We start from the raw sequence: 72,089 nt of genomic DNA on the forward strand, positions 1-72,089 counted from the left end.
TGAGAATGGTTCTGTCTAGTTTTTAAACGAAGATATTTCCTTTAATACAATTGGCCTCAAATCGCTTGAAATCTCCACTTGTAAAATCCACAAAAAGAGTGTTTCAAATCTGCTCTGTCTAAAGAAAGGTTCAACTCTGTGAGTTGAATACACACAACACAAAGAAGTTACTGAGAATTCATCTGTCTGGCCTTATATGAAGAAATCTCGTTTCCAACGAAGGCCTCAAGGAGGTCTAAATATCCCCTTGCAGACTTAAGAAACAGACTGTTTCCAAACTGATCTATGAAAAGAAAGATTAAACTCTGTGAGTTGAATGCACACATCAAAAACTGGTTTCTGAGAATGATTCTGTCTAGTTTTTATACAAAGATATTTCGATTTCTAAGATTGGCCTCAAATCGCTTGAAATCTCCACTTGCAAATTCCACAAAAAGAGTGTTTCAAAACTGCTCTGTCTAAAGGAAGGTTCAACTCTGTGAGTTGAATACACACAACACAAAGAAGTTACTGAGAATTCATCTGTCTAGCATTTAACTGAGAAATCCCGTTTCCAACGAAGGCCTCAAAGGGGTCCAAATATCCCCTTGCAAACTTAACAAACAGAGTGTTTCAAAACTGCTCTAAGAAAAGAAAGGTGAAACTCTGTGAGTTGAATGCACACATCACAAAGTAGTTTCTGAGAATGATTCTGTCCAGTTTTTAAATGAAGATATTTCCTTGAATACCACTGGCCTCCAATCGCTTGAAATCTCCACTTGTAAAATACACAAAAAGAGGGTTTCAAATCTGCTCTGTCTAAAGAAAGGTTCAGCTCTGTGAGTTGAATACACACAACACAAAGAAGTTACTGAGAATTCATCTGTCTAGCTTTATATGAACAAATTCCGTTACCAACGAAGGCCTCAAGGAGGCCTAAATATCCTCTTGCAGACTTAAGAAACAGAGTGTTTCCAAACTGCTCTATGAAAAGAAAGATTAAACTCTGTGAGTTGAACGCACACATCACAAAGTAGTTTCTGAGAATGGTTCTGTCTACTTTTTAAACGAAGTTATTTCCCTTAATACAATTGGCCTCAAATCGCTTGAAATCTCCACTTGTAAAATCCACAAAAAGAGTGTTTCAAATCTGCTCTGTCTAAAGAAAGGTTCAACTCTGTGAGTTGAATACACACAACACAAAGAAGTTACTGAGAATTCATCTGTCTGGGTTTATATGAAGAAATCTCGTTTCCAACGAAGGCCTCAAGGAGGTCTAAATATCCCCTTGCAGACTTAAGAAACGGAGTGTTTCCAAACTGCTCTATGAAAAGAAAGGTTTAACTCTGTGAGTTGAATGCACACATCACAAAGTGGTTTCTGAGAATGATTCTGTCTGGTTTTTATACAAAGATATTTCGATTTCTAAGATTGGCCTCAAATCACTTGAAATCTCCACTTGCAAATTCCACAAAAAGAGTGTTTCAAAACTGCTCTGTCTCAAGGAAGGTTCAACTCTGTGAGTTGAATACACACAACACAAAGAAGTTACTGGGAATTCATCTGTCTAGCATTTAACTGAGAAATCCCGTTTCCAACGAAGGCCTCAAAGGGGTCCAAATATCCTCTTGCAAACTTAACAAACAGAGTGTTTCCAAACTGCTCTATGAAAAGAGAGGTGAAACTCTGTGAGTTGAACGCACACATCACAAAGTAGTTTCTGAGAATGGTTCTGTCTAGTTTTTAAACGAAGATATTTCCTTTAATACAATTGGCCTCAAATCGCTTGAAATCTCCACTTGTAAAATCCACAAAAAGAGTGTTTCAAATCTGCTCTGTCTAAAGAAAGGTTCAACTCTGTCAGTTGAATACACACAACACAAAGAAGTTACTGAGAATTCATCTGTGTAGCTTTATATGAAGAAATCCCGTTTCCAACGAAGGCCTCAATGAGGTCTAAATATCCCCTTGCAGACTTAAGAAACAGAGTGTTTCCAAACTGCTCTATGAAAAGAAAGTTTAAACTCTCTGAGTTGAATGCACACATCACAAAGTGGTTTCTGAGAAGGATTCTGTCTGGTTTTTATACAAAGATATTTCGATTTCTAAGATTGGCCTCAAATCGCTTGAAATCTCCACTTGCAAATTCCACAAAAAGAGTGTTTCAAGACTGCTCTGTCTAAAGGAAGGTTCAACTCTGTGAGTTGAATACACACAACAGAAAGAAGTTACTGGGAATTCATCTGTCTAGCATTTAACTGAGAAATCCCGTTTCCAACGAAGGCCTCAAAGGGGTCCAAATATCCCCTTGCAAACTTAACAAACAGAGTCTTTCCAAACTGCTCTATGAAAAGAAAGGTGAAACTCTGTGAGTTGAACGCACTCATCATAAAGTAGTTTCTGAGAATGGTTCTGTCTAGTTTTTAAACGAAGATATTTCCTTTAATACAATTGGCTTCAAATCGCTTGAAATCTCCACTTGTAAAATACACAAAAAGAGTGTTTCAAATCTGCTGTGTCTAAAGAAAGGTTCAACTCTGTGAGTTGAATACACACAACACAAAGAAGTTACTGAGAATTCATCTGTCTAGCTTTATATGAAGAAATTCCGTTTCCAACGAAGACCTCAAGGAGGTCTAATATCCCCTTGCAGACTTAAGAAACAGAGTGTTTCCAAACTGCTCTATGAAAAGAAAGGTGAAACTCTGTGAGTTGAACGCACACATCACAAAGTAGTTTCTGAGAATGGTTCTGTCTACTTTTTAAACGAAGATAGTTCCTTTAATACAATTGGCCTCAAATCGCTTGAAATCTCCACTTGTAAAATCCACAAAAAGAGTGTTTCACATCTGCTCTGTCTAAAGAAAGGTTCAACTCTGTGAGTTGAATACACACAACACAAAGAAGTTACTGAGAATTCATCTGTCTGGCTTTATATGAAGAAATCTCGTTTCCAACGAAGGCCTCAAGGAGGTCTAAATATCCCCTTGCAGACTTAAGAAACAGAGTGTTTCCAAACTGCTCTATGAAAGGAAAGGGAAACTCTGTGAGTTGAATGCACACATCACAAAGTGGTTTCTGAGAATGATTCTGTCTGGTTTTTATACAAAGATATTTCGATTTCTAAGATTGGCCTCAAATCGCTTGAAATCTCCAGTTGCAAATTCCACAAAAAGAGTGTTTCAAAACTGCTCTGTCTGAAGGAAGGTTCAACTCTGTGAGTTGAATACACACAACACAAAGAAGTTACTGGGAATTCATCTGTCTAGCATTTAACTGAGAAATCCCGTTCCCAACGAAGGCCTCAAAGGGGTCCAAATATCCTCTTGCAAACTTAACAAACAGAGTGTTTCCAAACTGCTCTATGAAAAGAAAGGTGAAGCTCTGTGAGTTGAACGCACACATCACAAAGTAGTTTCTGAGAATGATTCTGTCTAGTTTTTAAATGAAGATATTACCTTTAATACAATTGGCCTCAAATCGCTTGAAATCTCCACTTATAAAATCCACAAAAAGAGTGTTTCAAATCTGCTCTGTCTAAAGAAAGGTTCAACTCTGTGAGTTGAATACACACAACACAAAGAAGTTACTGAGAATTCATCTGTCTAGCTTTATATGAAGAAATCCCGTTTCCAACGAAGGCCTCAAAGAGGTTTAAATATCCCCTTGCAGACTTAAGAAACAGAGTGTTTCCAAACTGCTCTATGAAAAGAAAAGTTTAACTCTGTGAGTTGAATGCACACATCACAAAGTGGTTTCTGAGAATGATTCTGTCTGGTTTTTATACAAAGATATTTCGATTTCTAAAATTGGCCTCAAATCGCTTGAAATCTCCACTTGTAAAACCCACAAAAAGAGTGTTTCAAATCAGCTCTGTCTAAAGAAAGGTTCAACTCTGTGAGTTGAATACACACAACACAAAGAAGTTACTGGGAATTCATCTGTCTAGCATTTAACTGAGAAATCCCGTTTCCAACGAAGGCCTCAAAGTGGTCCAAATATGCTCTTGCAAACTTAACCGAGTTTGTCCAAACTGCTCTATGAAAAGAAAGGTGAAACTCTGTGAGTTGAACGCACACATCACAAAGTAGTTACTGAGAATGGTTCTGTCTAGTTTTTAAACGAAGATATTTCCTTTAATACAATTGGCCTCAAATCGCTTGAAATCTCCACTTGTAAAATCCACAAAAAGAGTGTTTCAAATCTGCTCTGTCTAAAGAAAGGTTCAACTCTGTGAGTTGAATACACACAACACAAAGAAGTTACTGAGAATTCATCTGTCTGGCCTTATATGAAGAAATCTCGTTTCCAACGAAGGCCTCAAGGAGGTCTAAATATCCCCTTGCAGACTTAAGAAACAGACTGTTTCCAAACTGATCTATGAAAAGAAAGATTAAACTCTGTGAGTTGAATGCACACATCAAAAACTGGTTTCTGAGAATGATTCTGTCTAGTTTTTATACAAAGATATTTCGATTTCTAAGATTGGCCTCAAATCGCTTGAAATCTCCACTTGCAAATTCCACAAAAAGAGTGTTTCAAAACTGCTCTGTCTAAAGGAAGGTTCAACTCTGTGAGTTGAATACACACAACACAAAGAAGTTACTGAGAATTCATCTGTCTAGCATTTAACTGAGAAATCCCGTTTCCAACGAAGGCCTCAAAGGGGTCCAAATATCCCCTTGCAAACTTAACAAACAGAGTGTTTCAAAACTGCTCTAAGAAAAGAAAGGTGAAACTCTGTGAGTTGAATGCACACATCACAAAGTAGTTTCTGAGAATGATTCTGTCCAGTTTTTAAATGAAGATATTTCCTTGAATACCACTGGCCTCCAATCGCTTGAAATCTCCACTTGTAAAATACACAAAAAGAGGGTTTCAAATCTGCTCTGTCTAAAGAAAGGTTCAGCTCTGTGAGTTGAATACACACAACACAAAGAAGTTACTGAGAATTCATCTGTCTAGCTTTATATGAACAAATTCCGTTACCAACGAAGGCCTCAAGGAGGCCTAAATATCCTCTTGCAGACTTAAGAAACAGAGTGTTTCCAAACTGCTCTATGAAAAGAAAGATTAAACTCTGTGAGTTGAACGCACACATCACAAAGTAGTTTCTGAGAATGGTTCTGTCTACTTTTTAAACGAAGTTATTTCCCTTAATACAATTGGCCTCAAATCGCTTGAAATCTCCACTTGTAAAATCCACAAAAAGAGTGTTTCAAATCTGCTCTGTCTAAAGAAAGGTTCAACTCTGTGAGTTGAATACACACAACACAAAGAAGTTACTGAGAATTCATCTGTCTGGGTTTATATGAAGAAATCTCGTTTCCAACGAAGGCCTCAAGGAGGTCTAAATATCCCCTTGCAGACTTAAGAAACAGAGTGTTTCCAAACTGCTCTATGAAAAGAAAGGTAAACTCTGTGAGTTGAATGCACACATCACAAAGTGGTTTCTGAGAATGATTCTGTCTGGTTTTTATACAAAGATATTTTGATTTCTAAGATTGGACTCAAATCGCCTGAAATCTCCACTTGCAAATTCCACAAAAAGAGTGTTTCAAAACTGCTCTGTCTCAAGGAAGGTTCAACTCTGTGAGTTGAATACACACAACACAAAGAAGTTACTGGGAATTCATCTGTCTAGCATTTAACTGAGAAATCCCGTTTCCAACGAAGGCCTCAAAGGGGTCCAAATATCCTCTTGCAAACTTAACAAACAGAGTGTTTCCAAACTGCTCTATGAAAAGAAAGGTGAATCTCTGTGAGTTGAACGCACACATCACAAAGTAGTTTCTGAGAATGGTTCTGTCTAGTTTTTAAACGAAGATATTTCCTTTAATAGAATTGGCCTCAAATCGCTTGAAATCTCCACTTGTAAAATCCACAAAAAGAGTGTTTCAAATCTGCTCTGTCTAAAGAAAGGTTCAACTCTGTGAGTTGAATACACACAACACAAAGAAGTTACTGAGAATTCATCTGTCTAGCTTTATATGAAGAAATCCCGTTTCCAACGAAGGCCTCAAGGAGGTCTAAATATCCCCTTGCAGATTTAAGAAACAGAGTGTTTCCAAACTGCTCTATGAAAAGAACGATTAAACTCTGTGAGTTGAACGCACACATGACAAACTGGTTTCTGAGAATTATTCTGTCTAGTTTTTATACAAAGATATTTCGATTTCTAAGATTGGCCTCAAATCGCTTGAAATCTCCAATTGCAAATTCCACAAAAAGAGTGTTTCAAAACTGCTCTGTCTCAAGGAAGATTCAATTCTGTGAGTTGAATACACACAACACAAAGAAGTTACTGGGAATTCATCTGTCTAGCATTTAACTGAGAAATCCCGTTTCCAACGAAGGCCTCAAAGTGGTCCAAATATCCTCTTGCAAACTTAACAAACAGTGTTTCCAAACTGCTCTATGAAAAGAAAGGTGAAACTCTGTGAGTTGAACGCACACATCACAAAGTAGTTTCTGAGAATGATTCTGTCTAGTTTTGAAATGAAGATATTTCCTTTAATACAATTGGCCTCAAATCGCTTGAAATCTCCACTTTTAAAATCCAAAAAAGAGTGTTTCAAATCTGCTCTGTCTAAAGAAAGGTTCAACTCTGTGAGTTGAATACACACAACACAAAGAAGTTACTGAGAATTCATCTGTCTAGCTTTATATGAAGAAATCCCGTTTCCAAAGAAGGCCTCAAAGAGTTTTAAATATCCCCTTGCAGACTTAAGAAACAGAGTGTTTCCAAACTGCTCTATGAAAAGAAAGTTTAAACTCTCTGTGTTGAATGCACACATCACAAAGTGGTTTCTGAGAATGATTCTGTCTGGTTTTTATACAAAGATATTTCGATTTCTAAGATTGGCCTCAAATCGCTTGAAATCTCCACTTGGAAATTCCACAAAAAGAGTGTTTCAAAACTGCTCTGTCTCAAGGAAGGTTCAACTCTGTGAGTTGAATACACACAACACAAAGGAGTTACTGGGAATTCATCTGTCTAGCATTTAACTGAGAAATCCCGTTTCCAACGAAGGCCTCAAAGGGGTCCAAATATCCTCTTGCAAACTTAACAAACAGAGTGTTTCCAAACTGCTCTATGAAAAGAAAAGTGAATCTCTGTGAGTTGAACGCACACATCACAAAGTAGTTTCTGAGAATGGTTCTGTCTAGTTTTTAAACGAAGATATTTCCTTTCATACAATTGGCCTCAAATCGCTTGAAATCTCCACTTGTAAAATCCACAAAAAGAGTGTTTCAAATCTGCTCTGTCTAAAGAAAGGTTCAACTCTGTGAGTTGAATACACACAACACAAAGAAGTTACTGAGAATTCATCTGCCTAGCTTTATATGAAGAAATCCCGTTTCCAACGAAGGCCTCAAAGAGGTTTAAATATCCCCTTGCAGACTTAAGAAACAGAGTGTTTCCAAACTGCTCTATGAAAAGAAAGGTTTAACCCTGTGAGTTGAATGCACACATCACAAAGTGGTTTCTGAGAATGATTCTGTCTGGTTTTTATACAGATATTTCGATTTCTAAGATTGGCCTCAAATCGCTTGAAATCTCCACTTGCAAATTCCACAAAAAGAGTGTTTCAAAACTGCTCTGTCTCAAGGAAGGTTCAACTCTGTGAGTTGAATACACACAACACAAAGAAGTTACTGGGAATTCATCTGTCTAGCATTTAACTGAGAAATCCCGTTTCCAACGAAGGCCTCAAAGGGGTCCAAATATCCTCTTGCAAACTTAACAAACAGAGTGTTTCCAAACTGCTCTATGAAAAGAAAGGTGAATCTCTGTGAGTTGAACGCACACATCACAAAGTAGTTTCTGAGAATGGTTCTGTCTAGTTTTTAAACGAAGATATTTCCTTTAATACAATTGGCCTCAAATCGCTTGAAATCTCCACTTGTAAAATCCACAAAAAGAGTGTTTCAAATCTGCTCTGTCTAAAGAAAGGTTCAACTCTGTGAGTTGAATACACACAACACAAAGAAGTTACTGAGAATTCATCTGCCTAGCTTTATATGAAGAAATCCCGTTTCCAACGAAGGCCTCAAAGAGGTTTAAATATCCCCTTGCAGACTTAAGAAACAGAGTGTTTCCAAACTGCTCTATGAAAAGAAAGGTTTAACTCTGTGAGTTGAATGCACACATCACAAAGTGGTTTCTGAGAATGATTCTGTCTGGTTTTTATACAGATATTTCGATTTCTAAGATTGGCCTCAAATCGCTTGAAATCTCCACTTGCAAATTCCACAAAAAGAGTGTTTCAAAACTGCTCTGTCTCAAGGAAGGTTCAACTCTGTGAGTTGAATACACACAACACAAAGAAGTTACTGGGAATTCATCTGTCTAGCATTTAACTGAGAAATCCCGTTTCCAACGAAGGCCTCAAATGGGTCCAAATATCCTCTTGCAAACTTAACAAACAGAGTGTTTCCAAACGGCTCTATGAAAAGAGAGGTGAAACTCTGTGAGTTGAACGCACACATCACAAAGTAGTTTCTGAGAATGGTTCTGTCTAGTTTTTAAACGAAGATATTTCCTTTAATACAATTGGCCTCAAATCGCTTGAAATCTCCACTTGTAAAATCCACAAAAAGAGTGTTTCAAATCTGCTCTGTCTAAAGAAAGGTTCAACTCTGTCAGTTGAATACACACAACACAAAGAAGTTACTGAGAATTCATCTGTCTAGCTTTATATGAAGAAATCCCGTTTCCAACGAAGGCCTCAATGAGGTCTAAATATCCCCTTGCAGACTTAAGAAACAGAGTGTTTCCAAACTGCTCTATGAAAAGAAAGTTTAAACTCTCTGTGTTGAATGCACACATCACAAAGTGGTTTCTGAGAAGGATTCTGTCTGGTTTTTATACAAAGATATTTCGATTTCTAAGATTGGCCTCAAATCGCTTGAAATCTCCACTTGCAAATTCCACAAAAAGAGTGTTTCAAGACTGCTCTGTCGAAAGGAAGGTTCAACTCTGTGAGTTGAGTACACACAACAGAAAGAAGTTACTGGGAATTCATCTGTCTAGCATTTAACTGAGAAATCCCGTTTGCAACGAAGGCCTCAAAGGGGTCCAAATATCCCCTTGCAAACTTAACAAACAGAGTCTTTCCAAACTGCTCTATGAAAAGAAAGGTGAAACTCTGTGAGTTGAACGCACTCATCATAAAGTAGTTTCTGAGAATGGTTCTGTCTAGTTTTTAAACGAAGATATTTCCTTTAATACAAGTGGCCTCAAATCGCTTGAAATCTCCACTTGTACAACCCACAAAAAGAGTGTTGCAAATCTGCTCTGTCTAAAGAAAGGTTCAACTCTGTGAGTTGAATACACACAACACAAAGAAGTTACTGAGAATTCATCTGTCTAGAATTTAAAACTGAGAAATCCCGTTTCCAACGAAGGCCTCAAAGGGGTCCAAATATCGCCTTGCAAACTTAACAAACAGAGTCTTTCCAAACTGCTCTATGAAAAGAAAGGTGAAACTCTGTGAGTTGAACGCACACATCATAAAGAAGTTTCTGAGAATGATTCTGTCTAGTTTTTATACAAAGATATTTCGATTTCTAAGACTGGCCTCAAATCGCTTGAAATGTCCACTTGCAAATTCCACAAAAAGAGTGTTTCAAAACTGCTCTGTCTCAAGGAAGATTCAACTCTGTGAGTTGAATACACACAACACAAAGAAGTTACTGGGAATTCATCTGTCTAGCATTTAACTGAGAAATCCCGTTTCCAACGAAGGCGTCAAAGTGGTCCAAATATCCTCTTGCAAACTTAACAAACAGAGTGTTTCCAAACTGCTCTATGAAAAGAAAGGTGAAACTCTGTGAGTTGAACGCACACATCACAAAGCGGTTTCTGAGAATGATTCTGTCTAGTTTTTATACAAAGATATTTCGATTTCTAAGACTGGCCTCAAATCGCTTGAAATCTCCACTTGCAAATTCCACAAAAAGAGTGTTTCAAAACTGCTCTGTCTCAAGGAAGATTCAACTCTGTGAGTTGAATACACACAACACAAAGAAGTTACTGGGAATTCATCTGTCTAGCATTTAACTGAGAAATCCCGTTTCCAACGAAGGCCTCAAAGGGGTCCAAATATCCTCTTGCAAACTTGACAAACAGAGTGTTTCCAAACTGCTCTATGAAAAGAAAGGTGAAACTCTGTGAGTTGAACGCACACATCACAAAGTAGTTTCTGAGAATGATTCTGTCTAGTTTTTAAATGAAGATATTTCCTTTAATACAATTGGCCTCAAATCGCTTGAAATCTCCACTTTTAAAATCCAAAAAAGAGTGTTTCAAATCTGCTCTGTCTAAAGAAAGGTTCAACTCTGTGAGTTGAATACACACAACACAAAGAAGTTACTGAGAATTCATCTGTCTAGCTTTATATGAAGAAATCCCGTTTCCAAAGAAGGCCTCAAAGAGTTTTAAATATCCCCTTGCAGACTTAAGAAACAGAGTGTTTCCAAACTGCTCTATGAAAAGAAAGTTTAAACTCTCTGTGTTGAATGCACACATCACAAAGTGGTTTCTGAGAATGATTCTGTCTGGTTTTTATACAAAGATATTTCGATTTCTAAGATTGGCCTCAAATCGCTTGAAATCTCCACTTGCAAATTCCACAAAAAGAGTGTTTCAAAACTGCTCTGTCTCAAGGAAGGTTCAACTCTGTGAGTTGAATACACACAACACAAAGGAGTTACTGGGAATTCATCTGTCTAGCATTTAACTGAGAAATCCCGTTTCCAACGAAGGCCTCAAAGGGGTCCAAATATCCTCTTGCAAACTTAACAAACAGAGTGTTTCCAAACTGCTCTATGAAAAGAAAGGTGAATCTCTGTGAGTTGAACGCACACATCACAAAGTAGTTTCTGAGAATGGTTCTGTCTAGTTTTTAAACGAAGATATTTCCTTTAATACAATTGGCCTCAAATCGCTTGAAATCTCCACTTGTAAAATCCACAAAAAGAGTGTTTCAAATCTGCTCTGTCTAAAGAAAGGTTCAACTCTGTGAGTTGAATACACACAACACAAAGAAGTTACTGAGAATTCATCTGCCTAGCTTTATATGAAGAAATCCCGTTTCCAACGAAGGCCTCAAAGAGGTTTAAATATCCCCTTGCAGACTTAAGAAACAGAGTGTTTCCAAACTGCTCTATGAAAAGAAAGGTTTAACTCTGTGAGTTGAATGCACACATCACAAAGTGGTTTCTGAGAATGATTCTGTCTGGTTTTTATACAGATATTTCGATTTCTAAGATTGGCCTCAAATCGCTTGAAATCTCCACTTGCAAATTCCACAAAAAGAGTGTTTCAAAACTGCTCTGTCTCAAGGAAGGTTCAACTCTGTGAGTTGAATACACACAACACAAAGAAGTTACTGGGAATTCATCTGTCTAGCGTTTAACTGAGAAATCCCGTTTCCAACGAAGGCCTCAAAGGGGTCCAAATATCCTCTTGCAAACTTAACAAACAGAGTGTTTCCAAACTGCTCTATGAAAAGAAAGGTGAATCTCTGTGAGTTGAACGCACACATCACAAAGTAGTTTCTGAGAATGGTTCTGTCTAGTTTTTAAACGAAGATATTTCCTTTAATACAATTGGCCTCAAATCGCTTGAAATCTCCACTTGTAAAATCCACAAAAAGAGTGTTTCAAATCTGCTCTGTCTAAAGAAAGGTTCAACTCTGTGAGTTGAATACACACAACACAAAGAAGTTACTGAGAATTCATCTGCCTAGCTTTATATGAAGAAATCCCGTTTCCAACGAAGGCCTCAAAGAGGTTTAAATATCCCCTTGCAGACTTAAGAAACAGAGTGTTTCCAAACTGCTCTATGAAAAGAAAGGTTTAACTCTGTGAGTTGAATGCACACATCACAAAGTGGTTTCTGAGAATGATTCTGTCTGGTTTTTATACAGATATTTCGATTTCTAAGATTGGCCTCAAATCGCTTGAAATCTCCACTTGCAAATTCCACAAAAAGAGTGTTTCAAAACTGCTCTGTCTCAAGGAAGGTTCAACTCTGTGAGTTGAATACACACAACACAAAGAAGTTACTGGGAATTCATCTGTCTAGCATTTAACTGAGAAATCCCGTTTCCAACGAAGGCCTCAAATGGGTCCAAATATCCTCTTGCAAACTTAACAAACAGAGTGTTTCCAAACGGCTCTATGAAAAGAGAGGTGAAACTCTGTGAGTTGAACGCACACATCACAAAGTAGTTTCTGAGAATGGTTCTGTCTAGTTTTTAAACGAAGATATTTCCTTTAATACAATTGGCCTCAAATCGCTTGAAATCTCCACTTGTAAAATCCACAAAAAGAGTGTTTCAAATCTGCTCTGTCTAAAGAAAGGTTCAACTCTGTCAGTTGAATACACACAACACAAAGAAGTTACTGAGAATTCATCTGTCTAGCTTTATATGAAGAAATCCCGTTTCCAACGAAGGCCTCAATGAGGTCTAAATATCCCCTTGCAGACTTAAGAAACAGAGTGTTTCCAAACTGCTCTATGAAAAGAAAGTTTAAACTCTCTGAGTTGAATGCACACATCACAAAGTGGTTTCTGAGAAGGATTCTGTCTGGTTTTTATACAAAGATATTTCGATTTCTAAGATTGGCCTCAAATCGCTTGAAATCTCCACTTGCAAATTCCACAAAAAGAGTGTTTCAAGACTGCTCTGTCTAAAGGAAGGTTCAACTCTGTGCGTTGAATACACACAACAGAAAGAAGTTACTGGGAATTCATCTGTCTAGCATTTAACTGAGAAATCCCGTTTGCAACGAAGGCCTCAAAGGGGTCCAAATATCCCCTTGCAAACTTAACAAACAGAGTCTTTCCAAACTGCTCTATGAAAAGAAAGGTGAAACTCTGTGAGTTGAACGCACTCATCATAAAGTAGTTTCTGAGAATGGTTCTGTCTAGTTTTTAAACGAAGATATTTCCTTTAATACAAGTGGCCTCAAATCGCTTGAAATCTCCACTTGTACAACCCACAAAAAGAGTGTTGCAAATCTGCTCTGTCTAAAGAAAGGTTCAACTCTGTGAGTTGAATACACACAACACAAAGAAGTTACTGAGAATTCATCTGTCTAGCTTTATATGAAGAAATCCCGTTTCCAACGAAGGCCTCAAGGAGGTCTAAATATCCCCTTGCAGACTTAAGAAACAGAGTGTTTCCAAACTGCTCTATGAAAAGAAAGTTTAAACTCTCTGAGTTGAATGCACACATCACAAAGTGGTTTCTGAGAATGATTCTGTCTGGTTTTTATACAAAGATATTTCGATTTCTAAGATTGGCCTCAAATCGCTTGAAATCTCCACTTGCAAATTCCACAAAAAGAGTGTTTCAAAACTGCTCTGTCTAAAGGAAGATACACACAACACAAAGAAGTTACTGGGAATTCATCTGTCTAGAATTTAAAACTGAGAAATCCCGTTTCCAACGAAGGCCTCAAAGGGGTCCAAATATCCCCTTGCAAACTTAACAAACAGAGTCTTTCCAAACTGCTCTATGAAAAGAAAGGTGAAACTCTGTGAGTTGAACGCACACATCATAAAGAAGTTTCTGAGAATGATTCTGTCTAGTTTTTATACAAAGATATTTCGATTTCTAAGACTGGCCTCAAATCGCTTGAAATGTCCACTTGCAAATTCCACAAAAAGAGTGTTTCAAAACTGCTCTGTCTCAAGGAAGATTCAACTCTGTGAGTTGAATACACACAACACAAAGAAGTTACTGGGAATTCATCTGTCTAGCATTTAACTGAGAAATCCCGTTTCCAACGAAGGCGTCAAAGTGGTCCAAATATCCTCTTGCAAACTTAACAAACAGAGTGTTTCCAAACTGCTCTATGAAAAGAAAGGTGAAACTCTGTGAGTTGAACGCACACATCACAAAGCGGTTTCTGAGAATGATTCTGTCTAGTTTTTATACAAAGATATTTCGATTTCTAAGACTGGCCTCAAATCGCTTGAAATCTCCACTTGCAAATTCCACAAAAAGAGTGTTTCAAAACTGCTCTGTCTCAAGGAAGATTCAACTCTGTGAGTTGAATACACACAACACAAAGAAGTTACTGGGAATTCATCTGTCTAGCATTTAACTGAGAAATCCCGTCTCCAACGAAGGCCTCAAAGGGGTCCAAATATCCTCTTGCAAACTTGACAAACAGAGTGTTTCCAAACTGCTCTATGAAAAGAAAGGTGAATCTCTGTGAGTTGAACGCACACATCACAAAGTAGTTTCTGAGAATGGTTCTGTCTAGTTTTTAAACGAAGATATTTCCTTTAATACAATTGGCCTCAAATCGCTTGAAATCTCCACTTGTAAAATCCACAAAAAGAGTGTTTCAAATCTGCTCTGTCTAAAGAAAGGTTCAACTCTGTGAGTTGAATACACACAACACAAAGAAGTTACTGAGAATTCATCTGCCTAGCTTTATATGAAGAAATCCCGTTTCCAACGAAGGCCTCAAAGAGGTTTAAATATCCCCTTGCAGACTTAAGAAACAGAGTGTTTCCAAACTGCTCTATGAAAAGAAAGGTTTAACTCTGTGAGTTGAATGCACACATCACAAAGTGGTTTCTGAGAATGATTCTGTCTGGTTTTTATACAGATATTTCGATTTCTAAGATTGGCCTCAAATCGCTTGAAATCTCCACTTGCAAATTCCACAAAAAGAGTGTTTCAAAACTGCTCTGTCTCAAGGAAGGTTCAACTCTGTGAGTTGAATACACACAACACAAAGAAGTTACTGGGAATTCATCTGTCTAGCATTTAACTGAGAAATCCCGTTTCCAACGAAGGCCTCAAAGGGGTCCAAATATCCTCTTGCAAACTTAACAAACAGAGTGTTTCCAAACTGCTCTATGAAAAGAAAGGTGAATCTCTGTGAGTTGAACGCACACATCACAAAGTAGTTTCTGAGAATGGTTCTGTCTAGTTTTTAAACGAAGATATTTCCTTTAATACAATTGGCCTCAAATCGCTTGAAATCTCCACTTGTAAAATCCACAAAAAGAGTGTTTCAAATCTGCTCTGTCTAAAGAAAGGTTCAACTCTGTCAGTTGAATACACACAACACAAAGAAGTTACTGAGAATTCATCTGTCTAGCTTTATATGAAGAAATCCCGTTTCCAACGAAGGCCTCAATGAGGTCTAAATATCCCCTTGCAGACTTAAGAAACAGAGTGTTTCCAAACTGCTCTATGAAAAGAAAGTTTAAACTCTCTGAGTTGAATGCACACATCACAAAGTGGTTTCTGAGAAGGATTCTGTCTGGTTTTTATACAAAGATATTTCGATTTCTAAGATTGGCCTCAAATCGCTTGAAATCTCCACTTGCAAATTCCACAAAAAGAGTGTTTCAAGACTGCTCTGTCTAAAGGAAGGTTCAACTCTGTGCGTTGAATACACACAACAGAAAGAAGTTACTGGGAATTCATCTGTCTAGCATTTAACTGAGAAATCCCGTTTGCAACGAAGGCCTCAAAGGGGTCCAAATATCCCCTTGCAAACTTAACAAACAGAGTCTTTCCAAACTGCTCTATGAAAAGAAAGGTGAAACTCTGTGAGTTGAACGCACTCATCATAAAGTAGTTTCTGAGAATGGTTCTGTCTAGTTTTTAAACGAAGATATTTCCTTTAATACAAGTGGCCTCAAATCGCTTGAAATCTCCACTTGTACAACCCACAAAAAGAGTGTTGCAAATCTGCTCTGTCTAAAGAAAGGTTCAACTCTGTGAGTTGAATACACACAACACAAAGAAGTTACTGAGAATTCATCTGTCTAGCTTTATATGAAGAAATCCCGTTTCCAACGAAGGCCTCAAGGAGGTCTAAATATCCCCTTGCAGACTTAAGAAACAGAGTGTTTCCAAACTGCTCTATGAAAAGAAAGTTTAAACTCTCTGAGTTGAATGCACACATCACAAAGTGGTTTCTGAGAATGATTCTGTCTGGTTTTTATACAAAGATATTTCGATTTCTAAGATTGGCCTCAAATCGCTTGAAATCTCCACTTGCAAATTCCACAAAAAGAGTGTTTCAAAACTGCTCTGTCTAAAGGAAGATACACACAACACAAAGAAGTTACTGGGAATTCATCTGTCTAGAATTTAAAACTGAGAAATCCCGTTTCCAACGAAGGCCTCAAAGGGGTCCAAATATCCCCTTGCAAACTTAACAAACAGAGTCTTTCCAAACTGCTCTATGAAAAGAAAGGTGAAACTCTGTGAGTTGAACGCACACATCATAAAGAAGTTTCTGAGAATGATTCTGTCTAGTTTTTATACAAAGATATTTCGATTTCTAAGACTGGCCTCAAATCGCTTGAAATGTCCACTTGCAAATTCCACAAAAAGAGTGTTTCAAAACTGCTCTGTCTCAAGGAAGATTCAACTCTGTGAGTTGAATACACACAACACAAAGAAGTTACTGGGAATTCATCTGTCTAGCATTTAACTGAGAAATCCCGTTTCCAACGAAGGCGTCAAAGTGGTCCAAATATCCTCTTGCAAACTTAACAAACAGAGTGTTTCCAAACTGCTCTATGAAAAGAAAGGTGAAACTCTGTGAGTTGAACGCACACATCACAAAGCGGTTTCTGAGAATGATTCTGTCTGGTTTTTATACAAAGATATTTCGATTTCTAAGACTGGCCTCAAATCGCTTGAAATCTCCACTTGCAAATTCCACAAAAAGAGTGTTTCAAAACTGCTCTGTCTCAAGGAAGATTCAACTCTGTGAGTTGAATACACACAACACAAAGAAGTTACTGGGAATTCATCTGTCTAGCATTTAACTGAGAAATCCCGTTTCCAACGAAGGCCTCAAAGGGGTCCAAATATCCTCTTGCAAACTTGACAAACAGAGTGTTTCCAAACTGCTCTATGAAAAGAAAGGTGAAACTCTGTGAGTTGAACGCACACATCAGAAAGTAGTTTCTGAGAATGATTCTGTCTAGTTTTTAAATGAAGATATTTCCTTTAATACAATTGGCCTCAAATCGCTTGAAATCTCCACTTGTAAAACCCACAAAAAGAGTGTTTCAAATCTGCTCTGTCTAAAGAAAGGTTCAACTCTGTGAGTTGAATACACACAACACAAAGAAGTTACTGAGAATTCATCTGTCTAGCTTTATATGAAGAAATCCCGTTTCCAACGAAGGCCTCAAGGAGGTCTAAATATCCCCTTGCAGACTTAAGAAACAGAGTGTTTCCAAACTGCTCTATGAAAAGAAAGGTTTAACTCTGTGAGTTGAATGCACACATCACAAAGTGGTTTCTGAGAATGATTCTGTCTGGTTTTTATACAAAGATATTTCGATTTCTAAGATTGGCCTCAAATCGCTTGAAATCTCCACTTGCAAATTCCACAAAAAGAGTGTTTCAAAACTGCTCTGTCTCAAGGAAGGTTCAACTCTGTGAGTTGAATACACACAACACAAAGAAGTTACTGGGAATTCATCTGTCTAGCATTTAACTGAGAAATCCCGTTTCCAACGAAGGCCTCAAAGGGGTCCAAATATCCTCTTGCAAACTTAACAAACAGAGTGTTTCCAAACTGCTCTATGAAAAGAGAGGTGAAACTCTGTGAGTTGAACGCACACATCACAAAGTAGTTTCTGAGAATGGTTCTGTCTAGTTTTTAAACGAAAATATTTCCTTTAATACAATTGGCCTCAAATCGCTTGAAATCTCCACTTGTAAAATCCACAAAAAGAGTGTTTCAAATCTGCTCTGTCTAAAGAAAGGTTCAACTCTGTCAGTTGAATACACACAACACAAAGAAGTTACTGAGAATTCATCTGTCTAGCTTTATATGAAGAAATCCCGTTTCCAACGAAGGCCTCAATGAGGTCTAAATATCCCCTTGCAGACTTAAGAAACAGAGTGTTTCCAAACTGCTCTATGAAAAGAAAGTTTAAACTCTCTGAGTTGAATGCACACATCACAAAGTGGTTTCTGAGAAGGATTCTGTCTGGTTTTTATACAAAGATATTTTGATTTCTAAGATTGGCCTCAAATCGCTTGAAATCTCCACTTGCAAATTCCACAAAAAGAGTGTTTCAAGACTGCTCTGTCTAAAGGAAGGTTCAACTCTGTGAGTTGAATACACACAACAGAAAGAAGTTACTGGGAATTCATCTGTCTAGCATTTAACTGAGAAAACCCGTTTCCAACGAAGGCCTCAAAGGGGTCCAAATATCCCCTTGCAAACTTAACAAACAGAGTCTTTCCAAACTGCTCTATGAAAAGAAAGGTGAAACTCTGTGAGTTGAACGCACTCATCATAAAGTAGTTTCTGAGAATGGTTCTGTCTAGTTTTTAAACGAAGATATTTCCTTTAATACAAGTGGCCTCAAATCGCTTGAAATCTCCTTTTGTACAACCCACAAAAAGAGTGTTTCAAATCTGCTCTGTCTAAAGAAAGGTTCAACTCTGTGAATTGAATACACACAACACAAAGAAGTTACTGAGAATTCATCTGCCTAGCTTTATATGAAGAAATCCCGTTTCCAACGAAGGCCTCAAAGAGGTTTAAATATCCCCTTGCAGACTTAAGAAACAGAGTGTTTCCAAACTGCTCTATGAAAAGAAAGGTTTAACTCTGTGAGTTGAATGCACACATCACAAAGTGGTTTCTGAGAATGATTCTGTCTGGTTTTTATACAGATATTTCGATTTCTAAGATTGGCCTCAAATCGCTTGAAATCTCCACTTGCAAATTCCACAAAAAGAGTGTTTCAAAACTGCTCTGTCTCAAGGAAGGTTCAACTCTGTGAGTTGAATACACACAACACAAAGAAGTTACTGGGAATTCATCTGTCTAGCATTTAACTGAGAAATCCCGTTTCCAACGAAGGCCTCAAATGGGTCCAAATATCCTCTTGCAAACTTAACAAACAGAGTGTTTCCAAACGGCTCTATGAAAAGAGAGGTGAAACTCTGTGAGTTGAACGCACACATCACAAGGTAGTTTCTGAGAATGGTTCTGTCTAGTTTTTAAACGAAGATATTTCCTTTAATAGAATTGGCCTCAAATCGCTTGAAATCTCCACTTGTAAAATCCACAAAAAGAGTGTTTCAAATCTGCTCTGTCTAAAGAAAGGTTCAACTCTGTCAGTTGAATACACACAACACAAAGAAGTTACTGAGAATTCATCTGTCTAGCTTTATATGAAGAAATCCCGTTTCCAACGAAGGCCTCAATGAGGTCTAAATATCCCCTTGCAGACTTAAGAAACAGAGTGTTTCCAAACTGCTCTATGAAAAGAAAGTTTAAACTCTCTGAGTTGAATGCACACATCACAAAGTGGTTTCTGAGAAGGATTCTGTCTGGTTTTTATACAAAGATATTTCGATTTCTAAGATTGGCCTCAAATCGCTTGAAATCTCCACTTGCAAATTCCACAAAAAGAGTGTTTCAAGAGTGCTCTGTCTAAAGGAAGGTTCAACTCTGTGCGTTGAATACACACAACAGAAAGAAGTTACTGGGAATTCATCTGTCTAGCATTTAACTGAGAAATCCCGTTTGCAACGAAGGCCTCAAAGGGGTCCAAATATCCCCTTGCAAACTTAACAAACAGAGTCTTTCCAAACTGCTCTATGAAAAGAAAGGTGAAACTCTGTGAGTTGAACGCACTCATCATAAAGTAGTTTCTGAGAATGGTTCTGTCTAGTTTTTAAACGAAGATATTTCCTTTAATACAAGTGGCCTCAAATCGCTTGAAATCTCCACTTGTACAACCCACAAAAAGAGTGTTGCAAATCTGCTCTGTCTAAAGAAAGGTTCAACTCTGTGAGTTGAATACACACAACACAAAGAAGTTACTGAGAATTCATCTGTCTAGCTTTATATGAAGAAATCCCGTTTCCAACGAAGGCCTCAAGGAGGTCTAAATATCCCCTTGCAGACTTAAGAAACAGAGTGTTTCCAAACTGCTCTATGAAAAGAAAGTTTAAACTCTCTGAGTTGAATGCACACATCACAAAGTGGTTTCTGAGAATGATTCTGTCTGGTTTTTATACAAAGATATTTCGATTTCTAAGATTGGCCTCAAATCGCTTGAAATCTCCACTTGCAAATTCCACAAAAAGAGTGTTTCAAAACTGCTCTGTCTAAAGGAAGATACACACAACACAAAGAAGTTACTGGGAATTCATCTGTCTAGAATTTAAAACTGAGAAATCCCGTTTCCAACGAAGGCCTCAAAGGGGTCCAAATATCCCCTTGCAAACTTAACAAACAGAGTCTTTCCAAACTGCTCTATGAAAAGAAAGGTGAAACTCTGTGAGTTGAAGGCACACATCATAAAGAAGTTTCTGAGAATGATTCTGTCTAGTTTTTATACAAAGATATTTCGATTTCTAAGACTGGCCTCAAATCGCTTGAAATGTCCACTTGCAAATTCCACAAAAAGAGTGTTTCAAAACTGCTCTGTCTCAAGGAAGATTCAACTCTGTGAGTTGAATACACACAACACAAAGAAGTTACTGGGAATTCATCTGTCTAGCATTTAACTGAGAAATCCCGTTTCCAACGAAGGCGTCAAAGTGGTCCAAATATCCTCTTGCAAACTTAACAAACAGAGTGTTTCCAAACTGCTCTATGAAAAGAAAGGTGAAACTCTGTGAGTTGAACGCACACATCACAAAGCGGTTTCTGAGAATGATTCTGTCTAGTTTTTATACAAAGAAATTTCGATTTCTAAGACTGGCCTCAAATCGCTTGAAATCTCCACTTGCAAATTCCACAAAAAGAGTGTTTCAAAACTGCTCTGTCTCAAGGAAGATTCAACTCTGTGAGTTGAATACACACAACACAAAGAAGTTACTGGGAATTCATCTGTCTAGCATTTAACTGAGAAATCCCGTTTCCAACGAAGGCCTCAAAGGGGTCCAAATATCCTCTTGCAAACTTGACAAACAGAGTGTTTCCAAACTGCTCTATGAAAAGAAAGGTGAAACTCTGTGAGTTGAACGCACACATCAGAAAGTAGTTTCTGAGAATGATTCTGTCTAGTTTTTAAATGAAGATATTTCCTTTAATACAATTGGCCTCAAATCGCTTGAAATCTCCACTTGTAAAACCCACAAAAAGAGTGTTTCAAATCTGCTCTGTCTAAAGAAAGGCTCAACTCTGTGAGTTGAATACACACAACACAAAGAAGTTACTGAGAATTCATCTGTCTAGCTTTATATGAAGAAATCCCGTTTCCAACGAAGGCCTCAAGGAGGTCTAAATATCCCCTTGCAGACTTAAGAAACAGAGTGTTTCCAAACTGCTCTATGAAAAGAAAGGTTTAACTCTGTGAGTTGAATGCACACATCACAAAGTGGTTTCTGAGAATGATTCTGTCTGGTTTTTATACAAAGATATTTCGATTTCTAAGATTGGCCTCAAATCGCTTGAAATCTCCACTTGCAAATTCCACAAAAAGAGTGTTTCAAAACTGCTCTGTCTCAAGGAAGGTTCAACTCTGTGAGTTGAATACACACAACACAAAGAAGTTACTGGGAATTCATCTGTCTAGCATTTAACTGAGAAATCCCGTTTCCAACGAAGGCCTCAAAGGGGTCCAAATATCCTCTTGCAAACTTAACAAACAGAGTGTTTCCAAACTGCTCCATGAAAAGAGAGGTGAAACTCTGTGAGTTGAACGCACACATCACAAAGTAGTTTCTGAGAATGGTTCTGTCTAGTTTTTAAACGAAAATATTTCCTTTAATACAATTGGCCTCAAATCGCTTGAAATCTCCACTTTTAAAATCCACAAAAAGAGTGTTTCAAATCTGCTCTGTCTAAAGAAAGGTTCAACTCTGTCAGTTGAATACACACAACACAAAGAAGTTACTGAGAATTCATCTGTCTAGCTTTATATGAAGAAATCCCGTTTCCAACGAAGGCCTCAATGAGGTCTAAATATCCCCTTGCAGACTTAAGAAACAGAGTGTTTCCAAACTGCTCTATGAAAAGAAAGTTTAAACTCTCTGAGTTGAATGCACACATCACAAAGTGGTTTCTGAGAAGGATTCTGTCTGGTTTTTATACAAAGATATTTCGATTTCTAAGATTGGCCTCAAATCGCTTGAAATCTCCACTTGCAAATTCCACAAAAAGAGTGTTTCAAGACTGCTCTGTCTAAAGGAAGGTTCAACTCTGTGAGTTGAATACACACAACAGAAAGAAGTTACTGGGAATTCATCTGTCTAGCATTTAACTGAGAACTCCCGTTTCCAACGAAGGCCTCAAAGGGGTCCAAATATCCCCTTGCAAACTTAACAAACAGAGTCTATCCAAACTGCTCTATGAAAAGAAAGTTGAAACTCTGTGAGTTGAACGCACTCATCATAAAGTAGTTTCTGAGAATGGTTCTGTCTAGTTTTTAAACGAAGATATTTCCTTCAATACAAGTGGCCTCAAATCGCTTGAAATCTCCACTTGTACAACCCACAAAAAGAGTGTTGCAAATCTGCTCTGTCTAAAGAAAGGTTCAACTCTGTGAGTTGAATACACACAACACAAAGAAGTTACTGAGAATTCATCTGTCTAGCTTTATATGAAGAAATCCCGTTTCCAACGAAGGCCTCAAGGAGGTCTAAATATCCCCTTGCAGACTTAAGAAACAGAGTGTTTCCAAACTGCTCTATGAAAAGAAAGTTTAAACTCTCTGAGTTGAATGCACACATCACAAAGTGGTTTCTGAGAATGATTCTGTCTGGTTTTTATACAAAGATATTTCGATTTCTAAGATTGGCCTCAAATCGCTTGAAATCTCCACTTGCAAATTCCACAAAAAGAGTGTTTCAAAACTGCTCTGTCTAAAGGAAGATACACACAACACAAAGAAGTTACTGGGAATTCATCTGTCTAGAATTTAAAACTGAGAAATCCCGTTTCCAACGAAGGCCTCAAAGGGGTCCAAATATCCCCTTGCAAACTTAACAAACAGAGTCTTTCCAAACTGCTCTATGAAAAGAAAGGTGAAACTCTGTGAGTTGAACGCACACATCATAAAGAAGTTTCTGAGAATGATTCTGTCTAGTTTTTATACAAAGATATTTCGATTTCTAAGACTGGCCTCAAATCGCTTGAAATGTCCACTTGCAAATTCCACAAAAAGAGTGTTTCAAAACTGCTCTGTCTCAAGGAAGATTCAACTCTGTGAGTTGAATACACACAACACAAAGAAGTTACTGGGAATTCATCTGTCTAGCATTTAACTGAGAAATCCCGTTTCCAACGAAGGCGTCAAAGTGGTCCAAATATCCTCTTGCAAACTTAACAAACAGAGTGTTTCCAAACTGCTCTATGAAAAGAAAGGTGAAACTCTGTGAGTTGAACGCACACATCACAAAGCGGTTTCTGAGAATGATTCTGTCTAGTTTTTATACAAAGATATTTCGATTTCTAAGACTGGCCTCAAATCGCTCGAAATCTCCACTTGCAAATTCCACAAAAAGAGTGTTTCAAAACTGCTCTGTCTCAAGGAAGATTCAACTCTGTGAGTTGAATACACACAACACAAAGAAGTTACTGGGAATTCATCTGTCTAGCATTTAACTGAGAAATCCCGTTTCCAACGAAGGCCTCAAAGGGGTCCAAATATCCTCTTGCAAACTTGACAAACAGAGTGTTTCCAAACTGCTCTATGAAAAGAAAGGCGAAACTCTGTGAGTTGAATGCACACATCAGAAAGTAGTTTCTGAGAATGATTCTGTCTAGTTTTTAAATGAAGATATTTCCTTTAATACAATTGGCCTCAAATCGCTTGAAATCTCCACTTGTAAAACCCACAAAAAGAGTGTTTCAAATCTGCTCTGTCTAAAGAAAGGTTCAACTCTGTGAGTTGAATACACACAACACAAAGAAGTTACTGAGAATTCATCTGTCTAGCTTTATATGAAGAAATCCCGTTTCCAACGAAGGCCTCAAGGAGGTCTAAATATCCCCTTGCAGACTTAAGAAACAGAGTGTTTCCAAACTGCTCTATGAAAAGAAAGGTTTAACTCTGTGAGTTGAATGCACACATCACAAAGTGGTTTCTGAGAATGATTCTGTCTGGTTTTTATACAAAGATATTTCGATTTCTAAGATTGACCTCAAATCACTTGAAATCTCCACTTGCAAATTCCACAAAAAGAGTGTTTCAAAACTGCTCTGTCTCAAGGAAGGTTCAACTCTGTGAGTTGAATACACACAACACAAAGAAGTTACTGGGAATTCATCTGTCTAGCATTTAACTGAGAAATCCCGTTTCCAACGAAGGCCTCAAAGGGGTCCAAATATCCTCTTGCCAACTTAACAAACAGAGTGTTTCCAAACTGCTCTATGAAAAGAGAGGTGAAACTCTGTGAGTTGAATGCACACATCACAAAGTAGTTTCTGAGAATGGTTCTGTCTAGTTTTTAAACGAAAATATTTCCTTTAATACAATTGGCCTCAAATCGCTTGAAATCTCCACTTGTAAAATCCACAAAAAGAGTGTTTCAAATCTGCTCTGTCTAAAGAAAGGTTCAACTCTGTCAGTTGAATACACACAACACAAAGAAGTTACTGAGAATTCATCTGTCTAGCTTTATATGAAGAAATCCCGTTTCCAACGAAGGCCTCAATGAGGTCTAAATATCCCCTTGCAGACTTAAGAAACAGAGTGTTTCCAAACTGCTCTATGAAAAGAAAGTTTAAACTCTCTGAGTTGAATGCACACATCACAAAGTGGTTTCTGAGAAGGATTCTGTCTGGTTTTTATACAAAGATATTTCGATTTCTAAGATTGGCCTCCAATCGCTTGAAATCTCCACTTGCAAATTCCACAAAAAGAGTGTTTCAAGACTGCTCTGTCTAAAGGAAGGTTCAACTCTGTGAGTTGAATACACACAACAGAAAGAAGTTACTGGGAATTCATCTGTCTAGCATTTAACTGAGAAATCCCGTTTCCAACGAAGGCCTCAAAGGGGTCCAAATATCCCCTTGCAAACTTAACAAACAGAGTCTTTCCAAACTGCTCTATGAAAAGAAAGGTGAAACTCTGTGAGTTGAACGCACTCATCATAAAGTAGTTTCTGAGAATGGTTCTGTCTAGTTTTTAAACGAAGATATTTCCTTTAATACAATTGGCTTCAAATCGCTTGAAATCTCCACTTGTAAAATACACAAAAAGAGTGTTTCAAATGTGCTGTGTCTAAAGAAAGGTTCAACTCTGTGAGTTGAATACACACAACACAAAGAAGTTACTGAGAATTCATCTGTCTAGCTTTATATGAAGAAATTCCGTTTCCAACGAAGACCTCAAGGAGGTCTAATATCCCCTTGCAGACTTAAGAAACAGAGTGTTTCCAAACTGCTCTATGAAAAGAAAGGTGAAACTCTGTGAGTTGAACGCACACATCACAAAGTAGTTTCTGAGAATGGTTCTGTCTACTTTTTAAACGAAGATATTTCCTTTAATACAATTGGCCTCAAATCGCTTGAAATCTCCACTTGTAAAATCCACAAAAAGAGTGTTTCACATCTGCTCTGTCTAAAGAAAGGTTCAACTCTGTGAGTTGAATACACACAACACAAAGAAGTTACTGAGAATTCATCTGTCTGGCTTTATATGAAGAAATCTCGTTTCCAACGAAGGCCTCAAGGAGGTCTAAATATCCCCTTGCCGACTTAAGAAACAGAGTGTTTCCAAACTGCTCTATGAAAGGAAAGGGAAACTCTGTGAGTTGAATGCACACATCGCAAAGTGGTTTCTGAGAATGATTCTGTCTGGTTTTTATACAAAGATATTTCGATTTCTAAGATTGGCCTCAAATCGCTTGAAATCTCCAGTTGCAAATTCCACAAAAAGAGTGTTTCAAAACTGCTCTATCTCAAGGAAGGTTCAACTCTGTGAGTTGAATACACACAACACAAAGAAGTTACTGGGAATTCATCTGTCTAGCATTTAACTGAGAAATCCCGTTCCCAACGAAGGCCTCAAAGGGGTCCAAATATCCTCTTGCAAACTTAACAAACAGAGTGTTTCCAAACTGCTCTACGAAAAGAAAGGTGAAGCTCTGTGAGTTGAACGCACACATCACAAAGTAGTTTCTGAGAATGATTCTGTCTAGTTTTTAAATGAAGATATTACCTTTAATACAATTGGCCTCAAATCGCTTGAAATCTCCACTTATAAAATCCACAAAAAGAGTGTTTCAAATCTGCTCTGTCTAAAGAAAGGTTCAACTCTGTGAGTTGAATACACACAACACAAAGAAGTTACTGAGAATTCATCTGTCTAGCTTTATATGAAGAAATCCCGTTTCCAACGAAGGCCTCAAAGAGGTTTAAATATCCCCTTGCAGACTTAAGAAACAGAGTGTTTCCAACTGCTCTATGAAAAGAAAGGTTTAACTCTGTGAGTTGAATGCACACATCACAAAGTGGTTTCTGAGAATGATTCTGTCTGGTTTTTATACAAAGATATTTCGATTTCTAAAATTGGCCTCAAATCGCTTGAAATCTCCACTTGTAAAACCCACAAAAAGAGTGTTTCAAATCAGCTCTGTCTAAAGAAAGGTTCAACTCTGTGAGTTGAATACACACAACACAAAGAAGTTACTGGGAATTCATCTGTCTAGCATTTAACTGAGAAATCCCGTTTCCAACGAAGGCCTCAAAGTGGTCCAAATATGCTCTTGCAAACTTAACCGAGTTTTTCCAAACTGCTCTATGAAAAGAAAGGTGAAACTCTGTGAGTTGAACGCACACATCACAAAGTAGTTACTGAGAATGGTTCTGTCTAGTTTTTAAACGAAGATATTTCCTTTAATACAATTGGCCTCAAATCGCTTGAAATCTCCACTTGTAAAATCCACAAAAAGAGTGTTTCAAATCTGCTCTGTCTAAAGAAAGGTTCAACTCTGTGAGTTGAATACACACAACACAAAGAAGTTACTGAGAATTCATCTGTCTGGCCTTATATGAAGAAATCTCGTTTCCAACGAAGGCCTCAAGGAGGTCTAAATATCCCCTTGCAGACTTAAGAAACAGACTGTTTCCAAACTGATCTATGAAAAGAAAGATTAAACTCTGTGAGTTGAATGCACACATCAAAAACTGGTTTCTGAGAATGATTCTGTCTAGTTTTTATACAAAGATATTTCGATTTCTAAGATTGGCCTCAAATCGCTTGAAATCTCCACTTGCAAATTCCACAAAAAGAGTGTTTCAAAACTGCTCTGTCTAAAGGAAGGTTCAACTCTGTGAGTTGAATACACACAACACAAAGAAGTTACTGAGAATTCATCTGTCTAGCATTTAACTGAGAAATCCCGTTTCCAACGAAGGCCTAAAAGGGGTCCAAATATCCCCTTGCAAACTTATCAAACAGAGTGTTTCAAAACTGCTCTAAGAAAAGAAAGGTGAAACTCTGTGAGTTGAATGCACACATCACAAAGTAGTTTCTGAGAATGATTCTGTCCAGTTTTTAAATGAAGATATTTCCTTGAATACCACTGGCCTCCAATCGCTTGAAATCTCCACTTGTAAAATACACAAAAAGAGGGTTTCAAATCTGCTCTGTCTAAAGAAAGGTTCAGCTCTGTGAGTTGAATACACACAACACAAAGAAGTTACTGAGAATTCATCTGTCTAGCTTTATATGAACAAATTCCGTTACCAACGAAGGCCTCAAGGAGGCCTAAATATCCTCTTGCAGACTTAAGAAACAGAGTGTTTCCAAACTGCTCTATGAAAAGAAAGATTAAACTCTGTGAGTTGAACGCACACATCACAAAGTAGTTTCTGAGAATGGTTCTGTCTACTTTTTAAACGAAGTTATTTCCCTTAATACAATTGGCCTCAAATCGCTTGAAATCTCCACTTGTAAAATCCACAAAAAGAGTGTTTCAAATCTGCTCTGTCTAAAGAAAGGTTCAACTCTGTGAGTTGAATACACACAACACAAAGAAGTTACTGAGAATTCATCTGTCTGGGTTTATATGAAGAAATCTCGTTTCCAACGAAGGCCTCAAGGAGGTCTAAATATCCCCTTGCAGACTTAAGAAACAGAGTGTTTCCAAACTGCTCTATGAAAAGAAAGGTAAACTCTGTGAGTTGAATGCACACATCACAAAGTGGTTTCTGAGAATGATTCTGTCTGGTTTTTATACAAAGATATTTTGATTTCTAAGATTGGACTCAAATCGCCTGAAATCTCCACTTGCAAATTCCACAAAAAGAGTGTTTCAAAACTGCTCTGTCTCAAGGAAGGTTCAACTCTGTGAGTTGAATACACACAACACAAAGAAGTTACTGGGAATTCATCTGTCTAGCATTTAACTGAGAAATCCCGTTTCCAACGAAGGCCTCAAAGGGGTCCAAATATCCTCTTGCAAACTTAACAAACAGAGTGTTTCCAAACTGCTCTATGAAAAGAAAGGTGAATCTCTGTGAGTTGAACGCACACATCACAAAGTAGTTTCTGAGAATGGTTCTGTCTAGTTTTTAAACGAAGATATTTCCTTTAATAGAATTGGCCTCAAATCGCTTGAAATCTCCACTTGTAAAATCCACAAAAAGAGTGTTTCAAATCTGCTCTGTCTAAAGAAAGGTTCAACTCTGTGAGTTGAATACACACAACACAAAGAAGTTACTGAGAATTCATCTGTCTAGCTTTATATGAAGAAATCCCGTTTCCAACGAAGGCCTCAAGGAGGTCTAAATATCCCCTTGCAGACTTAAGAAACAGAGTGTTTCCAAACTGCTCTATGAAAAGAAAGTTTAAACTCTCTGAGTTGAATGCACACATCACAAAGTGGTTTCTGAGAAGGATTCTGTCTGGTTTTTATACAAAGATATTTCGATTTCTAAGATTGGCCTCAAATCGCTTGAAATCTCCACTTGCAAATTCCACAAAAAGAGTGTTTCAAGACTGCTCTGTCTAAAGGAAGGTTCAACTCTGTGAGTTGAATACACACAACAGAAAGAAGTTACTGGGAATTCATCTGTCTAGCATTTAACTGAGAAATCCCGTTTCCAACGAAGGCCTCAAAGGGGTCCAAATATCCCCTTGCAAACTTAACAAACAGAGTCTTTCCAAACTGCTCTATGAAAAGAAAGGTGAAACTCTGTGAGTTGAACGCACTCATCATAAAGTAGTTTCTGAGAATGGTTCTGTCTAGTTTTTAAACGAAGATATTTCCTTTAATAAAATTGGCTTCAAATCGCTTGAAATCTCCACTTGTAAAATACACAAAAAGAGTGTTTCAAATCTGCTGTGTCTAAAGAAAGGTTCAACTCTGTGAGTTGAATACACACAACACAAAGAAGTTACTGAGAATTCATCTGTCTAGCTTTATATGAAGAAATTCCGTTTCCAACGAAGACCTCAAGGAGGTCTAATATCCCCTTGCAGACTTAAGAAACAGAGTGTTTCCAAACTGCTCTATGAAAAGAAAGGTGAAACTCTGTGAGTTGAACGCACACATCACAAAGTAGTTTCTGAGAATGGTTCTGTCTACTTTTTAAACGAAGATAGTTCCTTTAATACAATTGGCCTCAAATCGCTTGAAATCTCCACTTGTAAAATCCACAAAAAGAGTGTTTCACATCTGCTCTGTCTAAAGAAAGGTTCAACTCTGTGAGTTGAATACACACAACACAAAGAAGTTACTGAGAATTCATCTGTCTGGCTTTATATGAAGAAATCTCGTTTCCAACGAAGGCCTCAAGGAGGTCTAAATATCCCCTTGCAGACTTAAGAAACAGAGTGTTTCCAAACTGCTCTATGAAAGGAAAGGGAAACTCTGTGAGTTGAATGCACACATCACAAAGTGGTTTCTGAGAATGATTCTGTCTGGTTTTTATACAAAGATATTTCGATTTCTAAGATTGGCCTCAAATCGCTTGAAATCTCCAGTTGCAAATTCCACAAAAAGAGTGTTTCAAAACTGCTCTGTCTGAAGGAAGGTTCAACTCTGTGAGTTGAATACACACAACACAAAGAAGTTACTGGGAATTCATCTGTCTAGCATTTAACTGAGAAATCCCGTTCCCAACGAAGGCCTCAAAGGGGTCCAAATATCCTCTTGCAAACTTAACAAACAGAGTGTTTCCAAACTGCTCTATGAAAAGAAAGGTGAAGCTCTGTGAGTTGAACGCACACATCACAAAGTAGTTTCTGAGAATGATTCTGTCTAGTTTTTAAATGAAGATATTACCTTTAATACAATTGGCCTCAAATCGCTTGAAATCTCCACTTATAAAATCCACAAAAAGAGTGTTTCAAATCTGCTCTGTCTAAAGAAAGGTTCAACTCTGTCAGTTGAATACACACAACACAAAGAAGTTACTGAGAATTCATCTGTCTAGCTTTATATGAAGAAATCCCGTTTCCAACGAAGGCCTCAATGAGGTCTAAATATCCCCTTGCAGACTTAAGAAACAGAGTGTTTCCAAACTGCTCTATGAAAAGAAAGTTTAAACTCTCTGAGTTGAATGCACACATCACAAAGTGGTTTCTGAGAAGGATTCTGTCTTGTTTTTATACAAAGATATTTCGATTTCTAAGATTGGCCTCAAATCGCTTGAAATCTCCACTTGCAAATTCCACAAAAAGAGTGTTTCAAAACTGCTCTGTCTCAAGGAAGGTTCAACTCTGTGAGTTGAATACACACAACACAAAGGAGTTACTGGGAATTCATCTGTCTAGCATTTAACTGAGAAATCCCGTTTCCAACGAAGGCCTCAAAGGGGTCCAAATATCCTCTTGCAAACTTAACAAACAGAGTGTTTCCAAACTGCTCTATGAAAAGAAAGGTGAATCTCTGTGAGTTGAACGCACACATCACAAAGTAGTTTCTGAGAATGGTTCTGTCTAGTTTTTAAACGAAGATATTTCCTTTAATACAATTGGCCTCAAATCGCTTGAAATCTCCACTTGTAAAATCCACAAAAAGAGTGTTTCAAATCTGCTCTGTCTAAAGAAAGGTTCAACTCTGTGAGTTGAATACACACAACACAAAGAAGTTACTGAGAATTCATCTGCCTAGCTTTATATGAAGAAATCCCGTTTCCAACGAAGGCCTCAAAGAGGTTTAAATATCCCCTTGCAGACTTAAGAAACAGAGTGTTTCCAAACTGCTCTATGAAAAGAAAGGTTTAACTCTGTGAGTTGAATGCACACATCACAAAGTGGTTTCTGAGAATGATTCTGTCTGGTTTTTATACAGATATTTCGATTTCTAAGATTGGCCTCAAATCGCTTGAAATCTCCACTTGCAAATTCCACAAAAAGAGTGTTTCAAAACTGCTCTGTCTCAAGGAAGGTTCAACTCTGTGAGTTGAATACACACAACACAAAGAAGTTACTGGGAATTCATCTGTCTAGCATTTAACTGAGAAATCCCGTTTCCAACGAAGGCCTCAAAGGGGTCCAAATATCCTCTTGCAAACTTAACAAACAGAGTGTTTCCAAACTGCTCTATGAAAAGAAAGGTGAATCTCTGTGAGTTGAACGCACACATCACAAAGTAGTTTCTGAGAATGGTTCTGTCTAGTTTTTAAACGAAGATATTTCCTTTAATACAATTGGCCTCAAATCGCTTGAAATCTCCACTTGTAAAATCCACAAAAAGAGTGTTTCAAATCTGCTCTGTCTAAAGAAAGGTTCAACTCTGTGAGTTGAATACACACAACACAAAGAAGTTACTGAGAATTCATCTGCCTAGCTTTATATGAAGAAATCCCGTTTCCAACGAAGGCCTCAAAGAGGTTTAAATATCCCCTTGCAGACTTAAGAAACAGAGTGTTTCCAAACTGCTCTATGAAAAGAAAGGTTTAACTCTGTGAGTTGAATGCACACATCACAAAGTGGTTTCTGAGAATGATTCTGTCTGGTTTTTATACAGATATTTCGATTTCTAAGATTGGCCTCAAATCGCTTGAAATCTCCACTTGCAAATTCCACAAAAAGAGTGTTTCAAAACTGCTCTGTCTCAAGGAAGGTTCAACTCTGTGAGTTGAATACACACAACACAAAGAAGTTACTGGGAATTCATCTGTCTAGCATTTAACTGAGAAATCCCGTTTCCAACGAAGGCCTCAAATGGGTCCAAATATCCTCTTGCAAACTTAACAAACAGAGTGTTTCCAAACGGCTCTATGAAAAGAGAGGTGAAACTCTGTGAGTTGAACGCACACATCACAAAGTAGTTTCTGAGAATGGTTCTGTCTAGTTTTTAAACGAAGATATTTCCTTTAATACAATTGGCCTCAAATCGCTTGAAATCTCCACTTGTAAAATCCACAAAAAGAGTGTTTCAAATCTGCTCTGTCTAAAGAAAGGTTCAACTCTGTGAGTTGAATACACACAACACAAAGAAGTTACTGAGAATTCATCTGTCTAGCTTTATATGAAGAAATCCCGTTTCCAACGAAGGCCTCAATGAGGTCTAAATATCCCCTTGCAGACTTAAGAAACAGAGTGTTTCCAAACTGCTCTATGAAAAGAAAGTTTAAACTCTCTGAGTTGAATGCACACATCACAAAGTGGTTTCTGAGAAGGATTCTGTCTGGTTTTTATACAAAGATATTTCGATTTCTAAGATTGGCCTCAAATCGCTTGAAATCTCCACTTGCAAATTCCACAAAAAGAGTGTTTCAAGACTGCTCTGTCTAAAGGAAGGTTCAACTCTGTGAGTTGAATACACACAACAGAAAGAAGTTACTGGGAATTCATCTGTCTAGCATTTAACTGAGAAATCCCGTTTGCAACGAAGGCCTCAAAGGGGTCCAAATATCCCCTTGCAAACTTAACAAACAGAGTCTTTCCAAACTGCTCTATGAAAAGAAAGGTGAAACTCTGTGAGTTGAACGCACTCATCATAAAGTAGTTTCTGAGAATGGTTCTGTCTAGTTTTTAAACGAAGATATTTCCTTTAATACAAGTGGCCTCAAATCGCTTGAAATCTCCACTTGTACAACCCACAAAAAGAGTGTTGCAAATCTGCTCTGTCTAAAGAAAGGTTCAACTCTGTGAGTTGAATACACACAACACAAAGAAGTTACTGAGAATTCATCTGTCTAGCTTTATATGAAGAAATCCCGTTTCCAACGAAGGCCTCAAGGAGGTCTAAATATCCCCTTGCAGACTTAAGAAACAGAGTGTTTCCAAACTGCTCTATGAAAAGAAAGTTTAAACTCTCTGAGTTGAATGCACACATCACAAAGTGGTTTCTGAGAATGATTCTGTCTGGTTTTTATACAAAGATATTTCGATTTCTAAGATTGGCCTCAAATCGCTTGAAATCTCCACTTGCAAATTCCACAAAAAGAGTGTTTCAAAACTGCTCTGTCTAAAGGAAGATACACACAACACAAAGAAGTTACTGGGAATTCATCTGTCTAGAATTTAAAACTGAGAAATCCCGTTTCCAACGAAGGCCTCAAAGGGGTCCAAATATCCCCTTGCAAACTTAACAAACAGAGTCTTTCCAAACTGCTCTATGAAAAGAAAGGTGAAACTCTGTGAGTTGAACGCACACATCATAAAGAAGTTTCTGAGAATGATTCTGTCTAGTTTTTATACAAAGATATTTCGATTTCTAAGACTGGCCTCAAATCGCTTGAAATGTCCACTTGCAAATTCCACAAAAAGAGTGTTTCAAAACTGCTCTGTCTCAAGGAAGATTCAACTCTGTGAGTTGAATACACACAACACAAAGAAGTTACTGGGAATTCATCTGTCTAGCATTTAACTGAGAAATCCCGTTTCCAACGAAGGCGTCAAAGTGGTCCAAATATCCTCTTGCAAACTTAACAAACAGAGTGTTTCCAAACTGCTCTATGAAAAGAAAGGTGAAACTCTGTGAGTTGAACGCACACATCACAAAGCGGTTTCTGAGAATGATTCTGTCTAGTTTTTATACAAAGATATTTCGATTTCTAAGACTGGCCTCAAATCGCTTGAAATCTCCACTTGCAAATTCCACAAAAAGAGTGTTTCAAAACTGCTCTGTCTCAAGGAAGATTCAACTCTGTGAGTTGAATACACACAACACAAAGAAGTTACTGGGAATTCATCTGTCTAGCATTTAACTGAGAAATCCCGTTTCCAACGAAGGCCTCAAAGGGGTCCAAATATCCTCTTGCAAACTTGACAAACAGAGTGTTTCCAAACTGCTCTATGAAAAGAAAGGCGAAACTCTGTGAGTTGAACGCACACATCAGAAAGTAGTTTCTGAGAATGATTCTGTCTAGTTTTTAAATGAAGATATTTCCTTTAATACAATTGGCCTGAAATCGCTTGAAATCTCCACTTGTAAAACCCACAAAAAGAGTGTTTCAAATCTGCTCTGTCTAAAGAAAGGTTCAACTCTGTGAGTTGAATACACACAACACAAAGAAGTTACTGAGAATTCATCTGTCTAGCTTTATATGAAGAAATCCCGTTTCCAACGAAGGCCTCAAGGAGGTCTAAATATCCCCTTGCAGACTTAAGAAACAGAGTGTTTCCAAACTGCTCTATGAAAAGAAAGGTTTAACTCTGTGAGTTGAATGCACACATCACAAAGTGGTTTCTGAGAATGATTCTGTCTGGTTTTTATACAAAGATATTTCGATTTCTAAGATTGGCCTCAAATCACTTGAAATCTCCACTTGCAAATTCCACAAAAAGAGTGTTTCAAAACTGCTCTGTCTCAAGGAAGGTTCAACTCTGTGAGTTGAATACACACAACACAAAGAAGTTACTGGGAATTCATCTGTCTAGCATTTAACTGAGAAATCCCGTTTCCAACGAAGGCCTCAAAGGGGTCCAAATATCCTCTTGCAAACTTAACAAACAGAGTGTTTCCAAACTGCTCTATGAAAAGAGAGGTGAAACTCTGTGAGTTGAACGCACACATCACAAAGTAGTTTCTGAGAATGGTTCTGTCTAGTTTTTAAACGAAAATATTTCCTTTAATACAATTGGCCTCAAATCGCTTGAAATCTCCACTTGTAAAATCCACAAAAAGAGTGTTTCAAATCTGCTCTGTCTAAAGAAAGGTTCAACTCTGTCAGTTGAATACACACAACACAAAGAAGTTACTGAGAATTCATCTGTCTAGCTTTATATGAAGAAATCCCGTTTCCAACGAAGGCCTCAATGAGGTCTAAATATCCCCTTGCAGACTTAAGAAACAGAGTGTTTCCAAACTGCTCTATGAAAAGAAAGTTTAAACTCTCTGAGTTGAATGCACACATCACAAAGTGGTTTCTGAGAAGGATTCTGTCTGGTTTTTATACAAAGATATTTCGATTTCTAAGATTGGCCTCAAATCGCTTGAAATCTCCACTTGCAAATTCCACAAAAAGAGTGTTTCAAGACTGCTCTGTCTAAAGGAAGGTTCAACTCTGTGAGTTGAATACACACAACAGAAAGAAGTTACTGGGAATTCATCTGTCTAGCATTTAACTGAGAAATCCCGTTTCCAACGAAGGCCTCAAAGGGGTCCAAATATCCCCTTGCAAACTTAACAAACAGAGTCTTTCCAAACTGCTCTATGAAAAGAAAGGTGAAACTCTGTGAGTTGAACGCACTCATCATAAAGTAGTTTCTGAGAATGGTTCTGTCTAGTTTTTAAACGAAGATATTTCCTTTAATACAATTGGCTTCAAATCGCTTGAAATCTCCACTTGTAAAATACACAAAAAGAGTGTTTCAAATCTGCTGTGTCTAAAGAAAGGTTCAACTCTGTGAGTTGAATACACACAACACAAAGAAGTTACTGAGAATTCATCTGTCTAGCTTTATATGAAGAAATTCCGTTTCCAACGAAGACCTCAAGGAGGTCTAATATCCCCTTGCAGACTTAAGAAACAGAGTGTTTCCAAACTGCTCTATGAAAAGAAAGGTGAAACTCTGTGAGTTGAACGCACACATCACAAAGTAGTTTCTGAGAATGGTTCTGTCTACTTTTTAAACGAAGATAGTTCCTTTAATACAATTGGCCTCAAATCGCTTGAAATCTCCACTTGTAAAATCCACAAAAAGAGTGTTTCACATCTGCTCTGTCTAAAGAAAGGTTCAACTCTGTGAGTTGAATACACACAACACAAAGAAGTTACTGAGAATTCATCTGTCTGGCTTTATATGAAGAAATCTCGTTTCCAACGAAGGCCTCAAGGAGGTCTAAATATCCCCTTGCAGACTTAAGAAACAGAGTGTTTCCAAACTGCTCTATGAAAGGAAAGGGAAACTCTGTGAGTTGAATGCACACATCACAAAGTGGTTTCTGAGAATGATTCTGTCTGGTTTTTATACAAAGATATTTCGATTTCTAAGATTGGCCTCAAATCGCTTGAAATCTCCAGTTGCAAATTCCACAAAAAGAGTGTTTCAAAACTGCTCTGTCTGAAGGAAGGTTCAACTCTGTGAGTTGAATACACACAACACAAAGAAGTTACTGGGAATTCATCTGTCTAGCATTTAACTGAGAAATCCCGTTCCCAACGAAGGCCTCAAAGGGGTCCAAATATCCTCTTGCAAACTTAACAAACAGAGTGTTTCCAAACTGCTCTATGAAAAGAAAGGTGAAGCTCTGTGAGTTGAACGCACACATCACAAAGTAGTTTCTGAGAATGATTCTGTCTAGTTTTTAAATGAAGATATTACCTTTAATACAATTGGCCTCAAATCGCTTGAAATCTCCACTTATAAAATCCACAAAAAGAGTGTTTCAAATCTGCTCTGTCTAAAGAAAGGTTCAACTCTGTGAGTTGAATACACACAACACAAAGAAGTTACTGAGAATTCATCTGTCTAGCTTTATATGAAGAAATCCCGTTTCCAACGAAGGCCTCAAAGAGGTTTAAATATCCCCTTGCAGACTTAAGAAACAGAGTGTTTCCAAACTGCTCTATGAAAAGAAAGGTTTAACTCTGTGAGTTGAATGCACACATCACAAAGTGGTTTCTGAGAATGATTCTGTCTGGTTTTTATACAAAGATATTTCGATTTCTAAAATTGGCCTCAAATCGCTTGAAATCTCCACTTGTAAAACCCACAAAAAGAGTGTTTCAAATCAGCTCTGTCTAAAGAAAGGTTCAACTCTGTGAGTTGAATACACACAACACAAAGAAGTTACTGGGAATTCATCTGTCTAGCATTTAACTGAGAAATCCCGTTTCCAACGAAGGCCTCAAAGTGGTCCAAATATGCTCTTGCAAACTTAACCGAGTTTGTCCAAACTGCTCTATGAAAAGAAAGGTGAAACTCTGTGAGTTGAACGCACACATCACAAAGTAGTTACTGAGAATGGTTCTGTCTAGTTTTTAAACGAAGATATTTCCTTTAATACAATTGGCCTCAAATCGCTTGAAATCTCCACTTGTAAAATCCACAAAAAGAGTGTTTCAAATCTGCTCTGTCTAAAGAAAGGTTCAACTCTGTGAGTTGAATACACACAACACAAAGAAGTTACTGAGAATTCATCTGTCTGGCCTTATATGAAGAAATCTCGTTTCCAACGAAGGCCTCAAGGAGGTCTAAATATCCCCTTGCAGACTTAAGAAACAGACTGTTTCCAAACTGATCTATGAAAAGAAAGATTAAACTCTGTGAGTTGAATGCACACATCAAAAACTGGTTTCTGAGAATGATTCTGTCTAGTTTTTATACAAAGATATTTCGATTTCTAAGATTGGCCTCAAATCGCTTGAAATCTCCACTTGCAAATTCCACAAAAAGAGTGTTTCAAAACTGCTCTGTCTAAAGGAAGGTTCAACTCTGTGAGTTGAATACACACAACACAAAGAAGTTACTGAGAATTCATCTGTCTAGCATTTAACTGAGAAATCCCGTTTCCAACGAAGGCCTCAAAGGGGTCCAAATATCCCCTTGCAAACTTAACAAACAGAGTGTTTCAAAACTGCTCTAAGAAAAGAAAGGTGAAACTCTGTGAGTTGAATGCACACATCACAAAGTAGTTTCTGAGAATGATTCTGTCCAGTTTTTAAATGAAGATATTTCCTTGAATACCACTGGCCTCCAATCGCTTGAAATCTCCACTTGTAAAATACACAAAAAGAGGGTTTCAAATCTGCTCTGTCTAAAGAAAGGTTCAGCTCTGTGAGTTGAATACACACAACACAAAGAAGTTACTGAGAATTCATCTGTCTAGCTTTATATGAACAAATTCCGTTACCAACGAAGGCCTCAAGGAGGCCTAAATATCCTCTTGCAGACTTAAGAAACAGAGTGTTTCCAAACTGCTCTATGAAAAGAAAGATTAAACTCTGTGAGTTGAACGCACACATCACAAAGTAGTTTCTGAGAATGGTTCTGTCTACTTTTTAAACGAAGTTATTTCCCTTAATACAATTGGCCTCAAATCGCTTGAAATCTCCACTTGTAAAATCCACAAAAAGAGTGTTTCAAATCTGCTCTGTCTAAAGAAAGGTTCAACTCTGTGAGTTGAATACACACAACACAAAGAAGTTACTGAGAATTCATCTGTCTGGGTTTATATGAAGAAATCTCGTTTCCAACGAAGGCCTCAAGGAGGTCTAAATATCCCCTTGCAGACTTAAGAAACGGAGTGTTTCCAAACTGCTCTATGAAAAGAAAGGTTTAACTCTGTGAGTTGAATGCACACATCACAAAGTGGTTTCTGAGAATGATTCTGTCTGGTTTTTATACAAAGATATTTCGATTTCTAAGATTGGCCTCAAATCACTTGAAATCTCCACTTGCAAATTCCACAAAAAGAGTGTTTCAAAACTGCTCTGTCTCAAGGAAGGTTCAACTCTGTGAGTTGAATACACACAACACAAAGAAGTTACTGGGAATTCATCTGTCTAGCATTTAACTGAGAAATCCCGTTTCCAACGAAGGCCTCAAAGGGGTCCAAATATCCTCTTGCAAACTTAACAAACAGAGTGTTTCCAAACTGCTCTATGAAAAGAGAGGTGAAACTCTGTGAGTTGAACGCACACATCACAAAGTAGTTTCTGAGAATGGTTCTGTCTAGTTTTTAAACGAAAATATTTCCTTTAATACAATTGGCCTCAAATCGCTTGAAATCTCCACTTGTAAAATCCACAAAAAGAGTGTTTCAAATCTGCTCTGTCTAAAGAAAGGTTCAACTCTGTCAGTTGAATACACACAACACAAAGAAGTTACTGAGAATTCATCTGTCTAGCTTTATATGAAGAAATCCCGTTTCCAACGAAGGCCTCAATGAGGTCTAAATATCCCCTTGCAGACTTAAGAAACAGAGTGTTTCCAAACTGCTCTATGAAAAGAAAGTTTAAACTCTCTGAGTTGAATGCACACATCACAAAGTGGTTTCTGAGAAGGATTCTGTCTGGTTTTTATACAAAGATATTTCGATTTCTAAGATTGGCCTCAAATCGCTTGAAATCTCCACTTGCAAATTCCACAAAAAGAGTGTTTCAAGACTGCTCTGTCTAAAGGAAGGTTCAACTCTGTGAGTTGAATACACACAACAGAAAGAAGTTACTGGGAATTCATCTGTCTAGCATTTAACTGAGAAATCCCGTTTCCAACGAAGGCCTCAAAGGGGTCCAAATATCCCCTTGCAAACTTAACAAACAGAGTCTTTCCAAACTGCTCTATGAAAAGAAAGGTGAAACTCTGTGAGTTGAACGCACTCATCATAAAGTAGTTTCTGAGAATGGTTCTGTCTAGTTTTTAAACGAAGATATTTCCTTTAATACAATTGGCTTCAAATCGCTTGAAATCTCCACTTGTAAAATACACAAAAAGAGTGTTTCAAATCTGCTGTGTCTAAAGAAAGGTTCAACTCTGTGAGTTGAATACACACAACACAAAGAAGTTACTGAGAATTCATCTGTCTAGCTTTATATGAAGAAATTCCGTTTCCAACGAAGACCTCAAGGAGGTCTAATATCCCCTTGCAGACTTAAGAAACAGAGTGTTTCCAAACTGCTCTATGAAAAGAAAGGTGAAACTCTGTGAGTTGAACGCACACATCACAAAGTAGTTTCTGAGAATGGTTCTGTCTACTTTTTAAACGAAGATAGTTCCTTTAATACAATTGGCCTCAAATCGCTTGAAATCTCCACTTGTAAAATCCACAAAAAGAGTGTTTCACATCTGCTCTGTCTAAAGAAAGGTTCAACTCTGTGAGTTGAATACACACAACACAAAGAAGTTACTGAGAATTCATCTGTCTGGCTTTATATGAAGAAATCTCGTTTCCAACGAAGGCCTCAAGGAGGTCTAAATATCCCCTTGCAGACTTAAGAAACAGAGTGTTTCCAAACTGCTCTATGAAAGGAAAGGGAAACTCTGTGAGTTGAATGCACACATCACAAAGTGGTTTCTGAGAATGATTCTGTCTGGTTTTTATACAAAGATATTTCGATTTCTAAGATTGGCCTCAAATCGCTTGAAATCTCCAGTTGCAAATTCCACAAAAAGAGTGTTTCAAAACTGCTCTGTCTGAAGGAAGGTTCAACTCTGTGAGTTGAATACACACAACACAAAGAAGTTACTGGGAATTCATCTGTCTAGCATTTAACTGAGAAATCCCGTTCCCAACGAAGGCCTCAAAGGGGTCCAAATATCCTCTTGCAAACTTAACAAACAGAGTGTTTCCAAACTGCTCTATGAAAAGAAAGGTGAAGCTCTGTGAGTTGAACGCACACATCACAAAGTAGTTTCTGAGAATGATTCTGTCTAGTTTTTAAATGAAGATATTACCTTTAATACAATTGGCCTCAAATCGCTTGAAATCTCCACTTATAAAATCCACAAAAAGAGTGTTTCAAATCTGCTCTGTCTAAAGAAAGGTTCAACTCTGTGAGTTGAATACACACAACACAAAGAAGTTACTGAGAATTCATCTGTCTAGCTTTATATGAAGAAATCCCGTTTCCAACGAAGGCCTCAAAGAGGTTTAAATATCCCCTTGCAGACTTAAGAAACAGAGTGTTTCCAAACTGCTCTATGAAAAGAAAGGTTTAACTCTGTGAGTTGAATGCACACATCACAAAGTGGTTTCTGAGAATGATTCTGTCTGGTTTTTATACAAAGATATTTCGATTTCTAAAATTGGCCTCAAATCGCTTGAAATCTCCACTTGTAAAACCCACAAAAAGAGTGTTTCAAATCAGCTCTGTCTAAAGAAAGGTTCAACTCTGTGAGTTGAATACACACAACACAAAGAAGTTACTGGGAATTCATCTGTCTAGCATTTAACTGAGAAATCCCGTTTCCAACGAAGGCCTCAAAGTGGTCCAAATATGCTCTTGCAAACTTAACCGAGTTTGTCCAAACTGCCCTATGAAAAGAAAGGTGAAACTCTGTGAGTTGAACGCACACATCACAAAGTAGTTACTGAGAATGGTTCTGTCTAGTTTTTAAACGAAGATATTTCCTTTAATACAATTGGCCTCAAATCGCTTGAAATCTCCACTTGTAAAATCCACAAAAAGAGTGTTTCAAATCTGCTCTGTCTAAAGAAAGGTTCAACTCTGTGAGTTGAATACACACAACACAAAGAAGTTACTGAGAATTCATCTGTCTGGCCTTATATGAAGAAATCTCGTTTCCAACGAAGGCCTCAAGGAGGTCTAAATATCCCCTTGCAGACTTAAGAAACAGACTGTTTCCAAACTGATCTATGAAAAGAAAGATTAAACTCTGTGAGTTGAATGCACACATCAAAAACTGGTTTCTGAGAATGATTCTGTCTAGTTTTTATACAAAGATATTTCGATTTCTAAGATTGGCCTCAAATCGCTTGAAATCTCCACTTGCAAATTCCACAAAAAGAGTGTTTCAAAACTGCTCTGTCTAAAGGAAGGTTCAACTCTGTGAGTTGAATACACACAACACAAAGAAGTTACTGAGAATTCATCTGTCTAGCATTTAACTGAGAAATCCCGTTTCCAACGAAGGCCTCAAAGGGGTCCAAATATCCCCTTGCAAACTTAACAAACAGAGTGTTTCAAAACTGCTCTAAGAAAAGAAAGGTGAAACTCTGTGAGTTGAATGCACACATCACAAAGTAGTTTCTGAGAATGATTCTGTCCAGTTTTTAAATGAAGATATTTCCTTGAATACCACTGGCCTCCAATCGCTTGAAATCTCCACTTGTAAAATACACAAAAAGAGGGTTTCAAATCTGCTCTGTCTAAAGAAAGGTTCAGCTCTGTGAGTTGAATACACACAACACAAAGAAGTTACTGAGAATTCATCTGTCTAGCTTTATATGAACAAATTCCGTTACCAACGAAGGCCTCAAGGAGGCCTAAATATCCTCTTGCAGACTTAAGAAACAGAGTGTTTCCAAACTGCTCTATGAAAAGAAAGATTAAACTCTGTGAGTTGAACGCACACATCACAAAGTAGTTTCTGAGAATGGTTCTGTCTACTTTTTAAACGAAGTTATTTCCCTTAATACAATTGGCCTCAAATCGCTTGAAATCTCCACTTGTAAAATCCACAAAAAGAGTGTTTCAAATCTGCTCTGTCTAAAGAAAGGTTCAACTCTGTGAGTTGAATACACACAACACAAAGAAGTTACTGAGAATTCATCTGTCTGGGTTTATATGAAGAAATCTCGTTTCCAACGAAGGCCTCAAGGAGGTCTAAATATCCCCTTGCAGACTTAAGAAACAGAGTGTTTCCAAACTGCTCTATGAAAAGAAAGGTAAACTCTGTGAGTTGAATGCACACATCACAAAGTGGTTTCTGAGAATGATTCTGTCTGGTTTTTATACAAAGATATTTTGATTTCTAAGATTGGACTCAAATCGCCTGAAATCTCCACTTGCAAATTCCACAAAAAGAGTGTTTCAAAACTGCTCTGTCTCAAGGAAGGTTCAACTCTGTGAGTTGAATACACACAACACAAAGAAGTTACTGGGAATTCATCTGTCTAGCATTTAACTGAGAAATCCCGTTTCCAACGAAGGCCTCAAAGGGGTCCAAATATCCTCTTGCAAACTTAACAAACAGAGTGTTTCCAAACTGCTCTATGAAAAGAAAGGTGAATCTCTGTGAGTTGAACGCACACATCACAAAGTAGTTTCTGAGAATGGTTCTGTCTAGTTTTTAAACGAAGATATTTCCTTTAATAGAATTGGCCTCAAATCGCTTGAAATCTCCACTTGTAAAATCCACAAAAAGAGTGTTTCAAATCTGCTCTGTCTAAAGAAAGGTTCAACTCTGTGAGTTGAATACACACAACACAAAGAAGTTACTGAGAATTCATCTGTCTAGCTTTATATGAAGAAATCCCGTTTCCAACGAAGGCCTCAAGGAGGTCTAAATATCCCCTTGCAGATTTAAGAAACAGAGTGTTTCCAAACTGCTCTATGAAAAGAACGATTAAACTCTGTGAGTTGAACGCACACATGACAAACTGGTTTCTGAGAATTATTCTGTCTAGTTTTTATACAAAGATATTTCGATTTCTAAGATTGGCCTCAAATCGCTTGAAATCTCCAATTGCAAATTCCACAAAAAGAGTGTTTCAAAACTGCTCTGTCTCAAGGAAGATTCAATTCTGTGAGTTGAATACACACAACACAAAGAAGTTACTGGGAATTCATCTGTCTAGCATTTAACTGAGAAATCCCGTTTCCAACGAAGGCCTCAAAGTGGTCCAAATATCCTCTTGCAAACTTAACAAACAGTGTTTCCAAACTGCTCTATGAAAAGAAAGGTGAAACTCTGTGAGTTGAACGCACACATCACAAAGTAGTTTCTGAGAATGATTCTGTCTAGTTTTGAAATGAAGATATTTCCTTTAATACAATTGGCCTCAAATCGCTTGAAATCTCCACTTTTAAAATCCAAAAAAGAGTGTTTCAAATCTGCTCTGTCTAAAGAAAGGTTCAACTCTGTGAGTTGAATACACACAACACAAAGAAGTTACTGAGAATTCATCTGTCTAGCTTTATATGAAGAAATCCCGTTTCCAAAGAAGGCCTCAAAGAGTTTTAAATATCCCCTTGCAGACTTAAGAAACAGAGTGTTTCCAAACTGCTCTATGAAAAGAAAGTTTAAACTCTCTGTGTTGAATGCACACATCACAAAGTGGTTTCTGAGAATGATTCTGTCTGGTTTTTATACAAAGATATTTCGATTTCTAAGATTGGCCTCAAATCGCTTGAAATCTCCACTTGGAAATTCCACAAAAAGAGTGTTTCAAAACTGCTCTGTCTCAAGGAAGGTTCAACTCTGTGAGTTGAATACACACAACACAAAGGAGTTACTGGGAATTCATCTGTCTAGCATTTAACTGAGAAATCCCGTTTCCAACGAAGGCCTCAAAGGGGTCCAAATATCCTCTTGCAAACTTAACAAACAGAGTGTTTCCAAACTGCTCTATGAAAAGAAAAGTGAATCTCTGTGAGTTGAACGCACACATCACAAAGTAGTTTCTGAGAATGGTTCTGTCTAGTTTTTAAACGAAGATATTTCCTTTCATACAATTGGCCTCAAATCGCTTGAAATCTCCACTTGTAAAATCCACAAAAAGAGTGTTTCAAATCTGCTCTGTCTAAAGAAAGGTTCAACTCTGTGAGTTGAATACACACAACACAAAGAAGTTACTGAGAATTCATCTGCCTAGCTTTATATGAAGAAATCCCGTTTCCAACGAAGGCCTCAAAGAGGTTTAAATATCCCCTTGCAGACTTAAGAAACAGAGTGTTTCCAAACTGCTCTATGAAAAGAAAGGTTTAACCCTGTGAGTTGAATGCACACATCACAAAGTGGTTTCTGAGAATGATTCTGTCTGGTTTTTATACAGATATTTCGATTTCTAAGATTGGCCTCAAATCGCTTGAAATCTCCACTTGCAAATTCCACAAAAAGAGTGTTTCAAAACTGCTCTGTCTCAAGGAAGGTTCAACTCTGTGAGTTGAATACACACAACACAAAGAAGTTACTGGGAATTCATCTGTCTAGCATTTAACTGAGAAATCCCGTTTCCAACGAAGGCCTCAAAGGGGTCCAAATATCCTCTTGCAAACTTAACAAACAGAGTGTTTCCAAACTGCTCTATGAAAAGAAAGGTGAATCTCTGTGAGTTGAACGCACACATCACAAAGTAGTTTCTGAGAATGGTTCTGTCTAGTTTTTAAACGAAGATATTTCCTTTAATACAATTGGCCTCAAATCGCTTGAAATCTCCACTTGTAAAATCCACAAAAAGAGTGTTTCAAATCTGCTCTGTCTAAAGAAAGGTTCAACTCTGTGAGTTGAATACACACAACACAAAGAAGTTACTGAGAATTCATCTGCCTAGCTTTATATGAAGAAATCCCGTTTCCAACGAAGGCCTCAAAGAGGTTTAAATATCCCCTTGCAGACTTAAGAAACAGAGTGTTTCCAAACTGCTCTATGAAAAGAAAGGTTTAACTCTGTGAGTTGAATGCACACATCACAAAGTGGTTTCTGAGAATGATTCTGTCTGGTTTTTATACAGATATTTCGATTTCTAAGATTGGCCTCAAATCGCTTGAAATCTCCACTTGCAAATTCCACAAAAAGAGTGTTTCAAAACTGCTCTGTCTCAAGGAAGGTTCAACTCTGTGAGTTGAATACACACAACACAAAGAAGTTACTGGGAATTCATCTGTCTAGCATTTAACTGAGAAATCCCGTTTCCAACGAAGGCCTCAAATGGGTCCAAATATCCTCTTGCAAACTTAACAAACAGAGTGTTTCCAAACGGCTCTATGAAAAGAGAGGTGAAACTCTGTGAGTTGAACGCACACATCACAAAGTAGTTTCTGAGAATGGTTCTGTCTAGTTTTTAAACGAAGATATTTCCTTTAATACAATTGGCCTCAAATCGCTTGAAATCTCCACTTGTAAAATCCACAAAAAGAGTGTTTCAAATCTGCTCTGTCTAAAGAAAGGTTCAACTCTGTCAGTTGAATACACACAACACAAAGAAGTTACTGAGAATTCATCTGTCTAGCTTTATATGAAGAAATCCCGTTTCCAACGAAGGCCTCAATGAGGTCTAAATATCCCCTTGCAGACTTAAGAAACAGAGTGTTTCCAAACTGCTCTATGAAAAGAAAGTTTAAACTCTCTGTGTTGAATGCACACATCACAAAGTGGTTTCTGAGAAGGATTCTGTCTGGTTTTTATACAAAGATATTTCGATTTCTAAGATTGGCCTCAAATCGCTTGAAATCTCCACTTGCAAATTCCACAAAAAGAGTGTTTCAAGACTGCTCTGTCGAAAGGAAGGTTCAACTCTGTGAGTTGAATACACACAACAGAAAGAAGTTACTGGGAATTCATCTGTCTAGCATTTAACTGAGAAATCCCGTTTGCAACGAAGGCCTCAAAGGGGTCCAAATATCCCCTTGCAAACTTAACAAACAGAGTCTTTCCAAACTGCTCTATGAAAAGAAAGGTGAAACTCTGTGAGTTGAACGCACTCATCATAAAGTAGTTTCTGAGAATGGTTCTGTCTAGTTTTTAAACGAAGATATTTCCTTTAATACAAGTGGCCTCAAATCGCTTGAAATCTCCACTTGTACAACCCACAAAAAGAGTGTTGCAAATCTGCTCTGTCTAAAGAAAGGTTCAACTCTGTGAGTTGAATACACACAACACAAAGAAGTTACTGAGAATTCATCTGTCTAGCTTTATATGAAGAAATCCCGTTTCCAACGAAGGCCTCAAGGAGGTCTAAATATCCCCTTGCAGACTTAAGAAACAGAGTGTTTCCAAACTGCTCTATGAAAAGAAAGTTTAAACTCTCTGAGTTGAATGCACACATCACAAAGTGGTTTCTGAGAATGATTCTGTCTGGTTTTTATACAAAGATATTTCGATTTCTAAGATTGGCCTCAAATCGCTTGAAATCTCCACTTGCAAATTCCACAAAAAGAGTGTTTCAAAACTGCTCTGTCTAAAGGAAGATACACACAACACAAAGAAGTTACTGGGAATTCATCTGTCTAGAATTTAAAACTGAGAAATCCCGTTTCCAACGAAGGCCTCAAAGGGGTCCAAATATCGCCTTGCAAACTTAACAAACAGAGTCTTTCCAAACTGCTCTATGAAAAGAAAGGTGAAACTCTGTGAGTTGAACGCACACATCATAAAGAAGTTTCTGAGAATGATTCTGTCTAGTTTTTATACAAAGATATTTCGATTTCTAAGACTGGCCTCAAATCGCTTGAAATGTCCACTTGCAAATTCCACAAAAAGAGTGTTTCAAAACTGCTCTGTCTCAAGGAAGATTCAACTCTGTGAGTTGAATACACACAACACAAAGAAGTTACTGGGAATTCATCTGTCTAGCATTTAACTGAGAAATCCCGTTTCCAACGAAGGCGTCAAAGTGGTCCAAATATCCTCTTGCAAACTTAACAAACAGAGTGTTTCCAAACTGCTCTATGAAAAGAAAGGTGAAACTCTGTGAGTTGAACGCACACATCACAAAGCGGTTTCTGAGAATGATTCTGTCTAGTTTTTATACAAAGATATTTCGATTTCTAAGACTGGCCTCAAATCGCTTGAAATCTCCACTTGCAAATTCCACAAAAAGAGTGTTTCAAAACTGCTCTGTCTCAAGGAAGATTCAACTCTGTGAGTTGAATACACACAACACAAAGAAGTTACTGGGAATTCATCTGTCTAGCATTTAACTGAGAAATCCCGTTTCCAACGAAGGCCTCAAAGGGGTCCAAATATCCTCTTGCAAACTTGACAAACAGAGTGTTTCCAAACTGCTCTATGAAAAGAAAGGTGAAACTCTGTGAGTTGAACGCACACATCACAAAGTAGTTTCTGAGAATGATTCTGTCTAGTTTTTAAATGAAGATATTTCCTTTAATACAATTGGCCTCAAATCGCTTGAAATCTCCACTTTTAAAATCCAAAAAAGAGTGTTTCAAATCTGCTCTGTCTAAAGAAAGGTTCAACTCTGTGAGTTGAATACACACAACACAAAGAAGTTACTGAGAATTCATCTGTCTAGCTTTATATGAAGAAATCCCGTTTCCAAAGAAGGCCTCAAAGAGTTTTAAATATCCCCTTGCAGACTTAAGAAACAGAGTGTTTCCAAACTGCTCTATGAAAAGAAAGTTTAAACTCTCTGTGTTGAATGCACACATCACAAAGTGGTTTCTGAGAATGATTCTGTCTGGTTTTTATACAAAGATATTTCGATTTCTAAGATTGGCCTCAAATCGCTTGAAATCTCCACTTGCAAATTCCACAAAAAGAGTGTTTCAAAACTGCTCTGTCTCAAGGAAGGTTCAACTCTGTGAGTTGAATACACACAACACAAAGGAGTTACTGGGAATTCATCTGTCTAGCATTTAACTGAGAAATCCCGTTTCCAACGAAGGCCTCAAAGGGGTCCAAATATCCTCTTGCAAACTTAACAAACAGAGTGTTTCCAAACTGCTCTATGAAAAGAAAGGTGAATCTCTGTGAGTTGAACGCACACATCACAAAGTAGTTTCTGAGAATGGTTCTGTCTAGTTTTTAAACGAAGATATTTCCTTTAATACAATTGGCCTCAAATCGCTTGAAATCTCCACTTGTAAAATCCACAAAAAGAGTGTTTCAAATCTGCTCTGTCTAAAGAAAGGTTCAACTCTGTGAGTTGAATACACACAACACAAAGAAGTTACTGAGAATTCATCTGCCTAGCTTTATATGAAGAAATCCCGTTTCCAACGAAGGCCTCAAAGAGGTTTAAATATCCCCTTGCAGACTTAAGAAACAGAGTGTTTCCAAACTGCTCTATGAAAAGAAAGGTTTAACTCTGTGAGTTGAATGCACACATCACAAAGTGGTTTCTGAGAATGATTCTGTCTGGTTTTTATACAGATATTTCGATTTCTAAGATTGGCCTCAAATCGCTTGAAATCTCCACTTGCAAATTCCACAAAAAGAGTGTTTCAAAACTGCTCTGTCTCAAGGAAGGTTCAACTCTGTGAGTTGAATACACACAACACAAAGAAGTTACTGGGAATTCATCTGTCTAGCGTTTAACTGAGAAATCCCGTTTCCAACGAAGGCCTCAAAGGGGTCCAAATATCCTCTTGCAAACTTAACAAACAGAGTGTTTCCAAACTGCTCTATGAAAAGAAAGGTGAATCTCTGTGAGTTGAACGCACACATCACAAAGTAGTTTCTGAGAATGGTTCTGTCTAGTTTTTAAACGAAGATATTTCCTTTAATACAATTGGCCTCAAATCGCTTGAAATCTCCACTTGTAAAATCCACAAAAAGAGTGTTTCAAATCTGCTCTGTCTAAAGAAAGGTTCAACTCTGTGAGTTGAATACACACAACACAAAGAAGTTACTGAGAATTCATCTGCCTAGCTTTATATGAAGAAATCCCGTTTCCAACGAAGGCCTCAAAGAGGTTTAAATATCCCCTTGCAGACTTAAGAAACAGAGTGTTTCCAAACTGCTCTATGAAAAGAAAGGTTTAACTCTGTGAGTTGAATGCACACATCACAAAGTGGTTTCTGAGAATGATTCTGTCTGGTTTTTATACAGATATTTCGATTTCTAAGATTGGCCTCAAATCGCTTGAAATCTCCACTTGCAAATTCCACAAAAAGAGTGTTTCAAAACTGCTCTGTCTCAAGGAAGGTTCAACTCTGTGAGTTGAATACACACAACACAAAGAAGTTACTGGGAATTCATCTGTCTAGCATTTAACTGAGAAATCCCGTTTCCAACGAAGGCCTCAAATGGGTCCAAATATCCTCTTGCAAACTTAACAAACAGAGTGTTTCCAAACGGCTCTATGAAAAGAGAGGTGAAACTCTGTGAGTTGAACGCACACATCACAAAGTAGTTTCTGAGAATGGTTCTGTCTAGTTTTTAAACGAAGATATTTCCTTTAATACAATTGGCCTCAAATCGCTTGAAATCTCCACTTGTAAAATCCACAAAAAGAGTGTTTCAAATCTGCTCTGTCTAAAGAAAGGTTCAACTCTGTCAGTTGAATACACACAACACAAAGAAGTTACTGAGAATTCATCTGTCTAGCTTTATATGAAGAAATCCCGTTTCCAACGAAGGCCTCAATGAGGTCTAAATATCCCCTTGCAGACTTAAGAAACAGAGTGTTTCCAAACTGCTCTATGAAAAGAAAGTTTAAACTCTCTGAGTTGAATGCACACATCACAAAGTGGTTTCTGAGAAGGATTCTGTCTGGTTTTTATACAAAGATATTTCGATTTCTAAGATTGGCCTCAAATCGCTTGAAATCTCCACTTGCAAATTCCACAAAAAGAGTGTTTCAAGACTGCTCTGTCTAAAGGAAGGTTCAACTCTGTGCGTTGAATACACACAACAGAAAGAAGTTACTGGGAATTCATCTGTCTAGCATTTAACTGAGAAATCCCGTTTGCAACGAAGGCCTCAAAGGGGTCCAAATATCCCCTTGCAAACTTAACAAACAGAGTCTTTCCAAACTGCTCTATGAAAAGAAAGGTGAAACTCTGTGAGTTGAACGCACTCATCATAAAGTAGTTTCTGAGAATGGTTCTGTCTAGTTTTTAAACGAAGATATTTCCTTTAATACAAGTGGCCTCAAATCGCTTGAAATCTCCACTTGTACAACCCACAAAAAGAGTGTTGCAAATCTGCTCTGTCTAAAGAAAGGTTCAACTCTGTGAGTTGAATACACACAACACAAAGAAGTTACTGAGAATTCATCTGTCTAGCTTTATATGAAGAAATCCCGTTTCCAACGAAGGCCTCAAGGAGGTCTAAATATCCCCTTGCAGACTTAAGAAACAGAGTGTTTCCAAACTGCTCTATGAAAAGAAAGTTTAAACTCTCTGAGTTGAATGCACACATCACAAAGTGGTTTCTGAGAATGATTCTGTCTGGTTTTTATACAAAGATATTTCGATTTCTAAGATTGGCCTCAAATCGCTTGAAATCTCCACTTGCAAATTCCACAAAAAGAGTGTTTCAAAACTGCTCTGTCTAAAGGAAGATACACACAACACAAAGAAGTTACTGGGAATTCATCTGTCTAGAATTTAAAACTGAGAAATCCCGTTTCCAACGAAGGCCTCAAAGGGGTCCAAATATCCCCTTGCAAACTTAACAAACAGAGTCTTTCCAAACTGCTCTATGAAAAGAAAGGTGAAACTCTGTGAGTTGAACGCACACATCATAAAGAAGTTTCTGAGAATGATTCTGTCTAGTTTTTATACAAAGATATTTCGATTTCTAAGACTGGCCTCAAATCGCTTGAAATGTCCACTTGCAAATTCCACAAAAAGAGTGTTTCAAAACTGCTCTGTCTCAAGGAAGATTCAACTCTGTGAGTTGAATACACACAACACAAAGAAGTTACTGGGAATTCATCTGTCTAGCATTTAACTGAGAAATCCCGTTTCCAACGAAGGCGTCAAAGTGGTCCAAATATCCTCTTGCAAACTTAACAAACAGAGTGTTTCCAAACTGCTCTATGAAAAGAAAGGTGAAACTCTGTGAGTTGAACGCACACATCACAAAGCGGTTTCTGAGAATGATTCTGTCTAGTTTTTATACAAAGATATTTCGATTTCTAAGACTGGCCTCAAATCGCTTGAAATCTCCACTTGCAAATTCCACAAAAAGAGTGTTTCAAAACTGCTCTGTCTCAAGGAAGATTCAACTCTGTGAGTTGAATACACACAACACAAAGAAGTTACTGGGAATTCATCTGTCTAGCATTTAACTGAGAAATCCCGTCTCCAACGAAGGCCTCAAAGGGGTCCAAATATCCTCTTGCAAACTTGACAAACAGAGTGTTTCCAAACTGCTCTATGAAAAGAAAGGTGAATCTCTGTGAGTTGAACGCACACATCACAAAGTAGTTTCTGAGAATGGTTCTGTCTAGTTTTTAAACGAAGATATTTCCTTTAATACAATTGGCCTCAAATCGCTTGAAATCTCCACTTGTAAAATCCACAAAAAGAGTGTTTCAAATCTGCTCTGTCTAAAGAAAGGTTCAACTCTGTGAGTTGAATACACACAACACAAAGAAGTTACTGAGAATTCATCTGCCTAGCTTTATATGAAGAAATCCCGTTTCCAACGAAGGCCTCAAAGAGGTTTAAATATCCCCTTGCAGACTTAAGAAACAGAGTGTTTCCAAACTGCTCTATGAAAAGAAAGGTTTAACTCTGTGAGTTGAATGCACACATCACAAAGTGGTTTCTGAGAATGATTCTGTCTGGTTTTTATACAGATATTTCGATTTCTAAGATTGGCCTCAAATCGCTTGAAATCTCCACTTGCAAATTCCACAAAAAGAGTGTTTCAAAACTGCTCTGTCTCAAGGAAGGTTCAACTCTGTGAGTTGAATACACACAACACAAAGAAGTTACTGGGAATTCATCTGTCTAGCATTTAACTGAGAAATCCCGTTTCCAACGAAGGCCTCAAAGGGGTCCAAATATCCTCTTGCAAACTTAACAAACAGAGTGTTTCCAAACTGCTCTATGAAAAGAAAGGTGAATCTCTGTGAGTTGAACGCACACATCACAAAGTAGTTTCTGAGAATGGTTCTGTCTAGTTTTTAAACGAAGATATTTCCTTTAATACAATTGGCCTCAAATCGCTTGAAATCTCCACTTGTAAAATCCACAAAAAGAGTGTTTCAAATCTGCTCTGTCTAAAGAAAGGTTCAACTCTGTCAGTTGAATACACACAACACAAAGAAGTTACTGAGAATTCATCTGTCTAGCTTTATATGAAGAAATCCCGTTTCCAACGAAGGCCTCAATGAGGTCTAAATATCCCCTTGCAGACTTAAGAAACAGAGTGTTTCCAAACTGCTCTATGAAAAGAAAGTTTAAACTCTCTGAGTTGAATGCACACATCACAAAGTGGTTTCTGAGAAGGATTCTGTCTGGTTTTTATACAAAGATATTTCGATTTCTAAGATTGGCCTTAAATCGCTTGAAATCTCCACTTGCAAATTCCACAAAAAGAGTGTTTCAAGACTGCTCTGTCTAAAGGAAGGTTCAACTCTGTGCGTTGAATACACACAACAGAAAGAAGTTACTGGGAATTCATCTGTCTAGCATTTAACTGAGAAATCCCGTTTGCAACGAAGGCCTCAAAGGGGTCCAAATATCCCCTTGCAAACTTAACAAACAGAGTCTTTCCAAACTGCTCTATGAAAAGAAAGGTGAAACTCTGTGAGTTGAACGCACTCATCATAAAGTAGTTTCTGAGAATGGTTCTGTCTAGTTTTTAAACGAAGATATTTCCTTTAATACAAGTGGCCTCAAATCGCTTGAAATCTCCACTTGTACAACCCACAAAAAGAGTGTTGCAAATCTGCTCTGTCTAAAGAAAGGTTCAACTCTGTGAGTTGAATACACACAACACAAAGAAGTTACTGAGAATTCATCTGTCTAGCTTTATATGAAGAAATCCCGTTTCCAACGAAGGCCTCAAGGAGGTCTAAATATCCCCTTGCAGACTTAAGAAACAGAGTGTTTCCAAACTGCTCTATGAAAAGAAAGTTTAAACTCTCTGAGTTGAATGCACACATCACAAAGTGGTTTCTGAGAATGATTCTGTCTGGTTTTTATACAAAGATATTTCGATTTCTAAGATTGGCCTCAAATCGCTTGAAATCTCCACTTGCAAATTCCACAAAAAGAGTGTTTCAAAACTGCTCTGTCTAAAGGAAGATACACACAACACAAAGAAGTTACTGGGAATTCATCTGTCTAGAATTTAAAACTGAGAAATCCCGTTTCCAACGAAGGCCTCAAAGGGGTCCAAATATCCCCTTGCAAACTTAACAAACAGAGTCTTTCCAAACTGCTCTATGAAAAGAAAGGTGAAACTCTGTGAGTTGAACGCACACATCATAAAGAAGTTTCTGAGAATGATTCTGTCTAGTTTTTATACAAAGATATTTCGATTTCTAAGACTGGCCTCAAATCGCTTGAAATGTCCACTTGCAAATTCCACAAAAAGAGTGTTTCAAAACTGCTCTGTCTCAAGGAAGATTCAACTCTGTGAGTTGAATACACACAACACAAAGAAGTTACTGGGAATTCATCTGTCTAGCATTTAACTGAGAAATCCCGTTTCCAACGAAGGCGTCAAAGTGGTCCAAATATCCTCTTGCAAACTTAACAAACAGAGTGTTTCCAAACTGCTCTATGAAAAGAAAGGTGAAACTCTGTGAGTTGAACGCACACATCACAAAGCGGTTTCTGAGAATGATTCTGTCTAGTTTTTATACAAAGATATTTCGATTTCTAAGACTGGCCTCAAATCGCTTGAAATCTCCACTTGCAAATTCCACAAAAAGAGTGTTTCAAAACTGCTCTGTCTCAAGGAAGATTCAACTCTGTGAGTTGAATACACACAACACAAAGAAGTTACTGGGAATTCATCTGTCTAGCATTTAACTGAGAAATCCCGTTTCCAACGAAGGCCTCAAAGGGGTCCAAATATCCTCTTGCAAACTTGACAAACAGAGTGTTTCCAAACTGCTCTATGAAAAGAAAGGTGAAACTCTGTGAGTTGAACGCACACATCAGAAAGTAGTTTCTGAGAATGATTCTGTCTAGTTTTTAAATGAAGATATTTCCTTTAATACAATTGGCCTCAAATCGCTTGAAATCTCCACTTGTAAAACCCACAAAAAGAGTGTTTCAAATCTGCTCTGTCTAAAGAAAGGTTCAACTCTGTGAGTTGAATACACACAACACAAAGAAGTTACTGAGAATTCATCTGTCTAGCTTTATATGAAGAAATCCCGTTTCCAACGAAGGCCTCAAGGAGGTCTAAATATCCCCTTGCAGACTTAAGAAACAGAGTGTTTCCAAACTGCTCTATGAAAAGAAAGGTTTAACTCTGTGAGTTGAATGCACACATCACAAAGTGGTTTCTGAGAATGATTCTGTCTGGTTTTTATACAAAGATATTTCGATTTCTAAGATTGGCCTCAAATCGCTTGAAATCTCCACTTGCAAATTCCACAAAAAGAGTGTTTCAAAACTGCTCTGTCTCAAGGAAGGTTCAACTCTGTGAGTTGAATACACACAACACAAAGAAGTTACTGGGAATTCATCTGTCTAGCATTTAACTGAGAAATCCCGTTTCCAACGAAGGCCTCAAAGGGGTCCAAATATCCTCTTGCAAACTTAACAAACAGAGTGTTTCCAAACTGCTCTATGAAAAGAGAGGTGAAACTCTGTGAGTTGAACGCACACATCACAAAGTAGTTTCTGAGAATGGTTCTGTCTAGTTTTTAAACGAAAATATTTCCTTTAATACAATTGGCCTCAAATCGCTTGAAATCTCCACTTGTAAAATCCACAAAAAGAGTGTTTCAAATCTGCTCTGTCTAAAGAAAGGTTCAACTCTGTCAGTTGAATACACACAACACAAAGAAGTTACTGAGAATTCATCTGTCTAGCTTTATATGAAGAAATCCCGTTTCCAACGAAGGCCTCAATGAGGTCTAAATATCCCCTTGCAGACTTAAGAAACAGAGTGTTTCCAAACTGCTCTATGAAAAGAAAGTTTAAACTCTCTGAGTTGAATGCACACATCACAAAGTGGTTTCTGAGAAGGATTCTGTCTGGTTTTTATACAAAGATATTTCGATTTCTAAGATTGGCCTCAAATCGCTTGAAATCTCCACTTGCAAATTCCACAAAAAGAGTGTTTCAAGACTGCTCTGTCTAAAGGAAGGTTCAACTCTGTGAGTTGAATACACACAACAGAAAGAAGTTACTGGGAATTCATCTGTCTAGCATTTAACTGAGAAAACCCGTTTCCAACGAAGGCCTCAAAGGGGTCCAAATATCCCCTTGCAAACTTAACAAACAGAGTCTTTCCAAACTGCTCTATGAAAAGAAAGGTGAAACTCTGTGAGTTGAACGCACTCATCATAAAGTAGTTTCTGAGAATGGTTCTGTCTAGTTTTTAAACGAAGATATTTCCTTTAATACAAGTGGCCTCAAATCGCTTGAAATCTCCTTTTGTACAACCCACAAAAAGAGTGTTTCAAATCTGCTCTGTCTAAAGAAAGGTTCAACTCTGTGAATTGAATACACACAACACAAAGAAGTTACTGAGAATTCATCTGCCTAGCTTTATATGAAGAAATCCCGTTTCCAACGAAGGCCTCAAAGAGGTTTAAATATCCCCTTGCAGACTTAAGAAACAGAGTGTTTCCAAACTGCTCTATGAAAAGAAAGGTTTAACTCTGTGAGTTGAATGCACACATCACAAAGTGGTTTCTGAGAATGATTCTGTCTGGTTTTTATACAGATATTTCGATTTCTAAGATTGGCCTCAAATCGCTTGAAATCTCCACTTGCAAATTCCACAAAAAGAGTGTTTCAAAACTGCTCTGTCTCAAGGAAGGTTCAACTCTGTGAGTTGAATACACACAACACAAAGAAGTTACTGGGAATTCATCTGTCTAGCATTTAACTGAGAAATCCCGTTTCCAACGAAGGCCTCAAATGGGTCCAAATATCCTCTTGCAAACTTAACAAACAGAGTGTTTCCAAACGGCTCTATGAAAAGAGAGGTGAAACTCTGTGAGTTGAACGCACACATCACAAGGTAGTTTCTGAGAATGGTTCTGTCTAGTTTTTAAACGAAGATATTTCCTTTAATAGAATTGGCCTCAAATCGCTTGAAATCTCCACTTGTAAAATCCACAAAAAGAGTGTTTCAAATCTGCTCTGTCTAAAGAAAGGTTCAACTCTGTCAGTTGAATACACACAACACAAAGAAGTTACTGAGAATTCATCTGTCTAGCTTTATATGAAGAAATCCCGTTTCCAACGAAGGCCTCAATGAGGTCTAAATATCCCCTTGCAGACTTAAGAAACAGAGTGTTTCCAAACTGCTCTATGAAAAGAAAGTTTAAACTCTCTGAGTTGAATGCACACATCACAAAGTGGTTTCTGAGAAGGATTCTGTCTGGTTTTTATACAAAGATATTTCGATTTCTAAGATTGGCCTCAAATCGCTTGAAATCTCCACTTGCAAATTCCACAAAAAGAGTGTTTCAAGAGTGCTCTGTCTAAAGGAAGGTTCAACTCTGTGCGTTGAATACACACAACAGAAAGAAGTTACTGGGAATTCATCTGTCTAGCATTTAACTGAGAAATCCCGTTTGCAACGAAGGCCTCAAAGGGGTCCAAATATCCCCTTGCAAACTTAACAAACAGAGTCTTTCCAAACTGCTCTATGAAAAGAAAGGTGAAACTCTGTGAGTTGAACGCACTCATCATAAAGTAGTTTCTGAGAATGGTTCTGTCTAGTTTTTAAACGAAGATATTTCCTTTAATACAAGTGGCCTCAAATCGCTTGAAATCTCCACTTGTACAACCCACAAAAAGAGTGTTGCAAATCTGCTCTGTCTAAAGAAAGGTTCAACTCTGTGAGTTGAATACACACAACACAAAGAAGTTACTGAGAATTCATCTGTCTAGCTTTATATGAAGAAATCCCGTTTCCAACGAAGGCCTCAAGGAGGTCTAAATATCCCCTTGCAGACTTAAGAAACAGAGTGTTTCCAAACTGCTCTATGAAAAGAAAGTTTAAACTCTCTGAGTTGAATGCACACATCACAAAGTGGTTTCTGAGAATGATTCTGTCTGGTTTTTATACAAAGATATTTCGATTTCTAAGATTGGCCTCAAATCGCTTGAAATCTCCACTTGCAAATTCCACAAAAAGAGTGTTTCAAAACTGCTCTGTCTAAAGGAAGATACACACAACACAAAGAAGTTACTGGGAATTCATCTGTCTAGAATTTAAAACTGAGAAATCCCGTTTCCAACGAAGGCCTCAAAGGGGTCCAAATATCCCCTTGCAAACTTAACAAACAGAGTCTTTCCAAACTGCTCTATGAAAAGAAAGGTGAAACTCTGTGAGTTGAAGGCACACATCATAAAGAAGTTTCTGAGAATGATTCTGTCTAGTTTTTATACAAAGATATTTCGATTTCTAAGACTGGCCTCAAATCGCTTGAAATGTCCACTTGCAAATTCCACAAAAAGAGTGTTTCAAAACTGCTCTGTCTCAAGGAAGATTCAACTCTGTGAGTTGAATACACACAACACAAAGAAGTTACTGGGAATTCATCTGTCTAGCATTTAACTGAGAAATCCCGTTTCCAACGAAGGCGTCAAAGTGGTCCAAATATCCTCTTGCAAACTTAACAAACAGAGTGTTTCCAAACTGCTCTATGAAAAGAAAGGTGAAACTCTGTGAGTTGAACGCACACATCACAAAGCGGTTTCTGAGAATGATTCTGTCTAGTTTTTATACAAAGAAATTTCGATTTCTAAGACTGGCCTCAAATCGCTTGAAATCTCCACTTGCAAATTCCACAAAAAGAGTGTTTCAAAACTGCTCTGTCTCAAGGAAGATTCAACTCTGTGAGTTGAATACACACAACACAAAGAAGTTACTGGGAATTCATCTGTCTAGCATTTAACTGAGAAATCCCGTTTCCAACGAAGGCCTCAAAGGGGTCCAAATATCCTCTTGCAAACTTGACAAACAGAGTGTTTCCAAACTGCTCTATGAAAAGAAAGGTGAAACTCTGTGAGTTGAACGCACACATCAGAAAGTAGTTTCTGAGAATGATTCTGTCTAGTTTTTAAATGAAGATATTTCCTTTAATACAATTGGCCTCAAATCGCTTGAAATCTCCACTTGTAAAACCCACAAAAAGAGTGTTTCAAATCTGCTCTGTCTAAAGAAAGGCTCAACTCTGTGAGTTGAATACACACAACACAAAGAAGTTACTGAGAATTCATCTGTCTAGCTTTATATGAAGAAATCCCGTTTCCAACGAAGGCCTCAAGGAGGTCTAAATATCCCCTTGCAGACTTAAGAAACAGAGTGTTTCCAAACTGCTCTATGAAAAGAAAGGTTTAACTCTGTGAGTTGAATGCACACATCACAAAGTGGTTTCTGAGAATGATTCTGTCTGGTTTTTATACAAAGATATTTCGATTTCTAAGATTGGCCTCAAATCGCTTGAAATCTCCACTTGCAAATTCCACAAAAAGAGTGTTTCAAAACTGCTCTGTCTCAAGGAAGGTTCAACTCTGTGAGTTGAATACACACAACACAAAGAAGTTACTGGGAATTCATCTGTCTAGCATTTAACTGAGAAATCCCGTTTCCAACGAAGGCCTCAAAGGGGTCCAAATATCCTCTTGCAAACTTAACAAACAGAGTGTTTCCAAACTGCTCCATGAAAAGAGAGGTGAAACTCTGTGAGTTGAACGCACACATCACAAAGTAGTTTCTGAGAATGGTTCTGTCTAGTTTTTAAACGAAAATATTTCCTTTAATACAATTGGCCTCAAATCGCTTGAAATCTCCACTTGTAAAATCCACAAAAAGAGTGTTTCAAATCTGCTCTGTCTAAAGAAAGGTTCAACTCTGTCAGTTGAATACACACAACACAAAGAAGTTACTGAGAATTCATCTGTCTAGCTTTATATGAAGAAATCCCGTTTCCAACGAAGGCCTCAATGAGGTCTAAATATCCCCTTGCAGACTTAAGAAACAGAGTGTTTCCAAACTGCTCTATGAAAAGAAAGTTTAAACTCTCTGAGTTGAATGCACACATCACAAAGTGGTTTCTGAGAAGGATTCTGTCTGGTTTTTATACAAAGATATTTCGATTTCTAAGATTGGCCTCAAATCGCTTGAAATCTCCACTTGCAAATTCCACAAAAAGAGTGTTTCAAGACTGCTCTGTCTAAAGGAAGGTTCAACTCTGTGAGTTGAATACACACAACAGAAAGAAGTTACTGGGAATTCATCTGTCTAGCATTTAACTGAGAACTCCCGTTTCCAACGAAGGCCTCAAAGGGGTCCAAATATCCCCTTGCAAACTTAACAAACAGAGTCTATCCAAACTGCTCTATGAAAAGAAAGTTGAAACTCTGTGAGTTGAACGCACTCATCATAAAGTAGTTTCTGAGAATGGTTCTGTCTAGTTTTTAAACGAAGATATTTCCTTCAATACAAGTGGCCTCAAATCGCTTGAAATCTCCACTTGTACAACCCACAAAAAGAGTGTTGCAAATCTGCTCTGTCTAAAGAAAGGTTCAACTCTGTGAGTTGAATACACACAACACAAAGAAGTTACTGAGAATTCATCTGTCTAGCTTTATATGAAGAAATCCCGTTTCCAACGAAGGCCTCAAGGAGGTCTAAATATCCCCTTGCAGACTTAAGAAACAGAGTGTTTCCAAACTGCTCTATGAAAAGAAAGTTTAAACTCTCTGAGTTGAATGCACACATCACAAAGTGGTTTCTGAGAATGATTCTGTCTGGTTTTTATACAAAGATATTTCGATTTCTAAGATTGGCCTCAAATCGCTTGAAATGTCCACTTGCAAATTCCACAAAAAGAGTGTTTCAAAACTGCTCTGTCTAAAGGAAGATACACACAACACAAAGAAGTTACTGGGAATTCATCTGTCTAGAATTTAAAACTGAGAAATCCCGTTTCCAACGAAGGCCTCAAAGGGGTCCAAATATCCCCTTGCAAACTTAACAAACAGAGTCTTTCCAAACTGCTCTATGAAAAGAAAGGTGAAACTCTGTGAGTTGAACGCACACATCATAAAGAAGTTTCTGAGAATGATTCTGTCTAGTTTTTATACAAAGATATTTCGATTTCTAAGACTGGCCTCAAATCGCTTGAAATGTCCACTTGCAAATTCCACAAAAAGAGTGTTTCAAAACTGCTCTGTCTCAAGGAAGATTCAACTCTGTGAGTTGAATACACACAACACAAAGAAGTTACTGGGAATTCATCTGTCTAGCATTTAACTGAGAAATCCCGTTTCCAACGAAGGCGTCAAAGTGGTCCAAATATCCTCTTGCAAACTTAACAAACAGAGTGTTTCCAAACTGCTCTATGAAAAGAAAGGTGAAACTCTGTGAGTTGAACGCACACATCACAAAGCGGTTTCTGAGAATGATTCTGTCTAGTTTTTATACAAAGAAATTTCGATTTCTAAGACTGGCCTCAAATCGCTTGAAATCTCCACTTGCAAATTCCACAAAAAGAGTGTTTCAAAACTGCTCTGTCTCAAGGAAGATTCAACTCTGTGAGTTGAATACACACAACACAAAGAAGTTACTGGGAATTCATCTGTCTAGCATTTAACTGAGAAATCCCGTTTCCAACGAAGGCCTCAAAGGGGTCCAAATATCCTCTTGCAAACTTGACAAACAGAGTGTTTCCAAACTGCTCTATGAAAAGAAAGGTGAAACTCTGTGAGTTGAACGCACACATCAGAAAGTAGTTTCTGAGAATGATTCTGTCTAGTTTTTAAATGAAGATATTTCCTTTAATACAATTGGCCTCAAATCGCTTGAAATCTCCACTTGTAAAACCCACAAAAAGAGTGTTTCAAATCTGCTCTGTCTAAAGAAAGGCTCAACTCTGTGAGTTGAATACACACAACACAAAGAAGTTACTGAGAATTCATCTGTCTAGCTTTATATGAAGAAATCCCGTTTCCAACGAAGGCCTCAAGGAGGTCTAAATATCCCCTTGCAGACTTAAGAAACAGAGTGTTTCCAAACTGCTCTATGAAAAGAAAGGTTTAACTCTGTGAGTTGAATGCACACATCACAAAGTGGTTTCTGAGAATGATTCTGTCTGGTTTTTATACAAAGATATTTCGATTTCTAAGATTGGCCTCAAATCGCTTGAAATCTCCACTTGCAAATTCCACAAAAAGAGTGTTTCAAAACTGCTCTGTCTCAAGGAAGGTTCAACTCTGTGAGTTGAATACACACAACACAAAGAAGTTACTGGGAATTCATCTGTCTAGCATTTAACTGAGAAATCCCGTTTCCAACGAAGGCCTCAAAGGGGTCCAAATATCCTCTTGCAAACTTAACAAACAGAGTGTTTCCAAACTGCTCCATGAAAAGAGAGGTGAAACTCTGTGAGTTGAACGCACACATCACAAAGTAGTTTCTGAGAATGGTTCTGTCTAGTTTTTAAACGAAAATATTTCCTTTAATACAATTGGCCTCAAATCGCTTGAAATCTCCACTTGTAAAATCCACAAAAAGAGTGTTTCAAATCTGCTCTGTCTAAAGAAAGGTTCAACTCTGTCAGTTGAATACACACAACACAAAGAAGTTACTGAGAATTCATCTGTCTAGCTTTATATGAAGAAATCCCGTTTCCAACGAAGGCCTCAATGAGGTCTAAATATCCCCTTGCAGACTTAAGAAACAGAGTGTTTCCAAACTGCTCTATGAAAAGAAAGTTTAAACTCTCTGAGTTGAATGCACACATCACAAAGTGGTTTCTGAGAAGGATTCTGTCTGGTTTTTATACAAAGATATTTCGATTTCTAAGATTGGCCTCAAATCGCTTGAAATCTCCACTTGCAAATTCCACAAAAAGAGTGTTTCAAGACTGCTCTGTCTAAAGGAAGGTTCAACTCTGTGAGTTGAATACACACAACAGAAAGAAGTTACTGGGAATTCATCTGTCTAGCATTTAACTGAGAACTCCCGTTTCCAACGAAGGCCTCAAAGGGGTCCAAATATCCCCTTGCAAACTTAACAAACAGAGTCTATCCAAACTGCTCTATGAAAAGAAAGTTGAAACTCTGTGAGTTGAACGCACTCATCATAAAGTAGTTTCTGAGAATGGTTCTGTCTAGTTTTTAAACGAAGATATTTCCTTCAATACAAGTGGCCTCAAATCGCTTGAAATCTCCACTTGTACAACCCACAAAAAGAGTGTTGCAAATCTGCTCTGTCTAAAGAAAGGTTCAACTCTGTGAGTTGAATACACACAACACAAAGAAGTTACTGAGAATTCATCTGTCTAGCTTTATATGAAGAAATCCCGTTTCCAACGAAGGCCTCAAGGAGGTCTAAATATCCCCTTGCAGACTTAAGAAACAGAGTGTTTCCAAACTGCTCTATGAAAAGAAAGTTTAAACTCTCTGAGTTGAATGCACACATCACAAAGTGGTTTCTGAGAATGATTCTGTCTGGTTTTTATACAAAGATATTTCGATTTCTAAGATTGGCCTCAAATCGCTTGAAATCTCCACTTGCAAATTCCACAAAAAGAGTGTTTCAAAACTGCTCTGTCTAAAGGAAGATACACACAACACAAAGAAGTTACTGGGAATTCATCTGTCTAGAATTTAAAACTGAGAAATCCCGTTTCCAACGAAGGCCTCAAAGGGGTCCAAATATCCCCTTGCAAACTTAACAAACAGAGTCTTTCCAAACTGCTCTATGAAAAGAAAGGTGAAACTCTGTGAGTTGAACGCACACATCATAAAGAAGTTTCTGAGAATGATTCTGTCTAGTTTTTATACAAAGATATTTCGATTTCTAAGACTGGCCTCAAATCGCTTGAAATGTCCACTTGCAAATTCCACAAAAAGAGTGTTTCAAAACTGCTCTGTCTCAAGGAAGATTCAACTCTGTGAGTTGAATACACACAACACAAAGAAGTTACTGGGAATTCATCTGTCTAGCATTTAACTGAGAAATCCCGTTTCCAACGAAGGCGTCAAAGTGGTCCAAATATCCTCTTGCAAACTTAACAAACAGAGTGTTTCCAAACTGCTCTATGAAAAGAAAGGTGAAACTCTGTGAGTTGAACGCACACATCACAAAGCGGTTTCTGAGAATGATTCTGTCTAGTTTTTATACAAAGATATTTCGATTTCTAAGACTGGCCTCAAATCGCTCGAAATCTCCACTTGCAAATTCCACAAAAAGAGTGTTTCAAAACTGCTCTGTCTCAAGGAAGATTCAACTCTGTGAGTTGAATACACACAACACAAAGAAGTTACTGGGAATTCATCTGTCTAGCATTTAACTGAGAAATCCCGTTTCCAACGAAGGCCTCAAAGGGGTCCAAATATCCTCTTGCAAACTTGACAAACAGAGTGTTTCCAAACTGCTCTATGAAAAGAAAGGCGAAACTCTGTGAGTTGAATGCACACATCAGAAAGTAGTTTCTGAGAATGATTCTGTCTAGTTTTTAAATGAAGATATTTCCTTTAATACAATTGGCCTCAAATCGCTTGAAATCTCCACTTGTAAAACCCACAAAAAGAGTGTTTCAAATCTGCTCTGTCTAAAGAAAGGTTCAACTCTGTGAGTTGAATACACACAACACAAAGAAGTTACTGAGAATTCATCTGTCTAGCTTTATATGAAGAAATCCCGTTTCCAACGAAGGCCTCAAGGAGGTCTAAATATCCCCTTGCAGACTTAAGAAACAGAGTGTTTCCAAACTGCTCTATGAAAAGAAAGGTTTAACTCTGTGAGTTGAATGCACACATCACAAAGTGGTTTCTGAGAATGATTCTGTCTGGTTTTTATACAAAGATATTTCGATTTCTAAGATTGACCTCAAATCACTTGAAATCTCCACTTGCAAATTCCACAAAAAGAGTGTTTCAAAACTGCTCTGTCTCAAGGAAGGTTCAACTCTGTGAGTTGAATACACACAACACAAAGAAGTTACTGGGAATTCATCTGTCTAGCATTTAACTGAGAAATCCCGTTTCCAACGAAGGCCTCAAAGGGGTCCAAATATCCTCTTGCCAACTTAACAAACAGAGTGTTTCCAAACTGCTCTATGAAAAGAGAGGTGAAACTCTGTGAGTTGAACGCACACATCACAAAGTAGTTTCTGAGAATGGTTCTGTCTAGTTTTTAAACGAAAATATTTCCTTTAATACAATTGGCCTCAAATCGCTTGAAATCTCCACTTGTAAAATCCACAAAAAGAGTGTTTCAAATCTGCTCTGTCTAAAGAAAGGTTCAACTCTGTCAGTTGAATACACACAACACAAAGAAGTTACTGAGAATTCATCTGTCTAGCTTTATATGAAGAAATCCCGTTTCCAACGAAGGCCTCAATGAGGTCTAAATATCCCCTTGCAGACTTAAGAAACAGAGTGTTTCCAAACTGCTCTATGAAAAGAAAGTTTAAACTCTCTGAGTTGAATGCACACATCACAAAGTGGTTTCTGAGAAGGATTCTGTCTGGTTTTTATACAAAGATATTTCGATTTCTAAGATTGGCCTCCAATCGCTTGAAATCTCCACTTGCAAATTCCACAAAAAGAGTGTTTCAAGACTGCTCTGTCTAAAGGAAGGTTCAACTCTGTGAGTTGAATACACACAACAGAAAGAAGTTACTGGGAATTCATCTGTCTAGCATTTAACTGAGAAATCCCGTTTCCAACGAAGGCCTCAAAGGGGTCCAAATATCCCCTTGCAAACTTAACAAACAGAGTCTTTCCAAACTGCTCTATGAAAAGAAAGGTGAAACTCTGTGAGTTGAACGCACTCATCATAAAGTAGTTTCTGAGAATGGTTCTGTCTAGTTTTTAAACGAAGATATTTCCTTTAATACAATTGGCTTCAAATCGCTTGAAATCTCCACTTGTAAAATACACAAAAAGAGTGTTTCAAATGTGCTGTGTCTAAAGAAAGGTTCAACTCTGTGAGTTGAATACACACAACACAAAGAAGTTACTGAGAATTCATCTGTCTAGCTTTATATGAAGAAATTCCGTTTCCAACGAAGACCTCAAGGAGGTCTAATATCCCCTTGCAGACTTAAGAAACAGAGTGTTTCCAAACTGCTCTATGAAAAGAAAGGTGAAACTCTGTGAGTTGAACGCACACATCACAAAGTAGTTTCTGAGAATGGTTCTGTCTACTTTTTAAACGAAGATATTTCCTTTAATACAATTGGCCTCAAATCGCTTGAAATCTCCACTTGTAAAATCCACAAAAAGAGTGTTTCACATCTGCTCTGTCTAAAGAAAGGTTCAACTCTGTGAGTTGAATACACACAACACAAAGAAGTTACTGAGAATTCATCTGTCTGGCTTTATATGAAGAAATCTCGTTTCCAACGAAGGCCTCAAGGAGGTCTAAATATCCCCTTGCCGACTTAAGAAACAGAGTGTTTCCAAACTGCTCTATGAAAGGAAAGGGAAACTCTGTGAGTTGAATGCACACATCGCAAAGTGGTTTCTGAGAATGATTCTGTCTGGTTTTTATACAAAGATATTTCGATTTCTAAGATTGGCCTCAAATCGCTTGAAATCTCCAGTTGCAAATTCCACAAAAAGAGTGTTTCAAAACTGCTCTATCTCAAGGAAGGTTCAACTCTGTGAGTTGAATACACACAACACAAAGAAGTTACTGGGAATTCATCTGTCTAGCATTTAACTGAGAAATCCCGTTCCCAACGAAGGCCTCAAAGGGGTCCAAATATCCTCTTGCAAACTTAACAAACAGAGTGTTTCCAAACTGCTCTACGAAAAGAAAGGTGAAGCTCTGTGAGTTGAACGCACACATCACAAAGTAGTTTCTGAGAATGATTCTGTCTAGTTTTTAAATGAAGATATTACCTTTAATACAATTGGCCTCAAATCGCTTGAAATCTCCACTTATAAAATCCACAAAAAGAGTGTTTCAAATCTGCTCTGTCTAAAGAAAGGTTCAACTCTGTGAGTTGAATACACACAACACAAAGAAGTTACTGAGAATTCATCTGTCTAGCTTTATATGAAGAAATCCCGTTTCCAACGAAGGCCTCAAAGAGGTTTAAATATCCCCTTGCAGACTTAAGAAACAGAGTGTTTCCAAACTGCTCTATGAAAAGAAAGGTTTAACTCTGTGAGTTGAATGCACACATCACAAAGTGGTTTCTGAGAATGATTCTGTCTGGTTTTTATACAAAGATATTTCGATTTCTAAAATTGGCCTCAAATCGCTTGAAATCTCCACTTGTAAAACCCACAAAAAGAGTGTTTCAAATCAGCTCTGTCTAAAGAAATGTTCAACTCTGTGAGTTGAATACACACAACACAAAGAAGTTACTGGGAATTCATCTGTCTAGCATTTAACTGAGAAATCCCGTTTCCAACGAAGGCCTCAAAGTGGTCCAAATATGCTCTTGCAAACTTAACCGAGTTTTTCCAAACTGCTCTATGAAAAGAAAGGTGAAACTCTGTGAGTTGAACGCACACATCACAAAGTAGTTACTGAGAATGGTTCTGTCTAGTTTTTAAACGAAGATATTTCCTTTAATACAATTGGCCTCAAATCGCTTGAAATCTCCACTTGTAAAATCCACAAAAAGAGTGTTTCAAATCTGCTCTGTCTAAAGAAAGGTTCAACTCTGTGAGTTGAATACACACAACACAAAGAAGTTACTGAGAATTCATCTGTCTGGCCTTATATGAAGAAATCTCGTTTCCAACGAAGGCCTCAAGGAGGTCTAAATATCCCCTTGCAGACTTAAGAAACAGACTGTTTCCAAACTGATCTATGAAAAGAAAGATTAAACTCTGTGAGTTGAATGCACACATCAAAAACTGGTTTCTGAGAATGATTCTGTCTAGTTTTTATACAAAGATATTTCGATTTCTAAGATTGGCCTCAAATCGCTTGAAATCTCCACTTGCAAATTCCACAAAAAGAGTGTTTCAAAACTGCTCTGTCTAAAGGAAGGTTCAACTCTGTGAGTTGAATACACACAACACAAAGAAGTTACTGAGAATTCATCTGTCTAGCATTTAACTGAGAAATCCCGTTTCCAACGAAGGCCTAAAAGGGGTCCAAATATCCCCTTGCAAACTTATCAAACAGAGTGTTTCAAAACTGCTCTAAGAAAAGAAAGGTGAAACTCTGTGAGTTGAATGCACACATCACAAAGTAGTTTCTGAGAATGATTCTGTCCAGTTTTTAAATGAAGATATTTCCTTGAATACCACTGGCCTCCAATCGCTTGAAATCTCCACTTGTAAAATACACAAAAAGAGGGTTTCAAATCTGCTCTGTCTAAAGAAAGGTTCAGCTCTGTGAGTTGAATACACACAACACAAAGAAGTTACTGAGAATTCATCTGTCTAGCTTTATATGAACAAATTCCGTTACCAACGAAGGCCTCAAGGAGGCCTAAATATCCTCTTGCAGACTTAAGAAACAGAGTGTTTCCAAACTGCTCTATGAAAAGAAAGATTAAACTCTGTGAGTTGAACGCACACATCACAAAGTAGTTTCTGAGAATGGTTCTGTCTACTTTTTAAACGAAGTTATTTCCCTTAATACAATTGGCCTCAAATCGCTTGAAATCTCCACTTGTAAAATCCACAAAAAGAGTGTTTCAAATCTGCTCTGTCTAAAGAAAGGTTCAACTCTGTGAGTTGAATACACACAACACAAAGAAGTTACTGAGAATTCATCTGTCTGGGTTTATATGAAGAAATATCGTTTCCAACGAAGGCCTCAAGGAGGTCTAAATATCCCCTTGCAGACTTAAGAAACAGAGTGTTTCCAAACTGCTCTATGAAAAGAAAGGTAAACTCTGTGAGTTGAATGCACACATCACAAAGTGGTTTCTGAGAATGATTCTGTCTGGTTTTTATACAAAGATATTTTGATTTCTAAGATTGGACTCAAATCGCCTGAAATCTCCACTTGCAAATTCCACAAAAAGAGTGTTTCAAAACTGCTCTGTCTCAAGGAAGGTTCAACTCTGTGAGTTGAATACACACAACACAAAGAAGTTACTGGGAATTCATCTGTCTAGCATTTAACTGAGAAATCCCGTTTCCAACGAAGGCCTCAAAGGGGTCCAAATATCCTCTTGCAAACTTAACAAACAGAGTGTTTCCAAACTGCTCTATGAAAAGAAAGGTGAATCTCTGTGAGTTGAACGCACACATCACAAAGTAGTTTCTGAGAATGGTTCTGTCTAGTTTTTAAACGAAGATATTTCCTTTAATAGAATTGGCCTCAAATCGCTTGAAATCTCCACTTGTAAAATCCACAAAAAGAGTGTTTCAAATCTGCTCTGTCTAAAGAAAGGTTCAACTCTGTGAGTTGAATACACACAACACAAAGAAGTTACTGAGAATTCATCTGTCTAGCTTTATATGAAGAAATCCCGTTTCCAACGAAGGCCTCAAGGAGGTCTAAATATCCCCTTGCAGACTTAAGAAACAGAGTGTTTCCAAACTGCTCTATGAAAAGAAAGTTTAAACTCTCTGAGTTGAATGCACACATCACAAAGTGGTTTCTGAGAAGGATTCTGTCTGGTTTTTATACAAAGATATTTCGATTTCTAAGATTGGCCTCAAATCGCTTGAAATCTCCACTTGCAAATTCCACAAAAAGAGTGTTTCAAGACTGCTCTGTCTAAAGGAAGGTTCAACTCTGTGAGTTGAATACACACAACAGAAAGAAGTTACTGGGAATTCATCTGTCTAGCATTTAACTGAGAAATCCCGTTTCCAACGAAGGCCTCAAAGGGGTCCAAATATCCCCTTGCAAACTTAACAAACAGAGTCTTTCCAAACTGCTCTATGAAAAGAAAGGTGAAACTCTGTGAGTTGAACGCACTCATCATAAAGTAGTTTCTGAGAATGGTTCTGTCTAGTTTTTAAACGAAGATATTTCCTTTAATAAAATTGGCTTCAAATCGCTTGAAATCTCCACTTGTAAAATACACAAAAAGAGTGTTTCAAATCTGCTGTGTCTAAAGAAAGGTTCAACTCTGTGAGTTGAATACACACAACACAAAGAAGTTACTGAGAATTCATCTGTCTAGCTTTATATGAAGAAATTCCGTTTCCAACGAAGACCTCAAGGAGGTCTAATATCCCCTTGCAGACTTAAGAAACAGAGTGTTTCCAAACTGCTCTATGAAAAGAAAGGTGAAACTCTGTGAGTTGAACGCACACATCACAAAGTAGTTTCTGAGAATGGTTCTGTCTACTTTTTAAACGAAGATAGTTCCTTTAATACAATTGGCCTCAAATCGCTTGAAATCTCCACTTGTAAAATCCACAAAAAGAGTGTTTCACATCTGCTCTGTCTAAAGAAAGGTTCAACTCTGTGAGTTGAATACACACAACACAAAGAAGTTACTGAGAATTCATCTGTCTGGCTTTATATGAAGAAATCTCGTTTCCAACGAAGGCCTCAAGGAGGTCTAAATATCCCCTTGCAGACTTAAGAAACAGAGTGTTTCCAAACTGCTCTATGAAAGGAAAGGGAAACTCTGTGAGTTGAATGCACACATCACAAAGTGGTTTCTGAGAATGATTCTGTCTGGTTTTTATACAAAGATATTTCGATTTCTAAGATTGGCCTCAAATCGCTTGAAATCTCCAGTTGCAAATTCCACAAAAAGAGTGTTTCAAAACTGCTCTGTCTGAAGGAAGGTTCAACTCTGTGAGTTGAATACACACAACACAAAGAAGTTACTGGGAATTCATCTGTCTAGCATTTAACTGAGAAATCCCGTTCCCAACGAAGGCCTCAAAGGGGTCCAAATATCCTCTTGCAAACTTAACAAACAGAGTGTTTCCAAACTGCTCTATGAAAAGAAAGGTGAAGCTCTGTGAGTTGAACGCACACATCACAAAGTAGTTTCTGAGAATGATTCTGTCTAGTTTTTAAATGAAGATATTACCTTTAATACAATTGGCCTCAAATCGCTTGAAATCTCCACTTATAAAATCCACAAAAAGAGTGTTTCAAATCTGCTCTGTCTAAAGAAAGGTTCAACTCTGTCAGTTGAATACACACAACACAAAGAAGTTACTGAGAATTCATCTGTCTAGCTTTATATGAAGAAATCCCGTTTCCAACGAAGGCCTCAATGAGGTCTAAATATCCCCTTGCAGACTTAGGAAACAGAGCGTTTCCAAACTGCTCTATGAAAAGAAAGTTTAAACTCTCTGAGTTGAATGCACACATCACAAAGTGGTTTCTGAGAAGGATTCTGTCTTGTTTTTATACAAAGATATTTCGATTTCTAAGATTGGCCTCAAATCGCTTGAAATCTCCACTTGCAAATTCCACAAAAAGAGTGTTTCAAAACTGCTCTGTCTCAAGGAAGGTTCAACTCTGTGAGTTGAATACACACAACACAAAGGAGTTACTGGGAATTCATCTGTCTAGCATTTAACTGAGAAATCCCGTTTCCAACGAAGGCCTCAAAGGGGTCCAAATATCCTCTTGCAAACTTAACAAACAGAGTGTTTCCAAACTGCTCTATGAAAAGAAAGGTGAATCTCTGTGAGTTGAACGCACACATCACAAAGTAGTTTCTGAGAATGGTTCTGTCTAGTTTTTAAACGAAGATATTTCCTTTAATACAATTGGCCTCAAATCGCTTGAAATCTCCACTTGTAAAATCCACAAAAAGAGTGTTTCAAATCTGCTCTGTCTAAAGAAAGGTTCAACTCTGTGAGTTGAATACACACAACACAAAGAAGTTACTGAGAATTCATCTGCCTAGCTTTATATGAAGAAATCCCGTTTCCAACGAAGGCCTCAAAGAGGTTTAAATATCCCCTTGCAGACTTAAGAAACAGAGTGTTTCCAAACTGCTCTATGAAAAGAAAGGTTTAACTCTGTGAGTTGAATGCACACATCACAAAGTGGTTTCTGAGAATGATTCTGTCTGGTTTTTATACAGATATTTCGATTTCTAAGATTGGCCTCAAATCGCTTGAAATCTCCACTTGCAAATTCCACAAAAAGAGTGTTTCAAAACTGCTCTGTCTCAAGGAAGGTTCAACTCTGTGAGTTGAATACACACAACACAAAGAAGTTACTGGGAATTCATCTGTCTAGCATTTAACTGAGAAATCCCGTTTCCAACGAAGGCCTCAAAGGGGTCCAAATATCCTCTTGCAAACTTAACAAACAGAGTGTTTCCAAACTGCTCTATGAAAAGAAAGGTGAATCTCTGTGAGTTGAACGCACACATCACAAAGTAGTTTCTGAGAATGGTTCTGTCTAGTTTTTAAACGAAGATATTTCCTTTAATACAATTGGCCTCAAATCGCTTGAAATCTCCACTTGTAAAATCCACAAAAAGAGTGTTTCAAATCTGCTCTGTCTAAAGAAAGGTTCAACTCTGTGAGTTGAATACACACAACACAAAGAAGTTACTGAGAATTCATCTGCCTAGCTTTATATGAAGAAATCCCGTTTCCAACGAAGGCCTCAAAGAGGTTTAAATATCCCCTTGCAGACTTAAGAAACAGAGTGT

This window comes from Pan troglodytes, chromosome 8 (genome assembly GCF_028858775.2).
Source record: "Pan troglodytes isolate AG18354 chromosome 8, NHGRI_mPanTro3-v2.0_pri, whole genome shotgun sequence".
Taxonomy (NCBI): Eukaryota; Metazoa; Chordata; class Mammalia; order Primates; family Hominidae; genus Pan; species Pan troglodytes.